Here is a 60,948-nt window from a genome sequence, read left to right on the forward strand (position 1 = left end):
ATCTGAGGTCACAGAGTTTGGGCTGAACCGAGTTTCCTGCAACCTCATTCAGTTCTGGGACTGATCCTGCAGTCGCTGCGGCAGGCGAGGACGAAGAGCAGGGACTGTAAGTGCCTTGCCCTCAGACTGCCTCAGCAGGGTGGCGGTGAAGCCACGCTGCTCACCACAGTCCTCCGGTGGGTGGCTTCAAGCTGGAGGAGGAGTAAGCCTCAGACGGGACAGTCTGAGAATACTGAATGAGTGAGTGGTTTTGTCATTGTTTTTGGCAGGATGGAGGTGGATGAAATTTTTCTAAGCTGGGTTTCAAGAAGCAGGAAGAAACAATTACTTTTTTGCATCTTACGGCTGAATGGGAAGAAGTTTCTGACAAAGCATGGCTGAAGCAGGGCAGTTTCCTCCCCGCCTGAGGGCCTCTCAGCTCCAGGTAGAGCCTGGAGCGGCTGCTTCAGAGGGTGGGCTTTCCCCAGGCTGTGCTCAGTCTCAGGATGTGGCTGAAGAGAGGACGTCTGCTGAGCCTCAGGCCTGACAGTAACAGTGAAGTGAAGACACATCCAGAGAAGAAAACAAAGGTTTTTAAAGGAAGACCCTGGTCTGTTTTGAAATGGGGTCAGGGAGAAGGGACTTTGTGAGAGGAGGACTTGCCTTGCCTGGAAATGCCTAGGAGCCATTCTTGCCACCCATGCCCTCTCCTTTGCCCAGTCAGAGCCACCGCAGCCACCAGCCCCATCGGAAACGGGCTTAGGAAAGTCCAGGACGCCGTGGCTCTGCTGCCCTGTGACCCTCACAGCCCCCTTCCTGTCTCCTCAGAGGGGCAGCTATCTTTGCAATCCCAAAGCATCACTTTTGGGATGGGTTTAATCCAACCGTGCTGCAGTAGAGGCTCAGGCGGGGTGCAGGTCTGCGTATGGTGGTGCATCCTAGTCCATAGTTGTCTTGATAACTGAATTGACTTTCTGGCATAAGTCATGGAAACACCACTTGTGCACCACTAAGTTGGGGGTATTCAGTTCTCCCAACTCCAATCTCCAGTCTGCCTGTCTGTTTTCCAGAGAGTGCTCGGTAGGGAGATGCAGGGGTGAGCCCTGCCTGGATTCCATTCTCAACAGTGCTGCGTGGCTCTGAGCAATTTCCTAGGAGTCTGTAGAAGCAGCTCCAGGGCACCGCCCTGGGGCTGCCTGGGCAGAGGTGCAGCTGTGCCTGCAAGCCCTTAACCTGAGCTGGGGGGATGGAGGGGTGAGGCGGGGGAGTGGCCAGGGACACTTTTTTTTCAAGATTTAACTGTACCTCAAGCTGCCCTCCCTCTGGTAGATGATGATCAGGCCAGCAGAACAAGACTTAGGAGCCTTCCTATGACTGGGAAGAAGAGACTTGCATTATTCACCATTTACCTCCCGTGGCACCTGCTGAAACGCCAGGCCCTCTTGGAAGAGCTTGGCACATAGCGGCTCACTGAATCTTCATGATCACCCTGCAAAGGAGGCACAATCATCATGCCCATTTTACAGATGGGCCATACAGTGATAGAAGAAGTTGCTGAGGGACACGCAGCAGACCCAAGATTTCAATTCAGGCAGCCTGTCCAGAGTTTGGGCATTTCATAGCGAGCGCATGGAGCTGCTATATGCTAACAGAGTAATGAAAGGCATTGAAAGGTTCTTGTATTGGTTCGAACCCCAAGAACATGCCAACAAACAACACGAGGTGGTGTGGAGCAACGTGCTGTTTTAATGAGCACCTGGGTGCCGGCAGGCTGAGGCCTAAAATGGTGTCAGCACCAAATGAGGACAGGGCAGCGGTTTTATAGTCCTCTGCAAACAGGAAGGGTCCCAGTCTGACATGACTGCTACGTGGTACCCGGATGGCCTCTCTCTCTCTCCATCCTCAGGGGTAGGTGTCTTCCGGCCAGCCCTCTTCCCGCTTCCGCTGTCTCACTGTCGCACGCTGCTGGCGGAAGTGGCCTTGCGCCTTGGGACTGGGCCTGAGAAGGTAGGAGTTATTCATCCCTCCATGCTTTCAGGCCCCAGGAAGAATCTTTCATTCCTGTCTGTCTTCTATAGAAGAGGGAAGAGGGACAACTTTCTCAATAACTACTTCAGGTGTGACATAGCGGGTGGCGTGGGCACCTCGGAAACAAAAGAGAAAACTTAGTTTTGGGGATTTTTTTTTTTTTTTTTGAGACGGAGTCTCGCTCTGTCGCCCAGGCTGGAGTGCAGTGGCCGGATCTCAGCTCCCTGCAAGCTCCACCTCCCGGGTTTATGCCATTCTCCTGCCTCAGCCTCCCGAGTAGCTGGGACTACAGGCACCCATCACCTCGCCCAGCTAGTTTTTTGTATTTTTTAGTAGAGACGGGGTTTCACCGTGTTAGCCAGGATGGTCTCGATCTCCTGACCTCGTGATCCTCCCGTCTCGGCCTCCCAAAGTGCTGGGATTACAGGCTTGAGCCACCACGCCCGACCAATTTTGGGGATTCTTGAGAGACGGGTTGGCATCCACCCTGCCGTTGTAGCAGGAGCATCATCTGGATTGTCTGGCGGTTTACTGTAGTTTCAACAAGAGGTTGTTTTTTGTTTTTGTTTGTTTGTTTGTTTGTTTTTGAGATGGAGTCTCGCTCTGTGGCCCAGGCTGGAGTGCAGTGGCTAGATCTCAGCTCACTGCAAGCTCCGTCTCCCGGGTTCACGCCATTCTCCTGCCTCAGCCTCCGGAGTAGCTGGGACTACAGGCGCCCGCCACCTCGCCCGGCTAGTTTTTGTATTTTTTAGTAGAGACGGGGTTTCACCGTGTTAGCCAGGATGGTCTCAATCTCCTGACCTCGTGATCCACCCGTTTCGGCCTCCCAAAGTGCTGGGATTACAGGCTTGAGCCACCGCGCCCGGCCCCTCAACAAGAGCTTTAATGGCTTTATCAGTGGGATAACACAGGGGAGAAACAGGAGGACCCCAGTGGTGAAGATGTCCGTCCCTACCAGCGTTTTACATCCTCCTAAATTAGAGAACCACCCCCTAGAAGGTTTGCCGAGTCCCATCCCTTCCAGGTTTGGACTGGTCCATGGGCTACTTTTCCGGTGTTTGAGGCGATTTCTAGAACCACTTTTCCGTTATCGTCTATGTTAAGACAGCAATTGGAGATATTAAACTTACCACAGACCCCACCCTCTTCTGCTAGTAAGTGTCTAGTGCCAGCCTGTGTTGATAAATTGCCGCGTGCATTTGGTTTTGTTGTTGCGTGAGCGTTTCCAGGGCTGAGGCGGTTTGGTTGGTGATGGTCTCTAGAGCAGCCTGTGGTCTGATTATTCTATTTAGCATGTATATGGGATGACCCTGTGAACCATCCTCCGCCTGGCTGGCAGGACCATAATATTTGATGATCCCTGGTAGAGGCCACTCGTCCTCTTGCCGTCTTCGGCATCCTCTTACCTTTACAACCCGTTTTCCTCTGTTTAAATTATATACAGGGACTCCGAGGGTGTCGGGGTTTTCCGACGTAAAGGCAAAGAGGTTTTGGGAATCAGAGTGTAAAGGAATTGTGAAAAAAGCATCGTTTAGGTTTAGAACAGAAAAATGGGTGGTATTGGAGGGAATTGTGGCAAGTAAAGTATATGGGTTAGGAACTACTGGATGTACTGGGAGTACAGCTTGGCTAATGAATCTGAGGTCCTGGACTAAGCGGTAAGTTCTATCTGGTTTTTTAACAGGTAGAATTGATGTGTTAAAAGGGGAGTCTGTTGGGTGGAGTAGGTGACTGGTGAGGAGGTGAGAAACGATAGGGCTTTAGGCCTATGAGAGCTGGTTGGGGGTGGGATACTGCTTCGGTGAGAGGAACTGGGGGGCTCTTTAAGGGTAATGCAGATGGGGGTGTGGTGTTTTGCGACTGAGGGTGTGGAATTATCCCAAACTATGGGGTAACTACGGATGGGGAATAAGGAAAGGTTGCATGTTTTAGGGTGGGAGGTTGGAGGAGTAGAAGAAAGCTAGAAGTACCGGAGGGGTCTGGGTGGATGCGTTGGGTACCATGGAGAATGTGGAAGTGGAGAGTAGTGTAGAGTGTTGAAAGGATGTCTCTGCCTAGAAGTGGAGTTGGGCATGAGGGCAGGACTAAGAGTGAGTGAAGGAAAAGGCATGAAGGGAGCAGAAGAGTGGAGCGGTGGTTCAGGGTTTGGAGACTTGTCCATCAATTCCTACAACAGAGACTTGGGAGGACTGGGTGGGTCCTGAAAAGTCAGGTAAAGCAGAGTATGTTGCCCTGGTATTAATCTAAAAAACATACTGGCCTACCTGCCACCATCAGGGTTACCCTTGGCTCAGATGAAGTGATGGTAGTTGCCGGGGCGTCCATTCCAGGGCACCATCAGTCTTCAGCAGCAAGGCCGATGAGATCTGAGTAGGAGGTTTTGGCTGGCTCAGGAAGGGATGGGGGTGGTCCTTACAGGGGCTGCTCACAGTCCAACTTCCAGTGGGGTTTTCCGCAGAGGGGGCATGGCCTGGTGGGCTTACCCGGGTTTGGGCATTGTCTGGACCAGTGGCCTACATTGCCGCACTTGAAACAGGCGCCAGGTGGAGGTGGATTTCCAGGAGGCTTCCGTGTGGACCCACAGCCCCGTGGGCCTGCAGGGCCCCTGATGGCAGAGGCAAGCATTTGGAACTGCTTGTTTTTGCCTTTTATTTTCCTTATCATGATTGTTAAAGACTCTGAAAGCTAAATTAAGAAGGCTAGTTGTGGAGTTTGAGGGCCGTCGTGAACCTTCTGAAGCTTGTGCCAGATATCAGGGGTGGATTGGGAGATGAACTGAAGGTTAAAAATAGTAGTTCCTTCTGGGCTGGCTGGGTCTAGGTTGGTATAATTTCTCATGGCTTCAGTTAAACGAGAGAGAAAAAGGGCCGGGTTTTCGTCGGGACCTTGGGTGATTCCTGAAAGTTTTTCATAGTTGACTGCTTTATGGGCCCCATTTTTGAGTCCTGCAGGAGACACACAATCACGTGGTCTCGATGGCGGCGTCCAGAAGCCCCGTCTTGATAATTCTAGAGGGGGTCCTGGTTGGGGACTGCCTCTGTGCCAGGAGGCTGGGCAGGAGCCTGGTGATGAATTGTATCTGCAGGTGCCTGAGTTAGGGTCCAGATATGGTCTCAGTCTTCTGGGGTGATGGTGGAAGAGAGGATAAAGTAGAGGTCATGCAAGGTTAGTTCATAAGACTGGGTGAGGTATGGAATTCTCTAATATAAGAGGTAGGGTCTTCTGGAAATGAACCGAGTCTTTTGTTAATTTGAGAGCGATCAGCGAGGGAGAAGGGAACATGAACTCTAACAATACCTTCAGTTCCTGCTACTTCCTGAAGGGGGCACTCTAGCACAGGCACTGAAGTAAGGGTAGGGCATGGGCCAAAGATGGCCCCTGAGGGAGTAGGGGCTGGAGAGAAGGAAGAACCTGGAAGTGGTTCCTGCTGAGGGTTTGAAGGGGGAAGCCGGGTTGAGTTAACAGGCCGTAGAGGCTACATAGGGGTGTAAGGTGGCAAGAAGGGTTTACAAGCCTCAGGTGAGGGCGATGGGGGAGGAGAATGGCTACAGGCGATACTAAATTGTCCTGACGACCGGATGGTGTGGGGAAAGAAGTGGATACTGCTGACTGGGAAGATGGCGGCTGCGAAGATACAGAGGAGCCTGGGGGGGGGTTAAAGAAAAGGTTGAGAGGGAGAGGAAGGAGCTGGGAGGGGTGGGCAGCAGTCTGCTGGATCACACGTGGAAAAAGAGGTAGGGTTGGGAGGAGAAATGCGATCAAGGCGGCGAGAATGGAGGAGAAGAAACAGGTGAGCAAGAACTGCAGAGGTCGGGTTGTGATCTGAGTGCAAAAAGGCCTGGACATAAGGACATAAGGAATTTCTCCCCATTTCTCCAGTCATCAGCAATAGTTGCTTAAGTCAGTTAAAATTGCAAAGTTGAATGTTCCATTTGCAGGCCCGTTATCTAATTTGTACTGCGGCCAGACTGAATTGAAAAAAAGACAAGGCGCTTAGGGCAGACATCTTGCCTGAGGCCTAAGGTTTGCAGGTTTTTATGAGGCAGCCTAGCGGGCTGTCCTTTGGAATGGAAGACTGAGAATTTCCCATAACAGAGGGTAGGCTCTGGAGAACAATGAAAAGGAGACCATCCTGGACAGCCGGAGGGAGAAGATAAAAGGAGCGATTATCACCCCTGCCTTTTTCGTCCGGGAACCGGATCAAATGGTTTAGAGGCGACCCCCTAAGACCAGATGATCAGCGAGTGCCTGGCACATGCCTGAGCCTTTGGACCAAGCTTGGATTTTCCAACGGAGAAACCAAGAGAGGCCCTGAGGATTTTTCCCTGTTAACCGGGCTCCGGGAAACTTACAGGTAGGTGAGATGCGTGCACAGAGAGGCGACTGGAGGCTGAGGAGCTTCCTTTGTCCCACTGCTGTGGCCGGCTCTCCGGGGTGCAGGGGTAGGTCCACGGGGGAGGCAGACCTGAGCCCCTCCAGGGTTTCAGCACCAGATTAAAGTATCATTTGAACCCCCGGAGCGCGCCAACAAACAACACGAGGTGGTGTGGAGCAACACGCTGTTTTATTGGGCACCTGGGTGCAGACGGGCTGAGGCCTAAAATGGCGTCAGCACCAAATGAGGATGGGGCAGGGGTTTTATAGTGTCCTGTAAACAGGAAGTGTCCCATTCTGACCGGACTGCTATGTAGTACCTGAATGGCCTCTCTCCATCCTTCGGGGTAGGTGTCTCCCCGCCAGGGTAGGTGTCTCCCGGCCCCGGTACGTGTCTTCCGGGGGGTCCTCTTCCAGCTTCTGCTATCTTGCTGACGCACGCTGCTGGCGCAAGCGGCCTTGTACCTTGGGACTGGGCCTGAGGAGGGAGGAGTTATTCATCTGCTTAAGCTTTCAGGCCCCGGGGGAGAATCTTTCAGGCATAAAGTAACGAACACTAATAAATGATTTTTAAATTACCACTGTGATAAGGGCTACAGATTAGGAATACATAGAGAATGTATCAGGGAATTTTCTCTTAGTTTGTAGGGCACAGAAGCCTTCCAGGAGAAGTAACTTTGAAAGGCAGATGTGGAAGATGAAGAAAAGGCAGCACAGGAATGGGATGAGGCAGGGCTGTCCATGGCTGGACGGACTTCAGGAGGACCCATGTAGCTTTGGGAACAAGGGACAGAGTGGCAACAGATCTTGTTGGAATGTACCTTGAGACCCTATCACAGCAGGGAGGTAGCATAACCAGGTTTACATTTTTACTTTATTTATTTTTTGAGACAGGGTCTCACTCTCTCATCCAGGCTGGAGTGCAGTGGCACCATCATAGCTCATTGCAGCCTTGAACTCCTGGACTCAAGCTATGCTTCTACCTCACCCTCCCAAGTAGCCGGGACTACAGGCATGCTCCACCATGCCTGGCTAATTTTTTAATTTATTTTTTGTAGAGACAAGGTTTCACCATGTTGCCCAAGCTGGTCTTGAACTCCTGGCCTCAGTCTCCCGAAGTGCTGAGATTACAAGTGTGAGCCACCTTGCTGGCTGAAGTTTGTATTTTTAAAGGTGGCTCTGCTGCAGTGGGGTACAGAGGAGAGAAAAATGGGGTACAGAAGGATAATGGGGTGCAGGGGGAGGGGACAGTGGGGAACAATGGAGAAGATGGTGGGATGCTGGGGAGAGGGCAGCGCTGGGGGATTTCAGGTGAGTGTCAAGGCCACTGAGCTAGGACAGGTGAAATTCCAGCACAGAGCAGTTTGGAGGCAACCATATGGGTGAAGAAAAGCACAGAGATTTGAGAAGTATTTGGGTGGCAAGCTGGGAGGCAAACTCCCAGGTTTCTACGTGAACACAGGGGCGATGTCTTGGGGAGGAAGGAATATTGTAGCAGGAGTTCAGTGTGGAACATGCAGAGCGAAAGGGTAGCCGTGGCGGGACACAGCTGAACATGCAAATCCAAAGAACAGAGAGCTTTAAGCTGCTGGGAAAATGTTGGGGGTCTTGCCCTGTTGCTGTAATTGAAGTTGTCAGAGTACATGAGGTGGTCAGGGAAGAAAGCACTCACAAGTGGCTGGGCACAGTGGCTCACGCCTGTAATCCCAGCACTTTGGGAGGCCAAGGCGGTGGATCACTTGAGCCCTGGAGTTCGAGACCAGCCTGGGCAACATGGCAAAACCTCATCTGTATAAAAAGTACAAAAATTAGCTGGGTATGGTGGCGTGTGCCTGTAGTCCCAGCTACTCTGGAGGGTGAGGTGGAAGGATTGTTTGAGCCCAGGAGGCGGAGGATGCACCGAACCCTTGATCATGCCACTGTACTCCAGCCTGGGGTGACAGAGCAAAAACCTGTATTGAGATGGTTTGGCTCTGTGTGCCCACCCAAATCTCATCTCAATTTGTAATCCTCGTGTGTTGAGGGAGGAACCTGTAATCCCCATGGGTCGAAGGGGGCAGGTGATTGGATCGTGGGGGTGTCCCCATGATAAACAAAGGGTTGGAGAAATAAATGGGGAGTAGATATCACCTGTGCAGAGCTCCAAATGATTTACATAGATGATCTGTCCTTGAGGAGTGGGAGCATAACACTTCAGCCCTTAGGTATGGATTGTTTATAGTGACTGCCTCTCTATCTATATAGTGTGGAAAGGAGGAAAGAGTCACTGTATAATGGACAAATCTGACAACCATTACCTGAGGCAGGTGACCAAGGCCAACATCAACAATGATAAGTCAAGTTGACAGTTTGAACCCTTGAGAATGAAGTGCTGAGAAGGGCACTTTACCTCCGTGATCTTCCAACCCCAAACCTTCCTCCCTCAAAACTCTCATCTAACCATGAGAAAATCATCAGACAGACTGGGCAAAGTGGCTTATGCCGGTAATCCCAGCACTTTGGGAGGCTGAGGCAGGAGGATCACTTGAGCCCACGAGTTCCAGACCAGCCTGGGCAACATAGTGAGATCTCGTCTCTATTTAAAAAAAAGAAAAAAAGAAAATCATCAGACAAACTTTGATTGAGGGATATTTTACAAAATGTCACGATACCTCAAAACGATCAAGGTCATCAAAAACAAGAAAGTGTGAGAAACTGTCAGTCAAGGAGAGACTAAGGCGGCAGGACAGCTGGGTGCAAGGAGGCATCCTAGATCGATGTCCCAGAACAGTAAAGAGACGTGACGTGAAAACCGAGGAAATCCGAACAAAGCATGGCCTTTAGTTAATAACGTATCTATATTGATTTATTAATTATAACATGTACCCAACAAATACATTAATAAAATACTAATAATAGAAGAAACTGAGTGTAGAGTTTATGGGAACTCTCCGCATTATCTTACCAATTTTTCTGAATGTCTAAAGCTCTCTTCTAAAAACTAAAGTTTACTTTTTAAAAAACTGATGTGAAATTTTTCTATGGCATCCTAGCGTATCGTTTGGGATTCCCAAAGTGGGGAATTAATGAGATAATTTTAGTTTGGCGAATGGATGCAGCGTTAAAAACACTAAGTTATATATGAAAAGTTATTCTTTTCTTCCACTCTTCTGGTGAGATCACACAGTGAGCCTTCTTCAGTGCTGGGATGTCTTCGTGGCTGCTTTGACACTGACTAACCTCCATTATTCAATGAAGACAAACTCACAGACCCGGCTGCTTTGACACTGACTAACCTCCATTATTCAATGAAGACAAACTCACAGACCCGGCTGCTTTGACACTGACTAACCTCCATTATTCAATGAAGACAAACTCACAGACCCGGCTGGACTCCAGTGTCTACAGTTCAATAGCATTGCTTTGTTTTGAGTTCATCTTCAGGAACCTTTTTTTTTTTTTTAGACGGAGTCTCACTGTCTCCCAGGCTGGAGTGCAGTGGCTTGATCTCGGCTCACTGCAAGCTCTGCCTCCTGGGTTCATGCCATTCTCCTGCCTCAGCCTCCTGAGTAGCTGGGACTACAGGCACCTGCCACCATGCCCTGCTAATTTTTTTTTTTTTTTTTGTATTTTTAGTAGAGATGGGGTTTCACTGTGTTAACCAGGATGGTCTCAATCTCCTGACCTTGTGACCCGCCCGCCTCAGCCTCCCAAAGTGCTGAGATTACAGGTGTGAGCCACCACTCCTGGCCCTTAGACACCCTTTCTTTATGGCAAATGCTACCGGTTGTCCTTTTGTATGAACAATCTGAAGCTTTCTTTGAAGAACTTGATTACAGTTATTAAAAGGAAGAACATCAAGTATACTGGCTGACAATGGTTACTTTTACCTGAGCCCTGTGAGTGTGAATTAAAACAATCCTCCTACCCTTTGCGTCCTGGAAATGGCTTCCAGCTGATAACTTACAGGTCCAAATTAACTACCTGGAGAAGGTTTTATGATTCGTGGCTTACATCCTGTCCCTGAGTTAAAAATCTTTGCGTCGAGTTCCTCAAATCTCATCATGCCTCCCATTCCACTCCAAAAAAAAAAAAAAATAGCTACTAAGATTTAAAAAATAAATAAAAAATGACATACCTTTCTCACAATTTGTGGACAGAGGACAGACAGAACTCAGTCATCCCTCTGCTCACTGGGATAGATGCGTATCTGATGACTTCCTTTGGAAAGGCTCATCAGAAACTCGAAAGAATGCTACCCTTTGTCTCTTACCTACCTGTTACCTGGAAGCCTCTCCTCGCTTCGAGTTGTCCTGCCTTTCCAGGCTGAACCAATGAACATTTCACATGTGCTGGTTGATGTCCTATGCCTCCCTAAAATGTATAAACTGAGCTGTGCCCGATCACCTTGGCACATGTCATCAGGACCTCCTGAGGCTGTGTCATGGGTGTGTCCTCAACCTTGGCAAAATAAACTTCCTAATTGACTGAGACTCAGATACTCTTTGATTTACAAAACATTTATCAAAATTATGTCTGCCGCCGGGCGCGGTGGCTCAAGCCTGTAATCCCAGCACTTTGGGAGGCTGAGACGGGCGGATCACGAGGTCAGGAGATCGAGACCATCCTGGCTAACACGGTGAAACCCCGTCTCTACTAAAAAATACAAAAAAAAAACTAGCCGGGCGAGGTGGCGGGCGCCTGTAGTCCCAGCTACTCGGGAGGCTGAGGCAGGAGAATGGCGTAAACCCGGGAGGCGGAGCTTGCAGTGAGCTGAGATCCGGCCACAGCACTCCAGCCTGGGTGACAGAGCCAGACTCCGTCTCAAAAAAAAAAAAAAAAAAATTATGTCTGCCTCCACGGCCTTAATTTCAGTTGACACAGCAAAGAACTTCCCTTCCTCACATGACTTAGAGAGGGCTTGAAGATGCACCCTTGTTGACCTGGCATAAGACCACACACAGACCTTCCAAATTCTCACTCATTGTCCCACAAATGATTAGGCTGACTGCCTGTACTCACTGATCCATCAGAATAGAGTATTCGTTAGCCAAATTCTCCTCCCAGGCCCCTGATCCTGGACCCACCCTCAGCCTGGGGCAGCAGACAGCCCCTCCCAAGAACAGGCTGGAAGCCTGGTAAAACATTCTCTATCTACTCTCCATTCACCCCACCTCCCATCCCTCCCTTCATTAGGCTCCTCCCATTTCCCCACACTTCTTTCTTCCTAGCTTTAGTCACTCTTCCCTCTAGAAGAAAAACCCCTTTCTACGCAACCTTTGAGATGCTGGCAGATTTCACGGTGGGAGTGTTCTCCCTATTGAAATAGTCCCCCCTTCCTATTACAACAGCCCCTTCCCCTTCCTCTTGCAATAATCCTTTTCTAAAAAGTGACTCTTACCAAGTCTGGAGTTTTTTTTGTACTTGACACAGTACAGGTGGCATTCGCAGTGGCGATATGATGAAAGTGGTCTGTGAATAAATTAAGAATCAGAAATGCTGTAGTCGTAAGACAAAACAAGACAGTGGTTTGGGGAGATATCTTCCCATGTTCATTTTGAATCCTTGCTGTTTGGCTGGATGCTGTAATAATCATGAGCTCATGTCTTCGTCACACAGGCTCAAAAAAGCACCTGGATCTGGGAGGTGTTTAATAATATTCTGGGTGTGGTGGTGCAAGCCTGTAGTCCCAACTACTCAGGAGGCTGAAGTGGAAGGATAGTTTAAGCCCAGAGTTCAAGTCCAGCCTGGGTCACATTGCCAGACCTCATCTCAAAAATAAATAAACAGGCCAGGCTGGGCGCGGTGGCTCAAGCCTGTAATCCCAGCACTTTGGGAGGCCGAGACGGGTGGATCACGAGGTCAGGAGATCGAGACCATCCTGGCTAACACGGTGAAACCCCATCTCTACTAAAAAATACAAAAAACTAGCCGGGCGTGGTGGCGGCGCCTGTAGTCCCAGCTACTCGGGAGGCTGAGGCAGGAGAATGGCGTGAACCTGGGAGGCGGAGCTTGCAGTGAGCCGAGATCGCGCCACTGCACTCCAGCCTGGGCGACAGAGCGAGACTCCGTCTCAAAAAAAAAAAAAAAAAAAAAAAAAAAAACAGGCCAGGTGCCGTGGCAAATACCTGTAATCCCAGCACTTTGGAGGTGGAGGCGGGCAGATCACTTGAGCCCAGGAGTTCGAGACCAACCTGCATAATGTGTTGAAACCCAGTCTCTACTAAAAATTTAAAAAATTAGCTGGCCGTGGTGGTGAGCACCACGTAGTCAGCTACTGTAGTCAGCTACTCAGGAGGCTAAGGTGGGAGGATCGCTTGAGCCCAGGGAGTTGAGGCTGCAGTGAGCCATGATCATGCCCCTGCATTCCAGCCTGGGCAGTGAGAATGAGATTCCGTCTCAAAAATGAATAAATAAACATAAATAAACAAACGTGTCTAATCAACTCATCTATTTAACTAACATTGCGTATATTGCACATGTACTTTTCTTTCTTTATGTCTTCTTTTTCTTTTCTTTCTTTTTTTTTTCTTTTTTTTTTTGATACTAGTTCTCCCTCTGTCACCCAGGCTGGAGTGCAGCGGCATGTTCATGGCTTACTGCAACCTTGAACTCCTGGACTCAAGCAGTCCTCCCATCTCAGCCTCTGGACTACAGGTGTGTGCCACCACACCTGGCGAGTTAAAAAAATTTTTTTTGTAGAGATGAGGGTCTCGCTATGTTGCCCAGGCTGGCCTTGAACTCCTGGGCTCAAGTGATCCTCCTGCCTAGGCCTCTCAAAGCACTGGGATTATAGGCATGAGCCACCAGGCTCGGCAGACATCTTAATTTTTAGCCCACTGTGGCCCATGTGAGATGTCTGACTCCAGAATTGCAAGATAATAAATTTATTTTATTTATATTTATTTATTTATTTATTTATTTTGAGACGGAGTTTATTTTATTTATTTTTTTTTTTGAGACGGAGTCTCCCTCAGTGGCCCAGGCTGGAGTGCAGTGGCTGGATCTCAGCTCACTGCAAGCTCCGTCTCCTGGGTTCACGCCATTCTCCTGCCTCAGCCTCCCGAGTAGCTGGGACTACAGGCGCCCGCCACCTCACCCGGCTAGTTTTTTCTATTTTTTAGTAGAGACGGGGTTTCACCGTGTTAGCCAGGATGGTCTCGATCTCCTGACCTCGTGATCCACCTGTCTCGGCCTCCCAAAGTGCTGGGATTACAGGCTTGAGCCACCGCGCCCGGCTGAGACGGAGTTTCATTCTTGTTGCCCAGGCTGGAGTGCAGTGGCATGATCTCGGCTCACTGCAACCTCCACCTCCCGGGTTCAAGGGATTCTCCTGCTTCAGCCTCCCGAATAGCTGGGATTAGAGGCATGTGCCACCATGCCCGGCTAATTTTGTATTTTTAGTAGAGATGTTGTTTCTCCATGTTGGTCAGACTGGTCTCAAATTCCCTACCTCAGGTGATGTGCCCACCTCGGCTTCCCAAAGTGCTGGGATTACAGGCATGGGCCACCGTGCCCAGCCTAAATATATTTTATTTTAAACAATTAAATTTGTGGTAATTTTTATAGCACCAATAGGAAATTAATACAACACATAGCTATAGTTATATATGCTATATATACGTGCTATTGTATGTATAAAATATTTTGGGGAGATTCACATAGCAATGTTAACATCATTTCCTTTGGAAAATGGAACTGAAGGTCTAGGTGATAAAAGGTCACAGGGAGATTTTTCATGTTTTGGTTTGTCCTTTTGAATTCTGAAGGTTTTTAAAAATTTTTTTTAAATTTTTTTTTTGGAGACAGACTCTTGCTCTGTTGCAATGATGTGATTTCGGCTCACTGCAACCTCCACCTCCTGGGTTCAAATAATTATCCTGCCTCAGCCTCCCTAGTAGCTGGTATTACAGGCACACAACATCACGTCTGGCTAATTTTTATATTTTTAGTAAAGATGGGGTTTTGCCATGTTGACCAGGCTAGTCTTGAACTCCTGATCTCAAGTGATCTGCTTGCCTCGGCCTCCCAAAGTATTGGAATTACAAGCGTGAGCCACCGCGCCCAGCCTGAGTACTCTTTTTTTTTTTTTGGAGGTGGAGTCTCGCTCTGTCATCCAGGTTGGAGTGCAGTGGCGCCATCTCAGCTCACTGCAGCCTTGACCTCCCGGGTTCAAGCGATTCTCCTGCCTCAGCCTCCTGAGTAGCTGGGATTACAGGCACATGCCACCATACCTGGCTAATTTTTGTGTTTTTAGTAGAGATGGGGTTTCACTATGTTTGTCAGGCTGGTCTTGAACTCCTGAGCTCAGATAATCCACCTGTCTCGGCCTCCCAAAATGCTGGAATTACAGGCATGAGCCACAGTGCCCGGCCCCTGAGTACATTTTTAAACACTGAATTAAATTTTAAAACTTTTTTGTTGTTGAGAGGGAGTCTTGCTCTGTCGCCCAGGCCAGAGTGCAGTGACGTGATCTCAGCTCACTGCAACCTCCGCCTCCCGGGTTCAAGAAATTCTCCTGCCTCAGCCTCTGGAGTAGCTCGGACTACAGGCACATGCCACCACGCCTGGCTATTTTTTATTTTATTTTATTTTTATTTTTGTATTTTTAGTAGAGACAGGGTTTCACCATGCTGGCCAGGCTGGTCTCAAACTCCTGACCTAGTGATCCACCCACCTCAGCCTCCCAGATTGCTGGGATTACAGACGTGAGCCACCATGCCTAGCATGAAAACCTTTTTTATACAAAAATTAGCCGGGCATGGTGGCATGCACCTGTAATCCCAGTTACTGACTGAATGGAAATCAGCCTGACTCCCAGGCTGACAAAGGAGGATTCTTGAGTCTGGGAGTCCGGGGCCGCTGTGAGCTGAGATTGTGCCACTAATCTCCAGCCTGGGTGACAGAGCGAGACCTTGTTTCAAAACAAAAAAACCCACTTTCTTCTTGGTGGGTTTCTCTGTTGTATGTCCTAGGCAATCTCTAGCCCTTCAGCTTCACAGGGTAAATGTACTTAAATTGTCCTAGGCAATCTATCCCTTCAATGTTTTTTTTTTTTTTTTTTTTGAGATGGAGTCTTGCTCTGTGGCCCAGGCTGGAGTGCTGTGGCCGGATCTCAGCTCACTGCAAGCTCCGCCTCCCGGGTTCACGCCATTCTCCTGCCTCAGCCTCCCGAGTAGCTGGGACTACAGGCCCGCCACCTCGCCCGGCTAGTTTTTTGTATTTTTTTAGTAGAGACGGGGTTTCACTGTGTTAGCCAGGATGGTCTCGATCTCCTGACCTCGTGATCCGCCCGTCTCGGCCTCCCATAGTGCTGGGATGACAGGCTTGAGCCACCGCGCCCGGCTTATCCCTTCAATGTTAAAGCGAGAATGTACTCTTCCAGTGCTGTGGTTTGAATATGGCTTGTCCCCACAAAAACTCATGTTGAAACCTAATTCCCAATGTGGCAGTGTTGAGAAATCGGACCTTTAGGAGGTGATGGTACCATGAAGGCTCTGTTCTCGTGAATGAATTACTTATTCATGGATTACCTGATTAATGGGTTATCATAGGAATGGAGCTGGCAGCTTAATAAGTAAAGGAAGAGAGACCTGAGCTATCGCACTCAGCCCTCTTGCTTTGTGATGCCCTGCCCACCTCGTAACTCTGCAGTCTCCACTAGAAAGAAGGTCCTTACAAGGTGCAGCCCCCCACTCCATTCAGTTCAGTCTACTCCAGCTCACTCAACTCCTCTCCATTCCATTTCACTTATTCCGTTCTACTCCATTTGTTTCCATCCCACTGCATTCCGTTCTGTTCTATTCTAGTCTATTCTAGTCTGTTCTATTCCATTACACACCACTCCACTTCATTTTATCTTTTTCTATCCTATGCTACCCCTTTCTACTCCACTCTATTTCATTTTGCATATTCTATTCCATTTCCTTCTATACTATTTCATTTTATTCCACTCCATTCTATTATCCCCTCCCTTCCATTATACTTCACTCCCTTCATTTCACTCCATCCCATTTTATTCTATTCTTTCCATTCTCTTCCATTCTTTTTCATTTTACTCCACTCTATTCCACACCACTCCATTTCATTCTATTATATTCTATTCAATTATATTCTGTTTCACTCTACTCCGTGCCATTTTTTCCAATTTATTATATTTTATTCAATTTCATTCTTTTTGTTTGTTTTTTGTTGTTGTTGTTGTTTTTTTTTTTTTTTTTTTTTTTTTTTTTTTTTTTTTTTTTTTTGAGATGGAGTCTCACTCTGTCGCCAGGCTGGAGTGCTGTGGTGCGATCTTGGCTCACTGAAACCTCTGCCTCCTGGGTTCAAGTGATTCTCCTGCCTCAGCCTCCCGAGTTGCTGGGATTACAGGCACCTGCCACCACGCCTGGCTAATTTTTATATTTTTAGTAGAGACGGGGTTTCACCATGTTGGTCAGGCTGGTCTCGAACTCCTGACCTCGTGCTCTGCCCACCTCGGCCTCCCAAAGTGCTGGGATTACAGGCGTGAACCACTGTACCTGGCCGATTTCATTCTTTTCAATTCCCTTCCACTGCATTCTGTTACATTCTATGCCATTCCACTCCACTCTATTCTACTCCACTGTATTCTACTCCACTCCTTTGTATTCTAGCTTATTATGTTCAATTATATTCTGTTTTATACCACTCCATTCCATTTTATTTCAATTTATTCTAGTCTAGTCTATTTCATTTTACTCCATTCCATTCTACTCTATTCTACTCTTATATTCCACTCCACTCCACTTCATTCTTATTCCATTCCATTCTATTTCATTACGCTCCATTGTATTCCACTCCACTCAACACCATTCTGTTCAATTCAGTTGTCTTTCACTATACTTCACTTGCCTTCATTCCATTCCATTCTGTTTTCCATTCCACTCCATTCCATCCTATTCAATTCTATTTCATTCTATCTTACTGTATTCCATTACACTTTAATTGATTCTAATATATTCCTTTCCACTTCATTCTATTCTATTTCTTTCCACTGTATTCTATTCCATTCATTTCCAGTCCATTCTATTTTCACTTCGTTCTATACTATTTCTTTCCACTGTATTCCATTCCATTCATTTCCACTCCATTCTATTTCCACTTCATTCTATTATTCTATTTCCACTGCATTCCATTCCATTCATTTCCACTCCATTCTATTTCCACTTCATTCTATTCTATTTCTTTCCACTGTATTCCATTCCGTTCATTTCCACTCCATTCTATTTCCACTTCATTCTATTCTATTTCTTTCCACTGTATTCCATTCCATTCATTTCCACTCCACTCCCTTGACTTCATTGCACTCCATTCCTTCCCACTCTATTGTACTCCACTTCACCCCATTCCACTTACTCCATTCCATTATATTTCAGTCTAGTCAACTCTATTCTGCTTTATTTCACTCCTGTCCTACTCCATTCCATTCCACTCCATTCTGTTTCATTTCACTCCACTCCTATTCTATTTCCTTCAGCTCTGTTCTATTCCACTTCACACCATTCTGTTCAATTCAGTTTAATCCAATTCTATTCTTTCTATTCTATTCCATTACATTCTCTCTACTTGTCTCCTATTCTATTCCACTCGCTTTTTTTTTTTTTTTTTTTTTTTTTTTGAGGTGGAGTCTTGCTCTGTCACCTAGGCTGGAAGCCAGTGGCACGATCTTGGCTCACTGCAACCTCTGCCCCCCAGGTTCAAGGGATTCTCTTGCCTCAGTCTCCTGAATAGCTGGGATTACAGGCATGTGCCACCATGCCCGGCTAATTTTTGTATTTTTAGTAGAGATGGGGTTTCACCATGTTGGTCAGGTTGGTCTCAAAGTCTTGGCCTCAAGTGATCCACCCACCTCAGTCTCCCATATAGAATGGAAATAGTTCCATAGTGGACATCCTACATCACAGGCTACCATGTCCCTGCAGAACAGTAGGATTTAGCTAGCTATGGTCCTATAGGGGAGAGCCGTTAGCTATTCTACATAACCAACAGTATGCAGCCTATAGCATTCACAAGAAGCATGGCAACTCCTGTTGGAGTGGCTTCTCCTATTCAGAGACTGCATAGTCACAAGGCATATTTACCTAGACCCAACACTTTTTCAGTCATGATTCATCCTTGCCCTGATTCTAAGTAAATCAAAGATGTTTAAACCTCCCTGTATCCTGAGTTGGTAATAATTAACCAGGTTACCACATTAGTTCAACATACTGACAAGAAAACATAAAAAAGGCATATAATTACTTGGCCTACACACCTTACGATGTGGGGACCATCTTCTGTTCTCCTCTGAGGACTTCCACCAGCTGAAGAAACCATGAGACATCCCACAGCAATCCCCTCCTTTCCATTGCAGACAGTGCTAAAAGCACTCCAGGCCTTCAAGCCTGCTGAGCTGTTCTTGGTGTGGTCCTCATAAGCTTGCCTGCCAACTGCACAGCTCTCTCGGAGGAGTCCTCCTCCATGTCACTATTATTAGATAACTGTTATGAGCTGCTTTTCTCCATGTGAATCATCCACATTTTTGCCTATGGGAGAAAATTTACCCCATACCCCTAAGGACTGATGGATATATTCAGCTAAATAAGACTTCCGAGACATTAAAAATTTTCAAAGGCGTGATTATTAATCTCAAATGAATAAGTGTAAACTAAACAAAAATAAAATTATTTTTATGTAACACAAAATACTTTTAAAATAGAGTAAATATTAGTCATAAAGAAATCCTTAATTGTTTAAAAAATAGCAATATTGGCCAGGCACGGTGGCTGAAGCCTGTAATCTCAGCACTTTGGGGGGCTGAGATGGGCGGATCACAAGGTCAGGAGATTGAGACCATCCTGGCTAACACGGTGAAACCCCGTCTCTACTAAAAAATACAAAAAACTAGCTGGGCGAGTTGGCGGGCGCCTGTAGTCCCAGCTACTCGGGAGGCTGAGGCAGGAGAATGGCGTAAACCCGGGAGGCGGAGCTTGCAGTGAGCTGAGATCCAGCCACTGCACTCCAGCCTGGGTGACAGAGCGAGACTCTGTCTCAAAAAAAAAAAAAAAAAAATTGCAATATTATAAAATTGGTCTTTTTGAAAAAAGAAAAAAAGGGAAACTTCCAAACTTAAAAAAAAATTTACCCTTTATTGATATGTAATAGATGTATATATTTTTGGGGTACATGTGATAATTGGATACATTTATATAATCAAATTCCAAATATGTTTTATGAAGTAAATAGAACATTGGTACCAAATACTAACAAAGACGATATCAAAAGAAAAAAACAGCAGATCATTCATATTTATTAACATCAATGAAAAAACCTTTTATAAAATATTATAAATGTAAACCATGAGCTTATTAAAAATAATAGACTTTCCAGAGAAAGAGATTAACCAGTCTAGAAAAAGAAAAATAGATCCACTTGAAAAACGAATAAATGTATGGTGATATCTAAAGCAATGGGGGAAGACATATTAAGACAAGTCATGTGGGAATAACTAGATAGTAATATGGATAAGAATAAACCTTAAATAATTTTATAAACCATAAAAGTAAATGCATGCAAATAGCAAAGTTTCCATATATTCCACTCTAATTTTTTTTTTAAATGCCAGAATAAAATGCATAGATGAATCATTGTATAAATGGGAGCATGGAAAACTTTCTCACTATGTCTCACATCCTGAAATAATGAAGGAAAATATTAATATATTTGACTACATAGAGTTTTTAAACTAATCTGCTTAGTAATATTAAGCATAAGTCACATTTAAGTGTAGTAAAACTAAATATAGGTAAACATAAGTAAAAATTAAGCATGAAGCAAAATTAAGGGAAGGGCAGAGAAAGATGGCAGAAGGCTCCACTAATCATTCTCCCTGCAAGGACACCAGTTTAACAACTATCTACAAAAAAAGCACCTTTATAAGAACTGAAAATCAAGTGTGACAGTACCTGGTTTTAACTTCCTATTGCTGCAAGAGGCATGAAGAGGTAGGAAAAACAGTATTGAATCACAAACACCGTCCCTGCCCCGTTCCCAAGCAGCTGTGGCATGGTGCGAAGAGTGATTCTGTGCACTGGGGAGAGGCAAGTGCAACAATTGTGAGGCATTGAACTCAGTGCTGCCCTGTTAGAGCAGAAAACAAAAAGGGACAAAACTCAGCTGATGCCCATCAATGGAAGGTTACATAAATAAGTTCTAGCCAGAGGGAAATCACCAATCCCAGCAGTCAGAACCTGCAAGCCTCACCGCCACAGGCTAAAGTGCTCCAGGGCCCTAAATATACTTGAAAGGCAATCTAGGCTTCAAGGGCTGCAACTCCTAGGCAAGTTCCAGTGCTGAACTGGGCTCATAGCCAGTGGGCTGTGGGGGCACAAGACCTACTGAGACACCAGCTGGAGCAATTAAAGGAGTGCTGGCATTACCCCTTCCCTACACCCAGGCTGCAGAGTTTGTAGTTCTAAAAAAGAATACTTACTTCCACTTGAGGAGAGGAAAGGGAAGAGTGGGAGGACTTTGTCTTGCACCCTGGATACCAACTCAACCACAGTAGAATAGGGTACCAGTCACAGTTGTGAGGCCCCCTTTCCAAGGCTTGGCTCCTGGACATTTCTAGACACACATGGGTTCAGAAGGGAACCCAGTACCTTGAAAGGAAGAACACAGCCCTGCCAGGAATCATCACCTGCTAACTGAAGAGCCCTTGGGCCCTGAATAAGAAGCAGTGATACCCAGGCAGTATGTCATGGTGAGATTCTGAGATGTTCTGGCTTTAGGTGAGGCTCAGCACATTACCATCTGTGTGGCTAAGGGGCAAGACTCCTGCTTGAGAAAAGCAGAGGGAAAAGTAAAGGGGACTTTATTTTGCACCTTAGGTATCAGGTTGGGCACAGGGGAGTAGAGCACCACGCAAGCTCTTGGGGTCCTCAATTCAAGGACTTGGCTTTTTTATGGTGATATGGCTTGGATCTGTGTCCTCACCCAAATCTCATGTTCAGTTGTAATTCCTAAAGTTGGAGGTGGAGCCTGGTGAGAGGTGACTAGATCGTGGGGGCAGTTTCTCATGAATAATTTAACACTATCCCCCGTTGGTATTGTCATCACAATAGTGAGTGAGTTCTCATGAGATCTGGTTATTTAAAAGCATGTAGCCTCTCCCCCATCTTTCTCTTGCTGCTATGGCCATGTGACATGCCTGTTCCCCCTTCATCTTCCACCATGACTGTATGTTTCCTGAGGCCTCCCCAGAAGCTGAGTAGCTGCCAGCATCATGCTTCCTGTACAGTCTGTGGAACCCTGAGCCAATTGAGACTCTTTTTATTATACATTAACCAGTTTCAGATATTTGTTTATGGCAATGCAAGAACAGCCCAATACAGAAAATTGGTACTGAGGAGTGGGGCATTGCTATAAAGATACCTGAAAATGTGAAATGACTTTGAAACTGGGTAACAGACAGAAGTTGGAAGAGTTTGTAGGGTTCAGAAGAAGACAGGAAGATGATGGAAAGTTTGGAATATCCTACAGATTGGTTAAATGGTTGTGTCCAAAGTGCTGATAGTGATAGGGACATGAAAGTCCAGGCTGTCAGATGGAAATGAGGAGCTTATTAAGAAATGGAGCAAAGGTCACTATCTTCATGCCGTAGCAAAGAACTTGGCTGCTTTGTGTATCTGCCCTAGAAATTTGTGGAGCTTTGAACTTGAGAATGATGATTTAGTGTATCTGGTGGTAGATATTTCTGAACAACAAAACATTCAAGAAGTAGAGTGGCTGCTTCCAAAAACCTGTGCTCATATGCATGAGCAAAGAAATGATCTAAAGTTAGAATTTATATTTAAAGGGGATGCAGAGCGTAACAGTTTGGAAAATTTGCAGCATGGTCATGTGGTAAACAAGAAAAGCCCCAAAACTGGCTAGCCATATGCAGAAAACTGAAACTGGACCCCTTCCTTACACCTTATATAAAAATTAACTCAAGATGGATTAAAGACTTACATGTAAAACCCAAAACCAGAAAAACCCTAAAAAAAAACCATTTAGGACATAGGCATGGGCAAAGACTTCATGACTAAAACACCAAAAACAATTGCAACAAGAGCCAAAATTTACAAATGGGATCTAATTAAACTAAACAGCTTCTGCACAGCAAAAGAAACTATCATCAGAGTGAACAGACATCTTACAGAATGGGAGAAGATTTTTGCAATCTACCCACCTGACAAAGGTTTAATATCCAGAATCTACAAGGAGCTTAAACAAATCTACAAGAAAAAAACAAGCCCATCAAAAAGTGGGCAAAGCATATGAACAGACACTTCTCAAAAGAAGACATTTATGTGGCCAACAAACAAGGAAAGCTCAACATCACTGATCATCAGAGAAATGCAAATCAAAACCATAATGAGATACCATCTCATGCCAGTAAGAATGGCAATTTTTAAAAAGTCAGGAAACAACGGATGTCGTAGAGGATGTGGAGAAATAGGAACGGTTTTACACTGTTGGTGGGAGTGTAAATTAGCTCAACCATTATGAAAAACAGTATGGTGATTCCTCAAGGATGCAGAACCAGAAATACCATTTGACCCAGCAATCGCATTACTGGGTATATACCCAAAGGAATATAAATCACTGTACTATAAAGACACATGCACACATATGCTTATTGCAGCACTGTTTACAATAGCAAAGACATAGATCAAACCCAAATGCCCATCAATGATAGACTGGATAAAGAAAATGTGGCACATACACACCATAGAATACTGTGCTGCCATAAAAAGGAATGAGATAATGTCCTTTGCAGGGACATGGATGAAGCTGGAAGCCATCATCCTCAGCAAACTGACACACAGGAAGAGAAAACCAAACACTGCATGTTCTCACTCATAAGTGGGAGTTGAACAATGAGAACACATGGACACAGAGCGGACACACACCAGGGCCTGCTGGGGGCTGTGGGGTGAGGGGAGGGAACTTAGAAGATGGGTCAATAGGTGCAGCAAACCACCATGACACACGTATATCTATGTAACAAACCTGCACATTCTGCATGTGTATTCCTTTTTTTTTTTTTAAAGAAGAAATCAAAACAGAAAAGTCCATTTTCAGGGGAGAAATTCAAGCATGCTATAGAAATTTGCATAAGTAAAAATGAGTCAAGTGCTGATAGCTAAGACGATAGGGAAAAGGCCTCAAAAGCATTTCAGAGACTTGGCAAGAGGCTCTCCCATCACAGGCCCAGAGGCCTAGGAGGGAAAAATGATTTTATGGACCATGACCAGGGCTCACCCTGCACGGCCTTGAAACACAACTCCCTGCATCCCAGCCATTCCAGCTCTAGCCTTGGCTCAAAAAGGCCCAGGCACAGTTCAGGCCACTGCTTCAGAGGGTGCAAGCTGTAAGTCTGGTGGCTTCCACGTGGTGTTAAGCCTGTTGGTGTACAGAATACAAGAGTTGAGGCCTGGAAGCCTCCGCCCAGATTTCAGAGAATATATGGGAAAGCCTGGGTATTTAGGTAGAAGCCTGCTACAGAGGCAGATCCCACATGGGGAACCTCTACTAGGGCAGTGTGGAGGGGAAATGTGCAGCCCCCACACAGAGTCCCCTCCAGGGCACTGCCTAGTGGAGTTGTAAGAAGGGGGCCACCGTCCTGTAGACCCTGGAATGGTAGATCCACTGGCAGCTTGCTCCCTGCATCTGGAAAAGCTGCAGGCAATCAACACCAGTTCATGAGATCAGCCACTGGGGGCAAACCCTGCAAAGTCACAGGTGGAGCTGCCCAGGGTCTTGGGAGCCCATCCGTTGCACCAGTGTGCTACGGATTTGAGACATAAAGTCAAAAGAGATTATTTTGGAGCTTTAAGATTTATGACTGCCCTGCTGGGTTTCAAACTTGCATGGGGCAAGGAGCCCCTTTCTTTTGGCCAATGTCTCCCTTTTACAAAAGGAGTATTTACCCAATGCCTATATCCCCATTGTATCTTGGGAGTAACTAACTTCTTTTTGATTTTACAAGTTCATAGGTGGAAGAGGCTTGCTTTGCCACAGATGAGAATTTGGACTTTGGACTTTTGAGTTAATGCTGGGATGAGTTTAGACTTTGGGGCACTGTTGGGAAGGCATGATTATGTTTTGCAATGTAAGAATAAATTAACACAGATGGCATTTCTGGATGTGCCCTGGACCAGAGGGGAGCCTGTTGCCCTGAAGGGTGAGTCTAAGTCAGGCAAAATTTACCACAAGCTGAATGGAGAGCCCTTGGGCCTTCAGGGAACATCAGTGGCAGTCTTGCAGTACTGCCCATAGGCCAGTGGCAGTGGCCATGGGGTGAGGTTCCTCTGCCTTTGGAAAAGAGAGGAAGAGTGGGAAGGACTACATCTTGTGGCTGGAGTGCTAGCTCAGCTGCAGAACAATTTCACACTAGGTAGTCTTCTAAGGTTTTTGACATTAGTTCCTGCCTCCCAGACAGCACCTCTGGACATGTCCCTGGCCTGGAGGAGCTCACCACGCTGAAGGAACAAACACAGGCTTGGCTGACGTTGCCACATGCTGATTGTGGAGCCCCAGAGCTTTGAGCAGACAAAGGCTGTAGCAAGAAAGGGGTTACAGCAGGCCTTGGGTAAGACCCAGTTGTGGGCTTGTTTTGGGACTGACCGAGCACAGCTTTAGAAGTGGTGGCCATAGGGGTACTTGTGTCACTTCACTGCCAGCTCCAGGTGGCTCAGAACAGAGAGAGACTGTTTAGAAGAAAGTAAGAAAAGAAAACCAGAGTCTTTGCCTTGTAAATCAGAGAATTCTTCCAGATCTCGTGCAAGACCATCAAGGCAGTACTTCCATGAGTCTGCAAGAACCACAGCATTAGTGGGCTTAGGGTGCCCCCTAAAGCAGATACAACTTAGATCATAACACCCAAGTCCTTTGGAATATCTGAAAAGCCTTCCCAAGAAGAATGGGAACAAACAAGCCCAGACTATAAAGATTACAATAAATACCTAATTATTTAATGTCTAGGCACAGACAAACATTTACAAGTATCAAGATCATCCAGGAAAACATGACCTCACCAAATGAACTAAGTAAGGCAACAGAGATCAATCCTGGAGAAACAGAGATATGTGGCCTTTCAGACAGAGAATTCAAAATAGATGTGTTAAAGGAATGCAAAGAAATTCAAGATAATACAGAAAAGGAATTCAGAATTCTATCAGATAAATTTAATAAAGCGGTTGAAATAATTAAAAAGAATCAAGCAGAAATCCTAGAAGTGAAAAATGCACTTGGCATACTAAAACATGCATTTGAGTTTGTTAATAGCAGAATTGATCAAGCAGAAGAAAGAATTAGTGAGCATAAAGACAGGCTGTTTTAAAATATGCAGTCAGAGAAGACTAAAGAAAAAAAGAATAAAAAAGAATGAGGCACGTCTGTAAGATCTAGAAAATAGCCTCAAAAAGGCAAATCTGAGAATTGTTGGCTATAAAGAGGAGGTAGAGAAAGATAGAGGTAGAAAGTTTATACAGAGAAACAACACAGAACTCCCCAAACCTAGAGAAACATATCAGTATCCAACTAAAGAAGGTTACGTATTAGAACATCAAGCAGACTTAACCCAAAGAAGACTACCTCAAGGCATTTAATAATCAAACTCCCAAAGGTCAACAATAAAGAAAGGATCCTAAAAGAAGCAAGAGAAAAGAAACAACACTCAATAGAGCTTCAATATGTCTGGCAGCAGACTTTTTAGTGGAAATCTTATAAGCCAGAAGAGAATGGCATGATTTATTTAATGTGCTGAACAAGAAGGAAAAAAAAAAAAAAAACGACTTTTATCCCAGAGTAGTATATCTGGCAAAGATATCCTTCAAATATCTGAAGAATATTTGGGAGGGAGAAATACGACTTTCCCAGACAAACAAAAGCTAAGAGATTTCATCAACACCAGAACTGTCCTCCAAGAAATGCCAAAGGGATTACTTCAATCAGAAAGAAAAGAATGTGGCCGGGCACAGTGGCTCACACCTGTAATCCTTGCACTTTGGGAGGCCAAGGTGAGTGGATCACCTGAAGTCAGGAGTTCAAGACTAGCCTGGCCAACATGGTGAAACCCCATCTCTACTAAAAATACAAAAAGTAGCTGGATGTGGTGGTGGGCACCTGTAATCCCAGCTACTCTGGAGGCTGAGGCGGGAGAATTGCTTGAACCCAGGAGGTGGAGGAGGTTGCAGTGAGCAGAGATCATACCACAAAGAAGGAAGGAAGGAAGGGAGGGAGGGAGGGAGGGAGGGAGGGAGGGAGGAAGGTAGGTTAAGGGGCAATAAGAAATCATCTGAAGGCACAAAACTTAATAGTAAATACACAAAGAAGCACAGAATATTATAACACTGTTACTGTGGTGTGTAAATTACTATTTTTAAACATTTATTTATTTTTACTAGAAAGTCAAGAACAATGTGTAAATTATTCTTAAGAAGAAAAATTAAATGATGTCCCAGCACCTACATAGCACCAGCCTCTCCCCAACAGTCTCCCCAGCAAAAAGGGCCTCCCAGACCATACTATTGTTGGTGAGTTGTTTTGTCTTCATATATAGGATGGACTTCATATTCTCATTTTCAGTGGTTGTAACATGGATAAACAACCCTCTATTGGTATGGTTCCATATGCTTTTGTTCAATAGCTATGCCACAATTAGTCCTTTAGTCTTAATCTATGCTGATAAGCAAATATTCAAGATTGTTTAGACTCTTTGGAGGAGAATAATTAAGGTTTATCAAAAGTGATGAAAATTTACAACTAGAAATGCATTTGATAGTCCCTCAAATAGTTTTACATGTTGCATAGGGTATTTCTCTGAATACATTCATTCAAGGTTATTACTAACCCTGTGTTGTATCAATTATAACAATCTTTGTAATATGATTAATATGATTAGCAAATGCAATTGAGTAAATTGTGCACATCAATCATATGTCTATAAGGATTTTGTTTCTTTGCTTTCTTTCTTTTTTTTTTTTGAGACGGAGTCTTGCTCTGTCACCCAGGCTGGAGTGCGGTGGCTCCATCTCGGCTCACTGCAAGCTCCACCTCCCAGGTTCCCACCATTCTCCTGCCTCAGCCTCCCGAGTAGCTGGGACTACAGGCACCCGCCACCACACTCGGCTAGTTTTTTGTATTTTTAGTAGAGACAGGGTTTCACTGTATTAGCCAGGATGGTCTCGATGTCCTGACCTCATGATCCACCCGCCTCGGCCTCCCAAAGTTCTAGGATTACAGACATGAGCCACCGCGACTGGCCACACTATTCTCGATTGTATATAAATATCCCGTTTTATTTGTCACACTTTTTTGATCTCCCATATGTATCTCTAATTCCCAACTTTGTTATTTCTTTGTTTTTATTTTTACTTATTTATATATATATATATATATATATATATATATTTTTTTTTTTTTTTTTTTTTTTTTTTTTTTGAGACAGGATTTCTCTCTGTGCCCCAGCCTGGGGTGCAGTGGCACAATCATGTCTCACTGCTCCCTCGACCTCCTGGACTCAAATGGTCCTCCCACCTCAGCCTTTGAATAGCTGGGATTACAGGCACACGCCACCACACCTGGCTAATTAAAAACATTTTTTTGTAGAGACAGGGTCTCACTATGTTGCTGAGGCTGGTCTCAAACTCCTCGGGCTCAAGTACTCCTCCTGCCTCGGCCTCTCAAAGTGTTGGATTATAGGTATGAGCCATCCTTCCTGATCTGATTTTATCATTTCTATAAAATTCAAAGTCTTTATTTCAAATATTGTATCTTTGTTTTCCCTCTTCTCTACTTTTGAATTTTCAACATGATTTAAATTAGACCTGCTCATTTGATTATTTGTATCTCCTAATCTCTTTCATATATTTTAGATCTCTCCGCTTTCTCAGCTGCATTCTAAATATTTTATTCAGCCAAGTAGCTTAGTTATCATTTTACCTGAAGTCTGTATCAACTGCCATTTAACAATTCAATTTATTTTCATGGCTTTGATGCCAGTTTATTTCTTCTTTATATTTTTATGTTGATACATAATATGTGTACATATTTATGTCATATGTATAATATTTTGTTACATGCATACAATGTATAATGATCAAGTTGGTGTATAGGGTATTCATCAACTCAAATTTTTATTTTTAATTTTACAAAAATTTTTTGGAGATAGGTTTTTGGAGATAGGTTTTTTGGAGATAGGAGATAGAGTGAAACCCTATCTGGAGTTTCACTCCAGATAGTGGAGCCTGCACTCCAGGCTGGAGTGCAGTAGTGTAATCATGGCTCACTGTAGTCTCAACCACCTGGGCTGAAGAAATTTTCCCACCTCAGCCTCCTAAGTAACTGGGACTGCAGGCGCATACCACCACACCTGGCTGATTATTATTTTTTTTTTGTAGAGGGGATATCACTCTTGCTCAGGCTAGTCTCAAAATCCTGGCCTCAAATATCCCACTCCCTTGACCTCCCAAAGTGCTGGGATTATAGGAATGAGCTAGAGTGTCCAGCCTGTTTATTATTTCTATGTGTTTGAAACCTTTCAGTTCTCTATTCAAGCTATTTTGAAATATACAATACATTGTAATATATAGTCAGTTACTCTGCTATCAAATAATAAAACATTTCTTTTATCTAACTGTATGTTTGTGCCCATTAAAACCTCTCTTCTTCCATCAGCACCCATCTACACATACTTCTCAGTCTCTGGTAGCTATCATTTTTCTCTCTATCTCCATGAGATCAACTTTTTTTGCTCCCACATATAAGTGAAACTATTCAATATTTGTCCTTCTGTGCCTGGCATATATCACTTAACATAATGACATCCATTTATATCCATGTTGCTGCAAATAACAAAATTTCATTTTTTTTAAAGGCATAATAGTAGTGTATTGTGCACATACACTACATTTTCATTCATTGATGGACAATTTGGTTGATCTCATGTCTTTGCTATTGTAAATACTGTTGTGATAAACATGCAAATGTAGGCATCCCTTTGATAGATGGATTTCCTTTTCTTTCGATAAATACCCAGTAGTGGGATTGCTAGATGCTATGGTAGTTTTCTTTTTTTTTTTTTTTCTTCTTTTTTTTTTTTTTAGAAATCTCTATACTCTTTTTCCATAGTGGCTGTACTGACTTACATTGTCACCAACAGTATATGTTTTATTTTCTCCACATTCTTGCCAACATCTCTTATGTTTTCCTTTTAATAATAGTCATTTTAACTGGGGTAAGATGATATCTCATTCTGGTTTTGATTTATATTTCCCTTGTGACTGGTAATGTTGAGCATTAAAAAAAAACCTGTGGCCGGGCGCGGTGGCTCAAGCCTGTAATCCCAGCACTTTGGGAGGCCGAGACGGGCGGATCACGAGGTCAGGAGATCGAGACCATCCTGGCTAACACGGTGAAACCCCATCTCTACTAAAAAATACAAAAAACTAGCCGGGCGAGGTGGCGGGCGCCTGTAGTCCCAGCTACTCGGGAGGCTGAGGTAGGAGAATGGCGTGAACCCGGGAGGCGGAGCTTGCAGTGAGCTGAGAACCGGCCACTGCACTCCAGCCTGAACGGCAGAGCGAGACTCCGTCTCAAAAAAAAAAAAAAAAAAAAAAAAAAAAAAAAAAAAAAACCTGTTAGCCATTTGCACTTCTTCTTTTGAAAAATGTCTATTTATGTTCTTTGTGCACTTTTTAATGTGATTGATTTTTACTATTTGAGTATATTTTGGATGTTAGTTCTTTGTCAGATGAATAGTTTGCGAATATTTTCTCCCATTCAACAAGTTGTTTCTTTGCTACATTGATTGTTTTCTCTGCTTTGTAGGTTTTTTATTTAATAATATTTTCCCATTTGTCTGCTTTTGTTTTTGTTTTCATTGTGTGTGTTTTTGATGTCTTAGCCATAAAATATTTGCCTAAACTAATGTTCTGAAGTGTTTTCTGTGTATTTTTATCTAATAGTTTTATAGTTTCAGGTCTTATGTATAAGTTCATAATTCATCTTCAGTTGATTTTTGTTTATGGTGAGAAATAGGGGTCCAGTGTCATACTTTTGCATGTAGATATCCAGTTTTCCCAGCACCATTAATTGAAAATAATGTCCAACACCCAGTGTATGTTCTTGGAGCCTTTGTAGAAAACCAGTTGGCTGTAAATACATGGATTTATTTCTCAGTTCTATAGTCTGTTCCATTGGACTATGTGTCTCTTTTAAACTCAATACCATGCTATTGTTGTTACTTTTGCCTTTTAATATATTTTATTTACTTTTCTTTTTCTCTTTTTCTTTTGCTTTTAATTTTTGTGGGTACATAGTAGGTATACATATTTATGGGGTACATGAGATGGGGTGTGATACAGGCATGCAATGTGAAATAATCACAGCATAGAGAACGGGGCATCCGTCCCCTCAAGCATTTATCCTTTGAATCACAAACAACCCAATTACACCCTTTAAATTATTTTAAAATGTACAATTAAATTATTATTGACTATAGCCACCCTGTTGTGGCATCAAATAGTAGGTCTTATTCATTGCTTCTAATTATTTTTTGTATCCATTAACAATCCTCACCTCCCCCCAACACACATCCCTCAGTGACCCTTCCAGTCTCTGGAAACCATCCTTCGACTCTCTATCTCCATGGATTCAATTGTTGTGATTTTTAGATCGCACAAATAAGTGAGAACATATGACATTTAGCTCTCTGTGCCTGGATTATTTAATTAAACATAATGATGTCCAGTTCCATTCATGTTGTTGCAAAGGACTGGATCTCATTCTTTTTTTTTTTTTTTTTTTTTTTTTTTTTTTGGTTAATAATACTCCATTGTGTATATGTACCATGTTTTTTTTTTTTTTTTTTTTTTTTTTTTTTGAGACGGAGTGTCGCTCTGTCGCCCAGGCTGGAGTGCAGTGGCCAGATCTCAGCTCACTGCAAGCTCCTCCGCCTCCCGGGTTCCCGCCATTCTCCTGCCTCAGCCTCCCGAGTAGCTGGGACCACAGGCGCCGCCACCTCGCCCGGCTAATTTTTTGTGTTTTTAGTAGAGACGGGGTTTCGCCGTGTTAGCCAGGATGGTCTCGATCTCCTGACCTTGTGATCAGCCCATCTCGGCCTCCCAAAGTGCTGGGATTACAGGCTTGAGCCACCGCGCCCGGCCAGTACCATGTTTTTTAAGATTTATTTTTTATTTCAGTATGCCTTTGGGGAACAGGTGGTGTTTGGTTACATGAATAAATTCTTTGGTGGTGATTCGAAGATTTTGGTATACCCATCACACAATGAGTATTCACTGTGCCCAATGTGTAGTCATTTATCCCTCACCCTCCTTCCACCCTTTCCCCCAAGTTCCCGAAGTCCATTGTATCATTCTTATGCCTTTGTGTTCTCATAGCTTAGCTCCCACTTATGAGTGAGAACATATGATGTTTGGTTGTCCGTTCCTTAGTTACTTTACTTGGAATAATAGTCTCCAATTCCATTCAGGTTGCTGCAAATGCCATTATTTCATTCCTTTTTTATGGCTGAGGTAATATTCCATGGTATTTATGTACCACATTTTCTTTATCCATTCGTTGGTTGATGGGACATTTTTTTCTGCAGTTGCAAATTGTGCTGCTATAAACATGCATGTGCAAGTATCTTTTTCATATAATGACTTCTTTTCCCCTGGGTAGATACCCAGTAGGATTGCTGGATCAAATGGTAGATCTACTTTTAGTTCTTTAAGGAATCTCCACGTTGTTTTCCATCCTGGTTGTACTAGTTTACATTCCCATCAGCCATGTAAAAGTGTTCCCATTTCACCACATCCACGCCATATATTATTTTTTGATTTTTTTATTATGGCCATTCTTGCAGGAGTGGGGTGATATTGCATTGCAGTTTTGATCTCCATTTCCCTAATAATTAGTGATGTTGAGCATTTTTCCATAGCTTCTTGGCCATTTGTCGATCTGTTTTTGAGAATTCATGTCCTTAGCCCACATTTTGATGGGATTATTTGTTTTGTTCTTGCTGATTTCTTTGTAGATTCTGGATATTAGTCTTTTGTCAGATGTAGAGATTGTGAAAATTTTCTCCCACTCTGTAAGTTGTCTGTTAACTCTGCTGATTCTTTTGCTCTGCCAAAACTTTTTAGTTTAATTAAGTCCCAACTATTTATCTTTGTTTTGGTTGCATTTGCTTTGGGGTTCTTGGTCATGAAGTTTTTGCCTAAGTCAATGTCTAGAAGGGTTTTTCTTTTTTTTATGGTGCCAATTTTAAACAGTTTTTATTTAAGACACTGATTTTCTGGTTAAAATACAGTATTTTAAAGTGCAATGTTATTTCCTTCCCCTGTGCATATGCTCCATATTCAAGTATTGAGAATGCCAGGCCGGGCGCGGTGGCTCAAGCCTGTAATCCCAGCACTTTGGGAGGCCGAGACGGGTGGATCACGAGGTCAGGAGATCGAGACCATCCTGGCTAACACGGTGAAACCCCGTCTCTACTAAGAAATACAAAAAACTAGCCCGGCGAGGTGGCGGGCGCCTGTAGTCCCAGCTACTCTGGAGGCTGAGGCCGGAGAATGGCGTGAACCAGGGAGGCGGAGCTTGCAGTGAGCTGAGATCCGGCCACTGCACTCCAGCCTGGGCTACAGAGCGAGACTCCGTCTCAAAAAAAAAAAAAAAAAAAAAAAAAGAGAATGCCAAGTAACTTACTATAGTAGCTGGACTTTTAAAAACTGCCACAGAATTTGCTACAAATTTAGGTCCTTCAGTGTTTTAAAATGTGTGGAACAATGCTACATCTATACTTAGCTTAATCAACCTCTTCAATGGTGGGCCCTGAGGAAGCACCATCAGAGGGAGGAGCTCCACCACCAGGGATTCCCCCAGGCATTCCTCCTGGCATGCCTCCTGCACTCCGGTACACTTGGTAATGATGGAGTTACCGACTTTCTCCAGCTCTTTCTGCTGATGTTCAAATTCTTCCTTCTCGGCAGTCTGATTCTTATCGAGCCAGTTGATAATTTTATTACACTTGTCCAGAATCTTCTGTTTGTCTTCATCATTAATCTTGCCTTGAAGTTTCTCATCTTCGACAGTTGCTTTCACGTTGAATACATATGACTCAAGTGAATTCTTAGATGATACTTCATCCCTCTGCTTCTCATCTTCAGCTTTGTACTTCTCAGCTTCCTGGACCATACAGTCAATGTCTTCCTTGCTTGAACGGCCATTGTCATTAGTGATAGTAATCTTGTTCTCTTTTCCTGTACTCTTGTCCACAGCAGAGACATTGAGGATGCCATTGGCATCAATGTCAAAAGTGACTTCAATCTGAGGAACATCACAGGGTGCAGGAAGTATGCCTGTGAGTTCACACTTGCCAAGCAGGTTATCCCTGGTCATGGCACGCTCACCTTCATAAACCTGAATAAGCACACCAGGCTGGTTGTCAGAATAGGTAGTGAAAGTCTGTGTCTGCTTGGTAGGAATGGTAGTATTACGCTTGATGAGGACAGTGATGACTCCACCAGCAGTTCCAATACCGAGGGAAAGAAGAGAGACATCTAAGAGCACCAAATCTTGGACATTTTCAGACTTGTCTCCAGATAGGATGGCTACCTGGACAGCTGCACCATAAGCAAGAACTTCATCAGGATTGGTGCTCTTATTTGGTTCTTTTCCATTGATGAAGTCTTGGAGAAGCTTCTGAATATTGGGGATATGAGTAGAACTACCAAACAGGACAATATCATGAATCTGTGACTTATCCAGTTTGGCATCTTGAAGGGCTTTCTCTGTGGGGTCTAGGGTACTATGGAACAGGTCGGCATTCTGTTCTTCAAATTGGGCATGGGCACTGGACGTATAGAAGTCGATTCCTTCACAGAGAGAATCAATCTCAATACTGGCCTGGGTGCTGGAAGAGAGAGTATGCTTAGCATGTTCACAAGCAGTATGGAGGCATCTTACAGCTCTCTTGTTCTCACTGATGTTCTTCTTATGCTTGCACTTGAACTCAGCAATCAAATGGTTGACATTCAGTTGTCAAAGTTTTCTCCACCCAAGTGGGTGTTTCTGACGGTAGATTTGACCTCAAAGATTCCATCCTCAATAGTGAGGACTGACACATCAAAAGAGTCACCTCTCAGGTCAAAGATCAGCACGTTTCTTTCAGCTCCAACCTTTTTGTCTAAGTCATAAGCAATAGCAGCAGCAGTTGGCTCATTGATAATTCTAAGTACATTGAGACCAGCAATAGTTCCAGCATCTTTGGAACCTGACGCTGAGAGTCATTAAAGTAAGCTGGCACTGTGACCATAGCATTGCTAACAGTATTGCCAAGGTATGCTTCTGCAATGTCCTTCATCGTTATTGGAGCCATAGAGGGCACCTCCTCTGGGTAGAAGCTTTTGGTCTCTGCCTTGTATTCCACTTGGACCTTGGGCCCGCCAGCATCATTCAACATGAGGGGCCAATGCTTCATATCAGACTGGATAACAGCATCATCAAATCTGCATCCAATCAGACATTTGGCATCAAAAACCATGTTGGTGGGGTTCATTGCAACTTGATTCTTTGTGGCACCACGGATCAATCATTCTGTGTCTGTAAAGGCGACATAGCTTGGAGTGGTTCCGTTTCCCTGATCATTGGCAATTATCTCTACTTTTCTGTGCTGGAAAACACCCACACAAAAGTAGGTGGTGCCAATATCAATATCAACTGCAGGTCCCTTCGACATGGCTGCTGGTGTGTAGACCTGGCTCCAACTACAAAGAAAGACACAGAAACCCTGAGAGCTGCAGGTGAGTTCAGTGACAGAAGAGTTTTTTCTGATGTCATCTTGTAGAAGCTTTATGGTGTCAGGTCTTAGATTTAAGTCTTTGATCCATCGTGGATTGACTTTTTTTATAAGGGGAGAGGTGAGGATCCAGTTTCATTCTTCTACATGTGACTTTTCAGTTATCCCAGCACCATTTGTTGAATAGGGTGTCCTTTCCTCACTTTATGTTTTTGTTTGGTTTTTTGAAGATCAGTTGGCTGTAAGTATTTCGTTTTACTTCTTGGTTCTCTATACTCTTCCATTGGTCTATGTGCCTATTTTTATACCAGTACCTTGCTGTTTTGGTGACTATGGCCTTACAGTATAGTTTGAAGTTGGGTAATGTGATGCTTCCAGATTTGTCGTTTTTGCTTCATCTTGCTTTGGCTATGCAGGCCCTTTCTTGGTTCTCAAGTGATCCTCCTGCCTTGGCCTCCCAAAGTTCTTGGATTACAGGCATGAACCACTGCACCCAGCATTTGCCCACTTTTAAATGAGGTTTTGGGGGGTTTTTGTTGTTGTAAATTTGTTTGAGTTCTTTATAGATGCTGAATATTAGACATTTGTCAGATGCATAGTTCACAAATATTCCCTCCCATTCTGTAGATTGTCTCTTCACTCTGTTGATAGTTTATTTTGATAGACAGAAGCTCATAAGTTTAATTAGATCCCATTTGTCAATTTTTGCTTTTGTTTTTTTTTTTTTTTTTTTTTTTTTTTTTGAGACAGAGTCTCACGCTGTTGCCCAGGCTGGAGTGCAGTGGCGTGATCTCGGCTCACTGCAAGCTCCGCCTCCCGGGTTCCCGCCATTCTCCTGCCTCAGCCTCCTGAGTAGCTGGGACTACAGGCGCCCGCCACCGCGCCCGGCTAATTTTTTGTATTTTTAGTAGAGACGGGGTTTCACTGTGGTCTCGATCTCCTGACCTTGTGATCCGCCCGCCTCGGCCTCCCAAAGTGCTGGGATTACAGGCTTGAGCCACCGCGCCCGGCCAATTTTTGCTTTTGTTGTGATTGCTTTTGGCATCTTCATCACAAAAATTTTGCTCATTCTTATGTCCAGAATAGTATTGCCTAGGTTGTCTTCCAGGGATTTTATAGTTTGGGTTTTACATTTAAGTTTTTAATCAATCTTGAGTTAATTTTTTTATATCTTGTAAAAAAAAAGAGGTCCAGTTTCAGTCTTCTACATGTGGCTACCAGTTATTCAAGCACAATTTATTCAATAGGGAGTTCTTTCCCTGTTGCTTGTTTTTGTCAGCTTTGTTGAAGATCAGATGCTTGTAGGTGTGTGGCCTTATTTCTGGGCTCTCTATTCAGTTCCACTGGTATGTCTGTCTATTTTTGTACCAATACTGTGCTGTTTTGATTAATGTAGCCCTCTACTATAAAGTTGAGTGGTTTGATCCCTCCAGCTTTGTTCTTTTTGCTTAAGATTGCCTTAGCTATTCTAGTTCATTTATGGTTCTATATGAATTTTAAAACAGATTTTGTTCTAGTTCTGTGGAGAATGTCATTGTTAGTTTAATAAGAATAGCATTGAACCTGTAAATTGCTTTTGGCAACATGGCCATTTTAGTGATACTGATTCTTCTTATCCATGAGCAGGGAATTGTTACTATTGAGGGTTGTTGTCCAGATTCTTGGCATTTTGAACAAATAATTGGACAAAACACACAAACACAACAAGGCAACAAAAGCAGATTTATTTTAAATGAAAGTACACTCCACAGAGTCAGGGGAGGCTCAAGCAAGCAGCTCAAGAGCATTGGTTACAGAATATTTTGGGGTTTAAACGCCCTCTAGAGGTTTCCCATTGGTTCACTCTATGCAAATAAAGTAGTGGGCCATGACCAGTCTGATTGGTTGTGGGAAGGGACCAATCAGAGGCACTTATATTTTCCAACTGCCACGCAGCAACTGCCACAAAGAAAAAGGAGGAATTGAAAGCGGAATAGCCTGTGATGTCCAGTCAGCATGAATCAGCCTTAGGTTCCCTGCCTCCAGACCCTATTCTCCTGCCTCAGAATGTTTTCCCGTTTGTTTGTGTCATCTCTGATTTCTTTGAACAGAGCCAAACCATATCACGTGGGGTGCATGATTGTTCTTGGTGTCCATTGATTTTTTTTTTCCAATGCATCTGCTGGTGCAATTTTCACATTACCCTGTGATAACAGCTTGGATCTTGTAAGCTAACACCAAGAACAACCATGCACCCCATGTGATATGGTTGGGCTCTGTGTCCCCACCCAAATCTTATCTCCAATTGTGGGATCATTGAATCATGGGGGTGGTTTCCCCCATGCTGCTCCTGTGATAGTGAGTGAGTTCTCACAAGATCTAATGGTTTTATAAGTGTTGGAAGTTCCTCCACTCCTTTCTCTCCTGCTGCCATGTAAGACATGCCTGCTTCCCCTTCCACGATGATTGTAAGTTTTCTGAGGCCTTCCCAGCCATGTGGAACTGTGAGTCAATTAAACTTTTTCTCTTATAAATGACCCAGTCTTGGGTAATTCTTTCTAGCAGTGTGAAAATGGACTAATACCACACGTGAGTATTTGGGACCTACAAGCACACCTGGTGAGGGCTCAAAGCCAGATGGTTTCATTTCCTCTCTCTTGTGCTTCTCTCTGACTGGTAGAAAATTGGTGAATCACAAAAACATATTTAAAATGGCAACTATGTGAGGCTTGCAAATATGTGGAGGTGAACAAAAAAAGTAATATTTAAAAAGTAGAACACAAAAGAGTTTGCACAGTCTTATTTAAGCTGTGCCATACATGTTCACAAACAAGTTTGCAAGATAATTTGAAAATTATTACAATTTTCAAATACAACGTATTCTTTCAGTTTAAGTTTAAAAGCATGCATTTAGAAACAAATCGATACTAAAAAAAAAAAAAAAAAAAAAAAACTTAGCCATCCAAAATCTTCAAATATCCCGAACAAGTCTTTTTGTAAAGGTGTCTATAAGTCAGATTTTACTATACTTTGAAAACTTGTAATAAATAATGCAGTTGACAACATAATCTACACCGACATAGAAATAATCAATTTATTATTATTATTATTATTATTATACTTTAAGTTCTGGGGTACATGTGCACAATGTGCAGGTTTGTTACATAGGTATACATGTGCCATGTTGGCTTGCTGCACCCATCAACTTGTCATTTACATTAGGTAATTGTCATAATACTATATATATAAAATCACTCATAGTTATATAATATTGTACATATTATTACATAGGTATGCAGGTCCTCAACTAATGTTATTTTGTTCAGTGTCATTTAGTTATGTGGATGAGAAAAAAAAAATCAATTCCTGGCCAAGGCCACTGTCTGTGTAGAGTTTACAGGTTTTCTCTTTGTCTCTTTGTGCGTGTTTTCTCCAGGTATTCCAGTTTTCCCCTACAACCCAAAGATGTGCACATTCGGTTAACTGGCGCATCTACATTGTCCCAGTAAGAGTGAGTGTCGGCCAGGCATGGTGGCTCACACCTATAATCCCAGCACTTTGAGAGGTCCAGGCAGATGGATCACCTGAGGTCAGGAGTTCGAGACCAGCCTGGCCAACATGGTGAAATCCCATCTCTATTAAGAATATAAAAATTAGCTGGGCACAGTGGTGTGCACCTGTAGTCCCAGCTACTGGGGAGGCTGAGGCAGGAGAATCGCTTGAACCCAGGAGGTGGAGGTTGTAGTGAGCTGAGATCATGCCATTGTAGTCCAGCTTGGGTGACAGAGTGAGACTCCATCTCAAAAAAAAAAAAAAAAAAAAAAAAAAAGAATGAGTGTGGGTGAGGGTGTGAGTGTGCCTTACAATGAAATGCAGTCCTGTCCAGGATTGGTTCCTACCTTGCACCCTGAGCTGCTGGGATAGCCTCTGGCTACTTGTGACCCTGAATTAGAATTGGTAAGGTGGGAAATGAATGAATGAATTTATAAAACATATTATAACATCAATATGTGTAAAGTGCTTAATAACCATGCAAATACACAACAATGAACAATGCAGTAATGGAGTATAGACGCGCTCGACAAGGCTGACATTTTTTTTATTTTGAACCCTGAGGTGGTAGGAGGTGCTCTTTGCAATGTTTGGTTTCCAAACATGTATTCATTGATTTAACCCATCACCACTATGACCACCATCACTTACTGACTCACTAAGAATTGGGTAAGTAATTATCTTACATGTTCATAGTGGCATGTTCATAGCTCACTGTAACCTCGAACTCCTAAGCTCAAGAGATCCTCCTGCCTGAGCTGCACAAGTAGCTGTATTAACCTTTCTTAAATGTCTCCATAGCTCTCATTTATTTCAATGTTTAATATGAGAAGTGTTTTGGATCTTTATTTAGAAACTTGGTGATGTTTTTGTGACCAGAAATATGCTATAGGAACTTAACTCTTTTCAATATCAATTAGCTTTCAGTAAAATTGGTTTAATGATACACATTTTTGCTTAAAGTCCCAGTTTCTGAGAACCTACTGATGATTTAAGTAAGAACTTACTGTACCACGGAACATCTACAATGAGTCAGGCATTGCTACAAGCACTTTTCATCCATTACCTTTCAAGAATTCTCTCTGAGGTAGGTTTTAGTGTCTTCAATTTAGAGGGTTAAATCATAAACAATATATAGAATTAAATAAGAAACTAAACCATCCAAAACTACAATGTTGAATTAAAAAGGAAGTTAACAGTAGCATAGATAGTGGACACCTTTGTAGAAAATTTTAAAACTTAAAAGGCTAAACAAGGCATTATTTAGGGATACCTACATAAGTAGCAAAATTATGATGAAAGTCAAAGGTATTATGATTTTTCAGAATTTAAAATGAACGATGATTCTTTTTGGAGAGGCAAAGAGTTATACTTGGGAAGGGCAATAGAGTGGGAAAGTTGCATTAAGCAGATGTTGGTTTTATTTTTCACATATTTATGAAAAATAAATATATGCAATTGACCCTCTGTGTCTGTGGTTTCCACATCAATGAATTCAGCCAACCTTGGATCAAATATGTAGTTAGGCTTATAATGGCTGTGTCTGTACTGAACATACACAAGCTTCTTTTTGTCATTACAAAAGATACAGTACAAAAATTATTCACATAGCATTCTAAATGTATAGGTAATCTAGAGATAATCTACAGTGTGCAGGAAAATGTTCATAGGTTATATGCAAATACTACATCATTTAATATAGACCCTTTGGCATCCAGAATTTTGATATCTGGGGGGAATTCTAGAAGCAATTCCCTGTGAATACCAAGATGATTGTATGTGTGCATTTGTATGTATAAAATAGTTTGTAATAATTTTTTAATTTTTTTAAATAAAAAACTTTGAGATGTAATTCATATACATTTATTATTCAAAGTGTAGAATGTAAAGTTTTTAATATGCTCACATACATGTGCAAGCAACACCAGTCATTTTAGAATTTTTTTATCACATTATATGTACCCTTTAACTATCACCCTTCTATTTTTCCCACACACCTTCCCTTGAGCTAAGCAACTGGTAACCCACTTTGTATCTAGATGTCTCTGTGCTGAACATTTCATATAAATAAAATCATATACGTGGATGTTTGTGATGGGATTCTTTTACTTAGCATAATGTCTTCAAGTTTCCTCCAAATCATACCACAAATCCATACTTCATTCCTCTTTATAGCTATCATAATAATTTTTAAAAATTATTTTGAATACTGGTGTAAGAAAAAATAGCTTAATTAAATTAGAAGAAAGTGAGAAAGACAAATATTTCTCTGAAATTCCTAAAGAATCTTCAGCTACTTTCAACATTAATGGAGACGAGTGGTGCTGGTTCTCTTTCCAAAATGTCACTTTTCCCAAAACTAGAAATGCTAAACAGTGGGGGGTATATTTGGTTCCCAAGTGAATGTCAATATGGTACATAGTGGAATTGTTATTTTATTGAGGAAAGGAAAAAAGAAACAACAAAAAAGACATAGTAAGAGTAGGAGGAAATAAAGGAGGAAGGAAGTACAGCTTGTTAAAGTGGATAAACAGACCTCTGAGCAGAGAGAGGTAAAATAAAAGGCATCAGGACAGCTTGGGAACAGACTGAGAGTAAGGTGGCATATTTTTCATTTATTTGTATCTTCTTTAATTTCTTACAGGAATGTTTTGTAGTTTTCAGTCATTTGCCTTCTTGGTTAATTCCTAAATGTTTTATTCTTTTTGATGTTATTAAGGTAATTTTTTTTTTCTTCTTCTTCTTCTTTTCTTGAGACAGGGTCGCACTCTCACCTAGGCTGGACTGCAAATGGTGTAATTATAGTTCACTGCAACCTTGAATGCCTGGGTTCAAGCTATTCTCTCACGTCAACCTCTGAGCAGCTAAGACCACAGGCATATGCCACCTGACCTCGTCATTTTTTAAAATTTTTTGTAGAGATGGGGTCTTGCTATATTGCCTAGGCTGATCTTGAACTCCTGGGCTCACCTCAGCCTCTCCTCAAGCGTAGGGATTATAGGAATAAAGGAATAAGCCAGCATGCCTGGCCTGCTTTTTATTTTTATTTTTGAGATGAAGCCTTGCTTTGTCGCCCAGGCTGGAATGCAGTGGTGTGATCTCGGCTCACTGCAAGCTCCGCCTCCCGGGTTCACGCCATTCTCCTGCCTCAGCCTCCTGAGTAGCTGGGACTACAGGCACATGCCACAAAGCCCAGCTAATTTTTTTTTTTTTTTTTTTTTTTTTTGTATTTTTAGTAGAGACAGGGTTTTGCCATGTTGGCCAAGATGGTCTCCATCTCCTGACCTCGCTATCAGCCCGCCTCGGCCTCCCAAAGTCCTGGGATTACAGGCGTGAGCCATTGCGCCCAGCTACTGACCTGTTTTCTTAATGTCTTTTTCAGATTAGTAATTGTTAGTATATTGAAATGGAATTGATTTTTATGTTCATTTATCCTACAAGTTTGCTGAATTCATTTATTAATCCAAATAGTGTGTGTGTGTGTAATCATTAGCATTTTCTACATGTAAGACAATATCACAAGATCATATCAGCTGCAAATTAAGATAAATTTATTTCTTCCTTGCCAATTTGGATGCCTTGTATTTCTTCTAGCCTAATTGCTCTGACTAGGTCTTCTAATACAATGTTGAATGGAGGTAGTGAAAAGCCCCCGACAGGCCCCAGTGTGTGTTTTTTTCTCTCCCTGTGTCCATGGGTTCTCATTTTCAGTTCCTGCTTATAAGTGAGAACATGGGGTATTTTGTTTTCTGTTCCTGTGATAGTTTGCTGAGGATAATGGCTTCCAGATCCATCCATGTCCCTGCAAAGAACATGATCTTGTGCCTTTTTATGGGTGCGTAGTATTCCACAGTGTATATGTACCACATTTTCTTTATCCAGTCTATCATTTATAGGCATTTGTGTTGATTACATGTTTTTGCTATTGTGAATAGTGCTGCAGTGAACATGTGTGTGCATATATCTTTATAATAGAATGATTTATATTCCTTTGGGTATATACCCAGTAATGGGATTGCTGGGTCAAATGGGCAAATTGCATTTCTCTAATGATCAATGATGTTGAGCTGTTTTTCATGTTTGTTGGGTACATAAATGTCTTCTTTTGAGAAGTGTCTGTTCATATCCTTTGCCCACTTTTTGATAGAATTGTTTCTTTTTTTTTTCTTGTAAATTTAAGTTCCTTGTAGATTCTGGATATTAGAGCTTTGTCAGATGGATTGATTGCAAAATTTTTCTCCCATTCTGTAGGTTTTTCTGTTCACTCTGAAGATAGTTTCTTTAGCTGTGCAGAAGCTCTTTAGTTTAATGAGATCCCATTTGTCAGTCTTTCCTTTTTTGCAATTGCTTTTGATGTTTTTATCATGAAATCTTTGCCTGTGTTTATGTCCTGAATAGTATTGTATAGATTTTCTTCTACGGTTTTTATTGTTTTGGGTTTTACATTTAAGTCTGTAATCCATCTTGAGTTAATTTTTGTATAAGGTGTAAGGAGGAGGCCTAGTTTCAATTTTCTGCATATGGCTAGTCAGTTCTCCCAGCATCATTTATTAAATAGGGAATCTTTTCCCCATTACCTGTTTTTGTCAGGTTTGTCAAAGATCAGATGGATGTAGGTGTGTAGTCTTATACTGGAGTTCTCTATTCTATTTCATTGGTCTATGTGTCTGTTTTTGTATCAGTACCTTGCTGTTTGGCCTTGTAGTATATTTTGAAGTCAAGTAGCGTGATGCTCCAACTTTGTTCTTTTTGCTTAGAATTGTCTTGGCTATTCGGGCTCTTTTTTGCTTCCATATGAATTCTTTTTTTTTTTTTTTTTTTTTTTTTTTTGAGACGGAGTCTTGCTTTGTCACCCAGGCTGGAGTGCAGTGGCCGGATCTCAGCTCACTGCAAGCTCCTCCTCTTGGGTTCACGCCATTCTCCTGCCTCAGCCTCCCCAGTAGCTGGGACTACAGGCACCCGCCACTTCACCCAGCTAGTTTTTTGTATTTTTTAGTAGAGACGGGGTTTCACCGTGTTAGCCAGGATGGTCTCGATCTCCTGACCTCATGATCTGCCCGTCTCGGCCTCCCAAAGTGCTGGGATTACAGGCTTGAGCCACCGCGCCTGGCCCATATGAATTCTAAAATAGTTTTTTTTTAATTCTATGAAGAATGTCAATGGTAGTTTCATGGAAAAAGAATTTAATATATAAATTACTTTGGGCACTATGGACATTTTCATAATATTGATTCATCCTATCCATGAGCATGGAATGTTTTTCTATTCGTTTGTGTCCTCTCTGATTTCTTTTAGCAGTAGTTTGGAGTTCTCCTTAAAAAGGTTCTTCACTTACCTTGTTAGTGTATTCCTAGATATTTTATTTTCTTTGTAACAATTTTGGACAGGAGTTCATTCATAATTTGGCTCTCTGCTTGCCTGTTGTTGTATAGGAATGCTAGTGATTTTTGCACACTGATTTTGTATCCTGAGACTTTGCAAAGTTGCTTATCAGTTTAAGAGGCTTTTGGGCTGAGATGATGGGGTTTTCTAGATATAGAACCATGTCATCTACAAACAAAAATAATATGACTTCCTCCCTTCTTATTTGAATACACTTCATTTCTTTCTTTTACCTAATTGCCTTGGCCAGAACATTCAATACTATGTTGAATAAGAGTAGTGAGAGAGGGCATTATTGTCTTATGCCAGTTTTCAAGGGGAATGCTTCCAGCTTTTGCTCATTCAGTGTGATATTGGCTGAGGGTTTGTCATATATGGCTCTTATTATGTTGAGGTATGTTCTTTCAGTACCTTGTTTATTAAGAGTTTTTAACACAAAGTGATATTGAATTTTATTGAAGGTCTTTTCTGCATTTTTTTAATCATGTGGTTTTTGTCTTTGGTTTTGTTTATGTCATAAATAACATTTATTGATTTGCATATGTTTAACCAACCTTGCATCCTGGGGATGAAGCCAACTTCATTATTGTGGATAATCTTTTTGATGTGCTGCTGGATTCAATTTGCCAGTGTTTTATTGAGGATTTTTGCACTGATGTTCATCAGGGATATTGGCCTGAAATTTTCTTTTTGTTGTTGTTGTATCGGTCCCTCCTGCACCTGGAGGTATCACCAGTGAAGTTGTCTCCTTTGGCTGGGGTTGGGGGCTCCGCTGGCTCTGTACTGCTCCTGGGTCGGCTATTGCCCCACCCTGCTTTTCCTTACTCTCTGTGGGTTGAGCCAACTTCCTAGTCAGTCCTGGATACCTCAGTTGAAGGTGGAGAATTCACTCACTGTTTCACGAGATCCATGGACCACAGCTGCTTCTAATCAGCCCTCATGACTATTTCCCAGCCAACAATAGAGTTTATCTGAGCAAAACATGATTCAGGAATTAGTCAACACTCACAACCAACATGTTCAGAGAGCTCAGAAGTAAAGTGTGAAAATAACTGGATTGATTACAGTAAGGTGTATGCCTCATTTAGATATGCTCTGATCTGCTGGCTGCCTGGAATTGGCTGAAGCTCAGTGCTTGTGACTAGCTCTAACTATCTATATCAAAAAATATACTCCTAAGTTGGGTTTTTGTTTGTTTGCACACTAAGGTAGGTTGTAGTTTATTACACAGGAACTGAAAGACTAGGCCTTATAAAACTTAGAAACTAGGTCTCATATAAAAAAAAAAAATTAACACCAGGTGGCTCTGGATAGGGTCCCACCCTGCCTCGATAGGGACCCACCCTGATAGGGTCCCACCCTGCCAATGCCGGGAAACAACCTCATGGGGTCCCACCCTGCCAATTCCGGGGGTCCCACCCTGCCTCGAAGTTCCCGGAATCAACAACACCAGGAAAAAACCTCATAAGGTCCTGCTCTAACCAATTAGAACACGACACCTTGCTCAGGCCATAGCTAGACCCAATTACCACGCACCTTAAGCTTTGTTTGAATTTCGCGCCATAAGCTGTGTTTAAACTTGTGTTTGCTATATAAACAGCCTGTAACAAGCAGTCGGGGTCCCAGGGCCAACTTAGAGCTTGGGACCCTAGCGTGCTAGTAATAAATAACTCTCTGCTGTGAATCTCGTGTCGGTGATCCTTCGCGGTGACCCCTGCCCAGGAGGGAATCGACAGTTCGGTTCCAACATTTGGTGCGTTGGCCGGGAAGTGGGGTCGTCCGAGGACCCCCGACCCATCCGGCGGAGACCCATCTGGCCCGGGCCACGGACTGCTGACTGAACGGACCCACTAGGTACTTTCGTTTTGTTCTGTCTGTCTTGCCGGCTAACTCTGAACTCTGGGGAGTACTCCTTCTGAATTAAGTGGGGAAGGGGGACAGACGTGTCCGGCACCTTCCCACTTACGCCCCGGGGGACGCCCTGGCGGTAGTCTGGGAGAAGGCTGACGACTCAGTCAGCCTCCTTAAATCTGTAGGCAGGTCGCCCCTGCCGTCTGAATATTTTGTGATCTTGTGGCACCACTCTCTGGCCGCGCGGCTTCTCCTTACTTGTCTGGTCTTTATTTTTGTTACTTTCGTTTTGTCCTTGTTATACGTGGACGAAATGGGACAGACGTTGACGACTTCTTTGTCTCTAACCCTGACTCACTTCCCTGACGTCCGGGCTCGAGCCCACCACCTCTCTGTAGAAGTCCGTAAGGGACAATGGAAAACATTCTGCTCGTCCGAATGGCCAACCCTCCATGGGGAGTGGCCCCGGGACGGAACATTTAACCTCTCAATTATCTTGCAGGTTAAAGCAAAAGTGATGGATCCTGGGCCACTCGGACACCCAGACCAGGTGGCCTACATAATTATTTGGGAGGATCTGGTCCGAAATCCTCCCTCTTGGGTGAAACCCTTCCTCCATTCCCCTTCCCCATCCCAATCTACCCTCCTTGCCTTAGAAGCCCCAAAGAATCAGAATCTGGACCCGCCTAAGCCAGTCCTCCCAGATGAACCCCAGAGGGATCTCCTCCTTCTTGACCCCCTGCCTCCTCCACCTCAAAACCCCCTTCTGGGACCTCCACCTTACGCTTCACCCTTGCCCCCTGTCTTGTCCCCAGCTCTTTCCTCTACCGCCTCGGCCCCTACCCTTTCTCCAACTTCTCCCTCGGCCCCTCCCTCCACCCCGTCTCCTTCTCCAGCCCCGCCCAAGCTCACCCCTCGGACGCCACCGCCGACACCTCCACGTCTCCGCTTGCGGCGGACTGAGGACCCAGATGGCCCTTCCACTTGGCAATCCTCCCTTTTTCCCCTCCGTACTGTCAATCTCACGGTCCAGTACTGGCCCTTCTCTGCCTCTGACCTCTACAACTGGAAAACCCATAACCCTTCCTTTTCCCAAGACCCCCAGGCCCTAACCTCGTTGATAGAATCCATTCTCCTCACTCACCAGCCCACTTGGGATGATTGCCAGCAACTCTTGCAGATCCTCCTAACCACTGAAGAAAGGCAGCGAGTCCTCCTGGAGGCCCGGAAAAATGTGCCAGGACCAGGAGGCCTCCCAACCCAACTTCCCAATGAAATAGATGAGGGATTTCCCCTCACCCGCCCAGACTGGGACTATGAAATGGCACCAGGTAGGGAGAGTCTCTGAATCTATCGCCAGGCTCTGTTGGCGGGTCTCAAAGGGGCAGGAAAGCGCCCCACAAATTTGGCCAAGGTAAGGACCATAACTCAGGAAAGGGATGAAAGCCCGGCAGCCTTCATAGAAAGGCTTCTGGAAGGGTTCCGAATGTATACCCCATTCAACCCAGAGGCCCTAGAACATAAGGCTACCGTAGCTATGGCATTCATAAACCAAGCTGCATTAGATATCAAAGGAAAACTCCAAAGACTAGATGGAATCCAAACCTATGGATTACAGGAATTGGTTAGGGAGGCAGAAAAAGTGTATAATAAAAGAGAAACCCCTGAGGAAAGGGAAGCCAGGTTAGCGAAGGAACAGATGGAATGAGAGGATCGTAGGGACCGAGTGAGGGATAAGCATTTAACAAAAATCCTGGCGGCAGTTGTGAGAGAGAAAGGACCAGGGAGAGAGGGAGAGAAGCGGAGGCGGCCAAAAGTGGAAAAAAACCAGTCTGCCTACTGCAAAGAACGGGGACATTGGATCAAAGATTGCCCCAAGCGTCCTAAAGACCAAAAGAAACCTGCCGCTGTCCTCACCCTAGGTGAAGATAGCGAATAGGGGTGTCAAGGCTCTGGAGCCCCCCCCGAGCCCCGGCTAACTCTCTCTGTAGGGGGGCACCCCACCACCTTCTTGGTGGACACAGGGGCCCAACATTCAGTTTTGACAAAGGCAGACGGGCCCCTGTCTTCCCGCACATCCTGGGTCCAGGGGGCAACAGGGGGAAAATTGCACAAGTGGACTAACCACCGGACAGTTAATCTTGCACAAGGAATGGTAACACATTCCTTCTTGGTGGTACCTGAATGCCCCTACCCCCTCCTAGGGCGAGATCTTCTGACCAAACTCGGAGCCCAAATCCACTTCTCCGAGCCTGGGGCCCAAGTATTAGATCGGGACGGTCAGCCCATCCAAATTTTAACTGTGTCTCTGCAAGATGAGCATCGGCTTTTCGACGCTCCGGTCATCACTAGCCTCCCCGATGTTTGGTTGCAAGACTTTCCCCAAGCTTGGGCGGAAACGGGAGGACTCGGGCTAGCTAAGTATCGAGCCCCAATCATAATTAATTTAAAGCCCACGGCGGTGCTGTGTCTATCAAGCAATATCCCATGAGCCAAGAGGCTCATATAGGAATTCAGCAGCACATTAACAAATTTCTAAAACTCGGAGTGTTGCGACCTTGTCGCTCGCCCTGGAACACTCCTCTTCTGCCAGTAAAAAAGCCCGGTACTCAGAATTATAGGCCTGTCCAAGACTTGAGAGAAATTAACAAAAGAACCATGGACATCCATCCCACGGTCCCCAATCCTTACAACTTAGCACCTTAAAACCAGGCTATAACTGGTATACAGTATTAAATTTAAAAGATGCTTTCTTCTGTCTACCTCTGGCCCCCCAAAGCCAAGAACTCTTTGCCTTTGAGTGGAAGGATCCTGAGAAAAGAATTTCAGGCCAATTAACCTGGACCCGGCTTCCCCAAGGATTCAAGAACTCTCCCACTCTCTTCGATGAGGCTCTTCATCGAGACCTGACCAACTTCCGGACCCAAAATCCAGAAGTAACTCTACTCCAGTATGTGGATAACCTCCTCTTGGCTGCTCCTACAAAGGAAATCTGTATACAAGGTACCAGGCATCTACTCCAGGCACTGGGTGAAAAAGAATACCGGGCATCCGCCAAGAAGGCACAGCTCTGTCAGACCAAGGTAACATATCTGGGGTATATCCTGAGTGAAGGGAAAAGGTGGCTCACCCCTGGGCGCATAGAGACAGTGGTTCGCCTTCCACCACCACGAAATCCCAGGGAGGTACGTGAATTCTTGGGAACTGCTGGGTTCTGTCGCTTGTGGATACCCGGTTTTGCTGAACTGGCCGCCCCCCTTTATGCACTCACCAAGGAGAGCACCCCTTTCACCTGGCAGACAGAGCATCAACTGGCTTTTGAGGCACTAAAACAAGCACTCTTGTCTGCCCCGGCCCTTGGGTTACCGGACACCTCAAAGCCCTTTACCCTCTTCCTGGACGAGAGGCAAGGGATTGCCAAAGGGGTCTTAACCCAAAAATTAGGGCCTTGGAAAAGACCGGTAGCATACCTGTCTAAAAAGCTGGACCCTGTGGCGGCCGGCTGGCCCCCGTGTCTTCGTATCATGGCAGCCACCGCTATGCTGGTCAAGGACTCTGCTAAGTTAACCCTTGGGCAGCCACTGACTGTTATTACCCCACATGCTCTAAAGGCCATAGTGCAGCAGCCCCCGAACTGGTGGATAACCAACGCACGCCTAACCCACTACCAGGCCCTCCTACTGGACACGGACCGCGTCCAGTTTGGCCCTCCGGTCACCCTAAACCCTGCTACGCCGCTGCCGGTACCAGAAGACCAACCAAGCCCACACGATTGTCGGCAAGTACTGGCTGAGACCCATGGAACACGGGAAGACCTTAAAAACCAAGAACTCCCAGACGCGGATCACACCTGGTACACAGACGGCAGCAGTTACCTTGACTCAGGTACCCGGAGGGCGGGAGCGGCGGTAGTAGATGGCCACAACACCATTTGAGCACAATCACTACCTCCTGGCACGTCTGCACAGAAGGCTGAGTTAATAGCACTAACCAAGGCCCTAGAGCTGTCCAAGGGAAAGAAAGCTAACGTTTATACTGATAGCCGGTATGCCTTTGCAACGGCTCATACTCATAGATGTATCTATGAAAGAAGAGGTCTCCTAACCTCAGAAGGAAAGGAAATCAAGAACAAAGTTAAAATAATTGCCTTATTAAAAGCCCTTTTTCTTCCTCAAGAAGTGGCTATAATTCACTGCCCCGGGCATCAAAAAGGACAAGATCCAGTCGCAGTAGAAAACAGACAGGCCGACCAAGTGGCCAGGCAAGCCGCCATGGCGGAAGTACTAACCCTAGCCACAGAACCTAACGAAACCAGCCACATAACTATTAAACATACTTATACCCCGGGAGACCAGGAAAAAGCAAAAGCCATAGGGGCTATAGAGAACAAAAACACTAAAAACTGGGAAAAAGGAGGAAAAATAGTCCTTCCCCAAAAGGAGGCCCTGGCAATAATCCAGCAGATGCATGCCTGGACACACTTAAGTAGTCGAAAGCTAAAATTACTGATTAAAAAAACTGACTTTCTAATCCCAAAGGCAAGTACCCTCGTAGAACAAGTGACATCTGCCTGTAAGGTCTGTCAGCAGGTAAACGCTGGGGCTACCCAAGTGCCAGAAGGGAAACGAACTCGTGGTAACCGCCCTGGAGTCTATTAGGAAATAGACTTCACTGAAGTAAAACCTCACTATGCTGGATATAAGTACTTACTAGTGTTTGTAAATACCTTTTCAGGATGGGTAGAAGCCTACCCCACCCGGCAAGAAACGGCACACATAGTAGCCAAGAAAATTTTAAAAGAAATCTTTCCTAAATTCGGACTTCCCAAGGTAATTGGGTCAAATAACGGGCCGGCCTTCGTTTCTCAGGTAAGTCAGGGGCTCGCCAGGATATTGGGGATTAATTAAAAATTACATTGTGCCTATAAACCCCAGAGCTCAAGACAGGTAAAAAAAATAAATAAAACAATAAAAAAGACCCTTACTAAATTAACCTTAAAGACTGGTTTAAAAAATTGAAAACGCCTCCTCTCCTTAGCTCTGTTAAGGGCCCAAAATACACCTAACCGTTTTGGGCTCACTCCATATAAAATCCTCTACGGAGGACCTCCCCCTTTGTCAACCTTGCTTAACTCCTTCTCCCCCTCCAATCCTAAAACTAACCTACAGGCTCGGCTAAAAGAACTCCAAGCAGTACAGGCCCAAATCTGGGCCCCCTTGGCAGAACTCTACCAACCAGGACATCCACAGACCAGTCACCCCTTCCAGGTGGAAGACTGTCTAGGTTAAACAGCACTGCACTCAAGGACTAGAGCCTCGGTGAAAAGGACCCTACATTGTTCTCCTAACCACGCCCACAGCCATAAAGGTTGACGGAATCTCCACTTGAATCCACGCATCCCACGCCAAGGCTACTCCAGAGACGCCCGGACCAACACCACCTGAGACATGGAGACTCCGACGCTCCGAGAACCCACTCAAGATAAAACTCTCTCGTATCTAGCCCCTTGCTTATTACTAGCCCTCCTTCCCTGTGTCGCTGGCAGTAATAACCCCCACCGGCCATATAACCTGACCTGGCAGGTAACTGATTTTAGTACTCATGAGGTCTTAGGTAAAACCTCAAAAATTGCTCCTATGGGGACTTGGTTCCCTAACCTCTATTTCAACCTAAACAAAGTAGCAAGGATAAATAACATGGAAGGGGGAGAATGGAGAAAACAGGCTAAAAGGGTGTCCGTAAGCCGGAACGGGTTCTATGCCTGTCCCAAATTCAGGACAGGAAAAATAAAAAAAACTTGTGAAGAAATAAATGCCCTGTTTTGCACTAGTTGGTCCTGTATAACTACTAATAATAAAAAATGAAAATAAACCACAAAACCCTGGTACATAACCATGTCCTTTGTCCAGCGCTGCACCAGAACCCAATATTCAAAAACTTGCAATCTGGTCCGCATCAAGTTTAAAAATGCAGCAAAATCTAATAACCGTTGGATATCCGGGTTAATATAGGGCCTATATTTATACCAAAAGCCACTGTATAAAATCCCTATCCAAATCAAATTAATAGTCAACCCTATCACAGCCCCTGTCGCAGTAGGACCAAACCAAGTTTTATCAAAAACAAGGAAGCCCCTGGTTCCTGCACCAAGAGAGCCCCAACCAAGAGCTCCTAAAAGCACTTCCCCACCCTTAATCTCCACCTCCTCTAAATACACACCCTCAGCCCAAAACGTCACCCGCGGGCCCCTTAACCTAGGAATAGGTGACAGGCTCCTAAATCTCATAAAGGGCTCCTATTTCGCTTTAAACCAGACAAAGCCAGAATTTACCTCCTCTTGCTGGCTATGTCTGGCAACAGGCCCCCCTTACTATGAAGGCATTGCCTCCACTAATAATTTCACTAACTCCGCCAATCCTACTGGATGCGCGTGGGAACAACAAAGAAAACTAACCCTGGCTGAAGTTTCTGGGTCGGGAACCTGCATAGGCCAAGTGCCCCCTAGTCATCAGCATCTTTGTAATGAAACCTTAACAGTACCCAGCTCCAATCACTATTTGGTCCCCTCCGAGACGGACTGGTGGGCTTACAACACTGGGCTCACCCCCTGTGTATCCACAGCCGTTTTTAGCAGTGGCACCCACTATTGTGTGTTGGTACAAGTTGTTCCCCGAGTATACTATCACTCTGAAAACTCCTTTAATCTCCGGTATGAGCAAAAAACTCATACTAGACCAAAGAGAGAACCTATCTCCCTCACCCTCGCCGTCATGTTAGGAATTGGGGTAGCAGCTGGAGTTGGGACCGGGACAGCAGCCCTAGTGCATGGTAACCATCATCTGCAACAACTTAGAATAGCCATAAATAAAAACCTTAAAGCCATAGAACAATCTATCACAAAACTTAAAAAGTCCTTAACTTCCCTGTCTAAAGTTGTATTACAAAACCAACAAGGACTAGAAATTGTCTTTCTGAAAGAGGGCGGGCTCCGTGCAGCCCTGAAAAAGCAATGTTGTTTTTATGCAGATCATTCAGGAGTAGTTAAAAATTCTATGGCAAAACTAAAAAAAAAATTAAACAAGAGAAAAAAAAAGAGAAAATCTCAACAAAGTTGGTTTAAAAATTAGTACAACCAATCCCCTTGGCTTAGCACCCTAATCTCCACCATTTTAGAACCCCTCATCCTGCTCACGCTCATCCTAACTTTCGGGCCATGCATACTCAACCGCTTACTCACCCTTATTAAAAATAGATTAAAGAGGCCGGGCGTGGTGGCTGAAGCCTGTAATCCCAGCACTTTGGGAGGCCGAGACGGGTGGATCATGAGGTCAGGAGATCGAGACCATCCTGGTGAACATGGTGAAACCCCGTCTCTACTAAAAAATACAAAAAACTAGCCGGGCGAGGTGGCGGCGCCTGTAGTCCCAGCTACTGGGGAGGCTGAGGCAGGAGAATGGCGTGAACCCGGGAGGCGGAGCTTGCAGTGAGCTGAGATCCGGCCACTGCAACTCCAGCCCGGGAGACAGAGTGAGACTCCGTCTCAAAAAAAAAAAAAAAAAATAGATTAAACATAGTACATGCTATGGTTCTAACCCAACAATACCAGACCCTCAGGACTGAAGAAGAGGCTCAAGATTGAGCCTCTGACACAAAAAGAGGAGGGAATAAAACTAGGCCTCATAAAACTTAGAAACTATGCCTCATATTAAAAAAAAAAAAAATTAACACCAGGTGGCTCTGGATAGGGTCCCACCCTGCCTCGATAGGGACCCACCCTGATAGGGTCCCACCCTGCCAATTCCGGGAAACAACCTCATGGGGTCCCACCCTGCCAATTCCGGGGGTCCCACCCTGCCTCGAAGTTCCCGGAATCAACAACTCCAGGAAAAAACCTCATAAGGTCCTGCTCTAACCAATTAGAACAAGACACCTTGCTCAGGCCATAGCTAGACCCAATTACCACGCGCCTTAAGCTTTGTTTGAATTTCGCGCCATAAGCTGTGTTTAAACTTGTGTTTGCCTATATAAACAGCCTGTAACAAGCAGTCGGGGTCCCAGGGCCAACTTAGAGCTTGGAACCCTAGCGCACTAGTAATAAATAACTCTCTGCTGTGAATCTCGTGTCGGTAATCCTTCGCGGCGACCCCTGCCCAGGAGGGAATCGACAGTTCGGTTCCAACAAAAGTAGAAAAGCAGCATCAGAACAGTGGTCTTCCACTTACTTCATTTAACAATTTCTCCCTTGTGGTCAGCCTCTCAATTCTAAGAGACTGACAAAAACTTTGATATTGCAACCACTCTGTGACCATCATAATAGGCTTGTTTAGTCTCAGTATGGAATTCACAGTCACAATGATAGGTTGGTCACATGATCCCTGACATTCTTCCTGTTTTAATCACAGTGACACCATTTAACAAACAATGGAGGGCTGCAAAACAACATTTAAGACACTTGAGAGAATACAGTACACAAGAAAGACTATTACGATGACTGGCAGGATGATAGTACCAATAGATTGAAGTGTACGCCTTAATGGAATCCCCACAAATGAAACCGATTAAAATTTACGAAAGAATCAAGTTCATGCAATACAGGCAATTCATCAGTATTTGAGTTCAATTGGTCATCATCTTTGTTCAAGGTTTAATGCTGATTAAGGACCATAGTTCACTGTAGCATGGTCTGATTTAATGAGGATTCCATCTTTATCTTTAGCCTGGTAACACAAGTCATAGAAGCCTGGAGACCCACTAGAAAAAACATAAATATTAAAACAACTTTTAAAGTTAAGATTGTCATCCACCATTTAGGATGCCCACAAGCAAACTGTTAGCTTTTCCTATAAACACATCCTGTATTCCTTTCTCTTGATGATTTTATTTAGTGTATTTATTATCAGTGTCTTAAGAAACAGGGATATCAGCCACCTTTTAAATTAAGCTTTCTGTAGTAGCAAATCAGGGGAAGAAAAATACAACATTCAGTTTTGTTTTGCACCACGTACAGGTGTCCAACATAGTCCAAGAGGAGATCTAAAATTGTACCATGTCTCGTTAAGTGCTTCTGCTGAACACACGCTATCATTCACCTTTTGGAGGGTGGCTTCCACCTGTCGGAAGCCCTGGTTGACCACACAATTTAAGAATTTCACCAACGTAAAACTTAGTTTCAAATTCCATACAACTGGTAACCCACTGCCAACAGGAGTGAGCTGCCAGGTTCACCTCCACTGAAGCATCTTTCTTCAGTAAAAAGTAGCTCATCTTCCATCTATTTAAAGGTAGCTACTAGGAGGTGGCTCACACCTGTAATCCCAGCACTTTGGGAGGCTGAGGCAGATGGATTACTTGAGGTCAAGAGTTCAAGACCAGCCTGGCCAACATGGTGAAACCCCATCTCTGCAAAAAAAATATATATATATATTATATATATATATAAATAAATATAATATATATTTGTAAATTTTATAAATATATACACATATTTTTGGAGTTTCACCGTGTATTAGCTGGGCATGGTGGCACACACTGGCAATCCCAGCGACTCAAGAGGCTGAGGCAGAAGAATCACTTGAACTTGGGAGATGAAGGTTACAGTGAGCTGAGATCCTGCCACTGCACTCCAGCCTGGGTAACAGAGCGAGACTCTGTCTCAAAAAACAAACTAAAACAAAAACACAACAACAAAAATTAAGATAGTCTTTATTCATTCAGTTGTTGGCCAATTTAACCTGAGGGTCAATTGTCCAACAATGGACATTCTCTCTTAAAATGCCCTGGCTTTCCACACTTGTAACATCCACTCATTGTCTTAGGAGCTTTTCCCTGCATTTCCCTTCTTTCTTGGTTTGAAGTCTATTATTGCTTTGTCTCTTCTGAGGCGGATCTTGATCTAATCTTTTTCTGACTACCTCTTCCATGGTGGAAACCGTGATTTTCACTTTCTATTTCTGCTTCTCTTCCTCTGTCCTTACAAAGACCTTCTGAGCTTCCCTCAGTAATTCCTCAATTGGTTTCTCATTCCATCCATCAATCTTTTGTAATTTTTTTGTAAGGTCAGGCTAGCTCTTAGTTACAAAGTTGATCTTCAAAACGCCTTGCCCTGCTGGGTAATCTGGATCTAGCCTGCAGTATTTTCTTATCTCTGAGCCTCTGCAGGAATGTGGAGGGAGTTTTCTCTTTTTCTTGTTGAATCTCAAATGCCTTTGAGACATTTTATATCCTAGGAGTGGATTGATTCCTTGAATTATTATTTCCCTGAGATCCTGCATTTGGGCCTGCTCCCTGGGATCATTATTATCCCATTGGGATTGACATTTGGAAATTTTTGTTTCTCTGGCAGCACTCCCTGCCCAGGAGGGTGTTGCCTCTCCCTGATGGTCATGGCCACTCTCCTAATCATTCCCTTCTTCTCCTGTGAACAGGATATTCATGATAGACATCATTTCAGCCCAGGTGTAAAAGCTGGGTCCTAGGAATGGGTGCAGCTGGTCTGCTAAACCTAGGGGATCTTCTAGGAGTGCCTTCATTTCCTTCTTGAAATTCCGAACTTCAGTACTTGCAAGAGGAGCATTTACAAAGCCAGTCTCTCCCTGTCCCCCGGGAACTTCCCGAAGAGGGAACATGCTCGATGCCTGCTGTGCTGAAGGGATAGGGAAGTTCTCAATCTCCCTCTGACACTCTGCTAATTCTTTTCTTAAATTTGGATAAGGATTTAAAGGAGCAGTTGGCTTGGCTCCCCCATGGTCTCCGGGTCTTTCTTCCTCTAACCCTCCTGCTGCCCCTTGATCTTCCTGTCCCCTTTTTTGTGAGCCGTATGGAGGGGCAAGCATGATAGGGGTCCCAGGACTTTTCACTGGGTGAGGGCTCTTCACCAGGCTCTTTTTCTTCTTTTTTGAGGGGGATCATGGGGGCTAATTCCTTGATTCAGCAGAGAGTAACCTGTCTCTTCTTGTGAGGATGGGGTTTTATTATTCACATAGAGAATTAAAACTTGGCACACCCAATCCTCATCTGAGCCAAACTTAGGCGAAAGACCAAAGGCTTAGGAATGGGGTCTTTGAACCAGACAAAAAAGCAAAACTCTTTTGCTTTTCCTTGTCCCTCGTTCGAGGGTTGTTCCACCAAACCTGCAGCAATCTCCCCAAAGGACTATCCGGGGGGAGGTCAGAGGGAGTCTCTTTGGCTCCCTTTTTCCTTTGGCTCCTAGACCTAGAATTCCTGTCTCCCATTTTCTGCCAGTCTCTGTGTCTGAGTTTTTTCCTGTGTATTCAACCCCCCTTACTGGAGGTTTCTTGCAAGCCCCGAAACCTCCAAAAATGCCCCGCCACCAAGGCGGTACTTACAGTCCGATTTTCCTACCTTGGCTGGTGCATGAGTTTGCCTGGTTCCCGTGGTGCCTGCTTTTCTCCCTGTGTTGCTTCTGCTGCCTCCTGAGTAACAGTCTCCGGTTTGTCTATGGCTTCTGCAGGGAGCTGGGAGGGCTGGACCAAGCGGGCCACCTAAATCTGGTGGGACACATCTCCCCTCTTGGCCAAAGTCCCACTTCACACAGGCACAGGGATCCCAGATGGGCCCCCATGTTTGTGAGAAACACACTCACCCGTCCAAACCCAAAGAATGGACTTAGAGGCCTGAAGAACAGCCAAAGGGAGACTTTTAATAATGCTCTTGCAAGATGGGGTGTCTGGTGGGCAGACACAACCAGGCAGTCACAACAGGTAATTTATCTCCCAGCACACAAGTCCCTCCCCCAGTTCCTCACTGGTTGAGTACTGTGGGGTTACAATCTTCCCAGACATTGCCCAAGTTTCATTATCTCCCTTGTAAGATTATACCGCTGTCCCCTTCCCTGCTTAAGTTTCGATTTCCCGATAATGAAACTTTCTTCCCTTTTATGGGCTGACCCCTCCTCTACATTCTGTTCACTTCTCGTGAACTTCTAGGTGCATAAGCCGTGCGGTCTGTTACATTTGCAGGCTGGCTGCCAGTGCTTAGATTTATCATGCTGAAAATGGACCATTTAAAATGTTTTCTCACAAGTCTTGCATGTACAAACATGGAAGGCAACATTCACATTCAGAAGCACAAAAAGCAAACAAACTGAGATCAACAATGCTTCATAGATTCAGTAGAGAATTGAGTTTACAGGGCAAACCACTGCTCTAAATTGGAAAGATAGAGAGACACTTTCAGACAATCATAACTTACTTGATCAGAAAACTATAATAAACCTCTGTGGGAAACAGTACAAGTGAAAGAAAATCTAAACTCTAATTGGTGAGTTGCTTAAGTTTGAGAGTTAAAATCTCCAGAGTATCCATTCTCAGGGGTCCTCACAGATGGATGAGTTCTTCTCCAGAAACACTCTCAACCCTGTCCTCATGAAGAACACAGCATTGCCTCCTGCTTCCAGCAGGAGAAAAGTAACAATTTTCAAATATGTCCAGATAATTCTGTTCTTAAAGTTCCAGCCTTCAAAAACAAACAAACAAACAAACAAAAACAAAAAACCAACCACCTGTTTCTCAAAAGCCAAACTAACTGACATTTTGCCAGAGCCAAAATTCTTGGTTAATGGAAATACCTAATTCTGTCTCCCTCTAACATTCTTGAGCCAACTAATGTCAGTAAAATTGACAAGTACTTATGAAAGTCATAATCCAGGGAGACACAGACTTCCCACAAAGGAGGCCAAATTATAGGTCAGTAGACCATGTCCCGTCACCTTCTACCTTACCACAACATCAACAACAGCAGAACACATACATAATCAAAGCAGAACCCATCTTAAAAGCTATATGCCTCAGACGTTGTTTAAGAGGCCTCTAAGGGTACAGCAGTAAATTGGATAACATTGATGAGGTGAACCAACGTCTATAAACACACAATATACAGAAACTGAATAATAAAGAAAAAATCTAAACAGACCAACAGTTGTGGGAGATTAATGGAGTAATTAAATGCTTCCCAACAAATAGAAACCTATGACCAAATAGTTTGACTGCTAAAATCTATCATATGTTTAAATAAGAATTATCATGAATCCTCCTCAAGCTCTTCCAAAAAAACTGAAGAGAGGGGAACACTTCCAGACTTATTCTACGAGGCCAGAACTGTGCTGATGCCAGAAATGGACAAAGACGATACAAAAAAGATGTTGATAAATGTCCTTTATAAATATTGGTGCAAAAATTCTCAAATACATACTAGCAAATCATATTTGGCAGCATATACAAGAATTACAAAACATGACTAAGTGAAATTTACCCCTAAAATGAGAGAATAGTTCAACATACAAAAACAACCAATTTAAACAGCACATTAGCAATACGCCCAAAACATTACAACAATCTCAATTAAACCCTTAAACAAGTGGAACTAATAAATGAATTCAGCAAAGTTGCAGAATACATAATCATATGCAGAAATCAATTACACTTGTATACAATAATAACAAATAATCTGAAAAGAAAATTAAGAAAACAATTTATTGAGCAATAGCATAAAAAATAAAATACCTAGAAATTAGCCAAAAGGCAAGAAACCTGTACAATGAAAACACAAAATATCACTGAGAGAAATTTTAAAAAATACAAATAAGTGGACAGACGCCTTGTGTTCATGAGATGGACAACTTAATATTGGCAAGATGTTGATACTACCCAAAATTGTCTACAAATTCAATGCAATCCCTATAAAAATCCCAAAGTCTTGTTTCACAGAAACAGAAAGCACCATTATACAATTTATATGGAATCTCAGGAAATTCCGAATAGCCACAAATAATTTCAAAAGAGCTAAGCTGGAAGTCACACTCTTCCTGATTGTAAAACTTGCTCAGACTTACAGTAACAAAAAAGCTGGCACCAGCACAAAGACAGAAATACATACAAATGGAGCAGAACAGAGAGCCCAAAATATACCCTCACATGCATAATAAAGTGAGTTTTAACAAGGTTCCAGTATTACACCATGAAAAAAGGAAGTCTTTGGAAAAAATGGCATGGGGGAAAATAAATATTTACCATTTAGAAGTATGCAGTTGAACCCTAAACTTCACCACATACAAATGAAATCAAAATGGATTAAAGACTCAACAGCAAAAGTTAAAATTAACAACTCTTAGAAGAAAATATAGGGCAAAATTTTACAATATTGAATTTTACAACGATTTCTTGGATATGACACAACAAGCATGGAAAAGAACAATAAAACCAAAATTTGACGTCATCAAATCAAAAGCATTCATCCCTTAGGGGACATTGTCAATAGAGTGAAAAGGCAACCCATATAATTTTAGAAAATATTTACAAATCATACATCTGGGCAACGTGTTGATTTTCAAAACTCGCAATGAAAAGGCATTTAACAAAATTTAACACCCTTTAACAATAAAACACACCTCAATAATTTAGGAATAAAAGATATCTTCTTCAAGATGCCATAAGGCATCTTTAAAAACCCCATACGTAACATCGTACTTGATGATAAAAGACTGCTTTATCCCTAAAATCAGAAACAAACAAGAATTTCTGCTCCTGCCACTTCTACTCAACAAGGGAAGGGAGGTGCTATCCGGTAAATTAGGCAAAAAATAAATAAATAAATAAAAATAAAAAAATATATGTATATATATGTATGCCAGTTTTATTAAAGGACAAACATACGTAGTTCCCCAGACACAGATTACACAGACTTTGTTACTCACTAACCTTCAGAGACAATCACTCAAAGACACCAATAGATGCTCAGATAGACCACACAACCCAGGCCTCTGCTTTCTTTAACACTATTCTCATTTAACAGTAACTACCATCTGATACGCGTGTATTCTCCTTATAGCTCTCATTTCCTGTTTTCCAGAATGTCCGCTTTAAGTGGACAAAGAGAGTGGGTCCATTTTATTCACCTCAAAACCTACTAGAAGATCTGTTACACAGGAGATAGTTTATACTTAATAAATCACTGGACAC

General features: G+C 43.7%; 1 long non-coding RNA gene and 1 pseudogene across 2 annotated transcripts; both read right to left on the bottom strand.

Annotated features, from left to right (window-relative positions):
* Window positions 1-6,559: 6,559 nt before the first annotated feature.
* LOC105474724 (uncharacterized) lies at window positions 6,560-57,781 on the bottom strand. Of its 2 annotated transcripts, none has more exons than XR_982936.3 (3): window positions 57,335-57,781; window positions 11,762-11,832; window positions 6,560-6,859 (listed from the first exon to the last, which is right to left on the bottom strand). It is a non-coding gene; the product is annotated as an uncharacterized lncRNA (long non-coding RNA). The 2 variants fall into 2 exon arrangements; XR_011610001.1 differs by lacking the exon at window positions 57,335-57,781 and adding an exon at window positions 18,635-18,935.
* On the bottom strand, window positions 33,128-35,662 carry LOC105474723 (heat shock cognate 71 kDa protein pseudogene; annotated as a pseudogene).
* Window positions 57,782-60,948: the final 3,167 nt, after the last annotated feature.

This window comes from Macaca nemestrina, chromosome 1 (assembly GCF_043159975.1).
Source record: "Macaca nemestrina isolate mMacNem1 chromosome 1, mMacNem.hap1, whole genome shotgun sequence".
NCBI classification, from domain to species: Eukaryota; Metazoa; Chordata; class Mammalia; order Primates; family Cercopithecidae; genus Macaca; species Macaca nemestrina.